The sequence below is a fragment of the Schistocerca americana genome, chromosome 7, assembly GCF_021461395.2.
Source record: "Schistocerca americana isolate TAMUIC-IGC-003095 chromosome 7, iqSchAmer2.1, whole genome shotgun sequence".
Taxonomy (NCBI): domain Eukaryota; kingdom Metazoa; phylum Arthropoda; class Insecta; order Orthoptera; family Acrididae; genus Schistocerca; species Schistocerca americana.
In genome coordinates this window covers 39,291,052-39,363,140 of record NC_060125.1, presented here as the reverse complement: position 1 = coordinate 39,363,140, position 72,089 = coordinate 39,291,052, and the positions used below count along the sequence as shown (strand labels likewise).

At 40.1% G+C, this 72,089-nt stretch overlaps 1 protein-coding gene across 1 annotated transcript; it reads left to right on the top strand.

The window, feature by feature from the left end:
• Positions 1 to 12,174: 12,174 nt before the first annotated feature.
• Positions 12,175 to 66,009, top strand: LOC124622117 (mitochondrial import inner membrane translocase subunit TIM50-C-like). Its single transcript, XM_047147726.1, has 9 exons — positions 12,175 to 12,365; positions 12,463 to 12,606; positions 17,738 to 17,850; positions 20,768 to 20,887; positions 54,218 to 54,325; positions 54,420 to 54,551; positions 56,719 to 56,842; positions 56,927 to 57,030; positions 65,535 to 66,009. The coding sequence occupies exons 1-9, from the start codon at positions 12,209 to 12,211 to the stop codon at positions 65,631 to 65,633; spliced, it is 1,101 nt and encodes a 366-aa protein (XP_047003682.1). The 5' UTR covers positions 12,175 to 12,208; the 3' UTR covers positions 65,634 to 66,009.
• Positions 66,010 to 72,089: the final 6,080 nt, after the last annotated feature.

Here is a 72,089-nt window from a genome sequence, read left to right as displayed (position 1 = left end):
AGCTCAGATGGATACCCAGCTCTAAGCAAAGAAGGGAAAGCAGAAAGGTGGAAGGAGTATATAGAGGGTCTATACAAGGGCGATGTACTTGAGGGCAATATTATAGAAATGGAAGAGAATGTAGATGAAGATGAAATAGGAGATATACTACTGCATGAAGAGTTTGACAGAGCACTGAAAGACCTGAGTCGAAACAGGGCCCCGGGACTAGAGAACATTCCGTTAGAACTACTGACAGCCTTGTGAGAGCCAAGCCTAACGAAACTCTACCATCTAGTGAGCAAGATGTTTGAGACAGGCGAAATACCCTCAGACTTCAAGAAGAATATAATAATTCCAATCCCAAAGAAAGCAGGTATTGACATACGTGAAAATTACCAAACTATCAGTTTAATAAGCCATGGCTGCATGATACTAACACGAATTCTTTACAGACGAATGGAAAAACTGATAGAAGCCGACCTGGGGAAATATCAGTTTGGATTCTGTAGAAATATTGGAACATGTGCGGCAATACTGACCCTACGACTTATCTTAGAAAATAGATTAAGGAAAGGCAAACCTACGTTTCTAGCATTTGTAGACTTAGAGAAAACTTTTGACAATGTTGACTGGAATACTCTCTTTCATATTCTGAAGGTGGCAGGGGTAAAATGCAGGGAGAGAAAGGCTATTTACAATTTGAACAGAAACCAGATGGGATTTATAAGAGTTAAGGGACATGAAAGGGAAGCAGTGGTCGGGAAGGGAGTGAGACAGGATTGTAGCCTATCCCCGAAGTTATTCAATCTGTATATTGAGCAAGCAGTAAAGGAAACAAAAGAAAAATTCGGAGTAGGAATTAAAATCCATGGAGAAGAAATAAAAACTTCGAGGTTCGCCGATGACATTGTAATTCTGTCAGAGACAGCAAAGGACCTGGAAGAGAAGCTGAACGGAATGGACAGTGTCTTGAAAGGAGGGTATAAGACGAACATCAACAAAAGCAAAACGAGGATAATGGAATGTAGTCGAATTAAATTGGGTGATGCTGATGGAATTAGATTAGGAAGTGAGACACTTAAAGTGGTAAATGAGTTTTGCTATTTGGGGAGCAAAATAACTGACGATAGTCGAAGTAGAGAGGATATAAAATGTAGACTGGCAATGGCAAGGAACGCGCTTCTCAAGAAGAGAAATTTGTTAACATCGAATATTGATTTGTGAGGATCTCGTTTCTGAAAGTATTTGTATGGAGTGTAGCCATGTATGGAAGTGAAACGTGGACGATAAATAGTTTAGACAAGAAGAGAATAGAAGCTTTCGAAATGTGGTGCTACAGAAGAATGCTGAAGATTAGATGCGTAGATCACATAACTAATGAGGAGGTATTGAACAGAATTGGGGAGAAGAGAAATTTGTGGCACAACTTGACTAGAAGAAGGGATCGGTTGGTAGGACATATTTGAGGCATCAAGGGATCATCAATTTAGTATTGGAGGGCACCGTGGAGGGTAAAAATCATAGACGGTGTCCAAGAGATGAATACACTAAACAGATTCAAATGATGTAGGCTGCAGCAGGTACTGGAAGATGTAGAAAGTTGCACAGGATAGAGCAGCATGGAGAGCTGCATCAAAGCAGTCTCAGGACTGAAGACCACAACAACAAGACACTTCTATTGCATGACATAATGATTTCCTTTAATTAACTTGTTTGGTCATATAGGGATGTAGATCATGAAGGGCTACAAATAGCGAGATGCTGAATGAAACACGTTTGGCTGTCAAGAGACCAATGCATGATGCCTTCAGTGACTACCAAAGCAGAATATTGTCAAATGACATTTCACAATATCCAAAGAAATTTTGGTTGTATGTAAAGGCTGTTAGCGGCACCAAAGTTAATGTCCAGTCCCTAGCGAATGGGACAGGAACTGAAATTGAGGGCACCAAAGCAAAAGCTGAAATGCTGAACTCTGTTTTCAAATGTTCCTTTATAAAGGAAAACCCAGGACAATTGTCCCAATTTAATCCTTGTACAACTGAAAAGGTGAATGAAATAAGTATTAGTGTCTGTTGTGTTGAGAAACAGCTGAAATCGCTAAAACTGAATAAGGCTCCAGGCCCTGATGGAATTCCTGCCAGATTCTATACTGAATTTGCAGCTGAGGTAACCCTTCTCCTCACTATAATCTATCATGGATCCCTTGAACAAAAGCCATGCCTAGTTCTTGGAAAAAGGCACAGGTCACGCCCATCTACAAGAAGGATAGTAGACATTACATGATGACGCAATACAACCAGCCTTGCCACCCTCATTTTCGGATCCTCACAAGGTATTTTGATGGAACTACCATACATATGACACACTGTTACCTGGTAAATCTACTACAGTGTCCATTAATCATCTTAAGTCAGCACAGACCATGCATGACGCTTTACTGGACGATGATCCCAGCCAAGTTCCACCCACTACTCTGTTGAATAACCCTCCTACTACTGGCGGTGCACTCTGGCCTTCGAATTATGTTTTCATGTCCACGACTTTCTTCCTAAAGACTTTAACATCAAGCCGATTGACAACAACCTCCTCCTTGTGGGGCACCATCCAGACTCTGGACAGCTCCGTTACCAGTCACTTCAGGAATATATTTACGATACCACTCGATACTACTGTTCTCACCTCAAGTTTCTCCACCTATCTTATTCTCACCATCATGGCTCCCCATCTTAGCCCTGCAGATCATGCATCATCACCAGCGCCATCCAGCCCTGTGACCTCTCCACGACCCCTTTGTCCTCTGACACCACCAAGCGGTCACACATTGGCCATCACCACTGAGTGCTGGTGTGCCAGTGTGTGTTATTGACTGCCAACTGTAAGCCATTCAGTGTACATCACCTTCCAGTACCGGCTCTGTGCAGACAACAATATGCCCATGACATCCATATGGCACCCTGACGATCTCTCCGTCTCCATGTTGTCTCATTGGCCCTGCACTCCGGGCATCTCCCCTCAGATAGCTCCACACTATGGGTGAGGGCTCTGTGGGAACTCTCCAACAAGAAAGAACATTGGTGGTGGTCGCCTGAGACCGTGCATCAGTTCGGTTAATGGCTTCTGAGAGTGCAAACATACCTCTACTGTACTGTCTTATTATTAATATACTTAGTGTTTATTCGGATTGGAGTTGTGTTACTATACATCATAATTACTCCCTTAGTGGAGTACTACATATATAAACGAAGTATATGGTAGTTTGACCTCCTCTGTTCTCTGAGTCATCACCAAATACTGAGGACCAGCAGGAACATGAAGGAGGATGAAATTGCAGTTGCAGTGTCAGGGGAAAAAGTCTGTAATAGATTGATGGTAGACTGCAGCCAGGGAATTAAAAGTTCTGAGTCCTGCGATACTCAGAAACAATCTAAACAAAAGCTCACTGGCTATGTCTAATATATATAGACTTCCAAACACGTTTAAAAATGTAAAAAAATTGGAGCTTGTCGCAGTTGACACATTACAGAACTGGTGTACTTTACTCATCTTCATCAACTTCAGGACAGTATAAATACATCACTTGTGTTGGGTATGATTGTCTCGAAAATGGATTAGGAAACTGCATATCCTTGGAACTATTTTCTGTTGTGAGGAACCTTAATGTCACTGTTGGCTACTCATGTGGAAAAATTGCTCTCCTCACACAAGCATTTTGCCATATTATACAAGTAGTTATGATAATCAAAATATACTTATATGTTTCCAAATCCATCCAAAAAAGTGCTATGCTAAGACCAGCACAATATTATTGTGCAATATTTATGCTTGGCATATGTCATATTATGAAGAATAGGCGAACCAAGTCCAAAAAGCCTTCTGTGACTATTTCTGTGGCCCAAGGGCACTTTCATGGAGCTTGAATTCATAAGTCAGATAATTACAAATTATACACATGCGTTTTGTAATTGTTTTTACTTGAATAGGCCTGTCCCGTAAAGCAATTAAGTAAGGTGATCACAGTTTTAAGTAACATACAAGAAACGTTTTATAGTACTAATGTATGCATCTAACATACAAAATACACACATAGGAACAAGAATATGGAACACAAATAGAAATTAATCATTTGATGATGTCTTGTTCTTGTGAGTGACTTACAATTAGTTAACATATCGGTAAGTATCTGCTCTGTCAGGGTTTGTTGAGGTGAGTCTATTTTTCGTCTAATAAAATAATGTCTGTTATCAAAATGTCTTGTTCCTCCTCTATAGCCACTTGTTTTGGATAAATCATTATAAAGTTTCATGGCATGGAAAGATTTTCTGTTTTAACCTCTGTAGTCAGAGCGCCCCTTGAAAAGCTGAGGCCAAGACCATATATTCAGCTTCAGCAGCTGATAAAACCACTGTGGGTTGTTTCTTGCTGCTGCATGAAATTACTGCTCCTTGTGATATAAACAGAAAAATCGTGATTGACATTCTGTCCTCTTTGTCTCCTACCCAGTCTGCAGGACCTATTGGTTCTCTTCTCAAAATTGCAGCTTCAACTCCTTAGTCCCTTCCTCGTATCTCTTGATTCTTTTTACTGCCTGCCAGTGAGACATGCCTAGAGCATTGTTGAAGTGGCCTACAGTTGTGATGGTATATGTGAGGTCAGGTCTGGTTTAGAAGTGTGCGTGCATCATACTGCCTATAGCTTCTCTGCAGCGATTATTTCTCATAGCTTTTCTCGTTTTATCTGTCTTGGGGCTCATATCATGTGTAAATACTTGATTGTTGTTTGAGGTGTAGGCAATGAACTGCTGCCCTTCATGCTGTGTTTATTTAATATTTGTTCTGTGTAGTGAGATTGGTCCATCCATAATAGTCCCCTTTTATCACTGGAACTGAAGATGTCAACAAGACAAAGTGCAACACTTAATATGTTGTTTCCATTATTCTTCTGATAAAAACGTGCGTCCTCTGGAGTTCTTGTAAAGTTCATGGTTAAAGACGCATTTAAACTGAAACGATCACAAGCGAACATGAGCGAAAGTACAGTCACACTTGAAACCTGCAAGGATTCACTAGTGTGTATCATCCATACTTGTATCTGTGAATAGATATTTATACTAGAATGAACAGAAGAGAACTGAGATGAAGGGGAAGCCAACATGTTGGATTCAACATTTGTGAAGCCGACATGCCATATTTGGTGATTTTCACATTTATACTTGCGTGTTACGAAAATACGCAGATTTAGTGATGCACTACTTTAAAGATCTCTCTGAAATGCATCATGTTTATTACCGTTTGTTCTGTCAGTTCATCTACAAATGTACGTAAACGTGAAAAGGGTGGAGATAGCGCACTTAACACTGAATTGCTGTTCCAGATTTTCTTAGCACTAGCTCAAAGCGTTTCACATATGTAGATGGATGGTCTTTGGTAGCTTCTCATTTCAAATGAGGAGGAACTTAAAAAGAAGGGTACTAATTACAGACAATCAATATAACCTGAAGAAAGATTAGCATTTACACTTTGGCTATTAGCACTAGAGACATTTGCTTTAGTGACTGTTTCGCATTTCAGTAGCTGGTGTATATCTGATAGTTTCTGATGTCTGCATTGACAAATGCAAAACACTTCAAGAATTTAATTGAAGTACATGTAAGGAAGATCAGGCCAATAAAATACGATTACTAATAAGGCTACTTGATAAAATTCTGCTATATCGTTACTAATAAGGCTACTTGATAAAATTCTGCTATATCGTTTGTTACAGGGTAGATAGAGGTATTTATCATCAACAACCGCTAACCGTGATACATAAGCCATGTATAGAAAGAACATATGTAACCAGAATTATCAGGTCTTTTGTGTATTTTTACTTTTAATCAGCATAATAAGCTCAGTGGACAAAAAAATTAATCACTCCTAGAGAAATCATTTCAAGCGTCATTCCAAACCGTGTAATTCCGGCCCTGGACTTCATAACTGACTGAATTTGGTTAGAAAGTGATTCCACAATGCTGTGCAGCTACGTCGCATCCAGGTTAAGCCACTCGCTGAGAATTTGAACGCGCGATTCTACCAAATTGTGGGGATGCTGATGTCAGCGTTTTACCCACGGTTCCATGTCCCACAGAGGGCACAGAAAACCAGTCAAATACTACTCAGACCTGATGCGCTCTGCTGCTGTCATCTTGAAAAATAGGTTATAAATAGCTTACTCATCATGCAGATGTTGACTGAAAAGCAACGCCTGATGCTGAGAATGTTTAAATAAACATCCTGTTCATGTTAGTGGTCACCTTAATGAGTGGGTCCAATTAATGATACAAAAAACACTCCCAAAACATCACAGAACTACCTCTGGCGTGAACCTGACGTTGCACACATTCAGGATGAAATGCTTTGGTGCACTCGACGATGTGCATCATTTGAATACAGACAAATGTGATTTGTCAGACAACATTACGATCTGCCAGTCAGCACTGTCCACCTTCGATGATTTCCAGCCAACTGAAGATGCACAGCTTTATGTGCTTGTGTGAGAAACCGGCCTCTTACGAGGTGACTGACTCAAAATCTTCATTGCATGCAGTTCCTGTCGCACCGTTCTCTCGCTTGCACGTGGAGATGGACCTTCATTCACGGCCTGCAGCGATTCCTGTCAAATTTCGAGCAGATTTTGATTCACATGCCGTGAAACTCGTCTCCAATCACTCTTAGTCAGGATCTTTTTCCGACCACAATTCTTACGTCGTGTTTCGTGACCATGTGAGTTACACCCCTGCCTGCAGAGATGTTGATCACTCCACCACAAAGCACCTACAGATCCAGCAACTTCACACAAACGTATGGCCATGCACATGACCAAACACGATTGCCCCTTCTGCCACTCTGTTACATCCTTGCATTTACCTATGTTTACATAGAATGTCCGCTTGAAACATAAATGGCCCTCTGATCTCTACTTCCTTATGCTTACGTAGGGGCAGTGCGCATGGAGTTGAGCATGTGACTCGATCTTCCATCTGTTAAGATTTGATGATTCATCTGTGCTTGAGTAATGGGGTGATTAATTTTTTTCCCAGTGAGCTTACATACATATTTATACATATTTACTTTCACAGCAATTTGTCGTGTTTTTACTTTTTAATAAAAATAATTATGAAGCTTGTGCTATTTAATTTATTTTTTAATTTTTATTTACGATTTCATTAAAAAAACCATTATGCTGATTGAAAACTTGCATGATCTTTTGTGTGTCTGTGAAAACTGTTGCAAAAAAACTTAAAAACATGTAAGCACAATGGGCGTGTGACCTGATGTTAATCAATTCGGAGAAGTGCTACAACAGAAATAAACAATTTTGCTTATTGTCATGATGTTCGGTTTCCACTACTATCGTTGACAGCGAGGTAGCTTGCGTTTGCTGATCGATCAGGAACATTATTTCCTCAAAGTACCTCATGGTGTAGTCATGGACAAGTTCCAGCCAAAGAGGTATGTTGTTGATATAGGTCAAGGGTTCCAGCTCAGTTTCTGATATTTGCCATTTACATTTTTCAGTTCTTTGCGGAAATTCGTTTGGAGCGAATATCTCTTTCTGTCTCGATGGGCTTGACATGTACTGAACAAGACATGGAACGAACGTCAGTATTTTAAAGCTCTGCATTCTTTTCCACATATTGTGAAAACTGTTAACACTATATAATTTCAGATGGTCAATAATATTCCACAATTCTCATTACTGTGCAACAAGCATTGAGCGTGTGTGTGGGGGAGAGGAGGCTTAATACATTTTTCTCATTTTTTTTCAACAGAAGTATTTTTAAAGGCTGTGTTGTTTTGAAAATCAGCCTTATGCAAACGTAATTAGTTTATTTTTATATTTACCCCGACATGTTTCAACACCAATGTGTCATCTTCTGTGGGTCAATCATTTTATTTCTTAGAATTACATCGCTAACTGATCTGTATTATTATACACCGGTTTTAGTGCTCATTTTCGTCGTTTCTTTCTTTTTTGACAGCATGTCACCTGCAAAGTTTTTTGGCCTGTATTTTTTTCTCTGGTTGGTGTCTAGAACAACTGCTATTTAGTGCATTGTTTTCACTCAGTTTTTCACAAATTTCTGCTCACTATTTCAACTCACATGCACTTTCACAAAATGTGGCGAAATGTGGTTTGAGCAGACACTTCTGACACCATAATCAGTGAGCACTGAGTATGGTTCAAAATGGTTCAAATGGCACTGAGCACTATGGGACTTAACATCTGTGGTCATCAGTCCCCTAGAACTTAGAACTACTTAAACCTAACTAACCTAAGGACATCACACACATTCATGCCCGAGGCAGGATTCGAACCTGCGACCGTAGCAGTCGCGCGGTTCCGGACTGAGCGCCTGAACCACTAGACCACTGCGGCCGGCACTGAGTATGGTGTCAGAAGTCTGCCCGGTTAGCCGTGAGGCCTAACGCACTGCTTTCTGGGTGGGACGGCGTGCTGGTCCCCGTCACAAATCTGCCTGGCGGATTAGTGTCAATGTCTGGTGTGCCAGCCAGGTTGTGGATGGCTTTTAATGCGGTTTTCCATCTGCCTCAGCGAATGTGGGCTGGTTCCCCTTTTTCCGCCTCAGTTACAGTATGTCATCGATTGCTGCACAGACACTGTCTCCACGTACATGTACACCATAATTACTCTACCACGCAAACATTTGGGGTTACTCTCATCTGGTGTGAGACATTCCCGGAGGTGGGTGAGGGGGTGGGGGGGGGGGGGGTCCACTGGGGATCAAACCGCACAATAACCCTGGGGTCGGTGTGGGGCGGCGGTGAGTGGACTGCTGTAGGCTGTTGTGGGGTTGTAAACCACTGAGGGCTACAATGGGGACAAAGCATCTCCATAGTTTCTAGGTCCCCAGTTTCATACTGTACAATACAATACAATACAATGATGTCAGAAGTGTGTGCTTAGATCACATTTTGCCAAATTTTGTGAAAGTGCATGTGAGGTGAAGTAGTGAGCGGAATTTGTGAAAAACTGAGTGAAAACAGTGCACTAAATAGTGCACTAATTAGCAGGTGCTCGAGATACCAACCAGAGACATGAAACAGTACACAGTATTTTGCATCTACATCTACATCTACATCCATACTCCGCAAGCCACCTGACGGTGTGTGGCGGAGGGTACCTTGAGTACCTCTATCGGTTCTCCCTTCTATTCCAGTCTCGTATTGTTCGTGGAAAGAAGGATTGTCGGTATGTCTCCGTGTGGGCTCTAATCTCTCTGATCTTATCCTCATGGTCTCTTCGCGAGATATATGTAGGAGGGAGCAAGATACTGCTTGACTCCTCGGTGAAGGTTTGTTCTCGAAACTTCAACAAAAGCCCGTACCGAGCTACTGTGCGTCTCTCCTGCAGTCTTCCACTGGAGTTTATCTATCATCTCCGTAACGCTTTCGCAATTAATAAATAATCCTGTAACGAAGCGCGCTGCTCTCTGTTGGATCTTCTCTAGCTCTTCTATCAACCCTATCTGGTACGGATCCCACACTGCTGAGCAGTATTCAAGCAGTGGGCGAACAAGCGAACTGTAACCTACTTCCTTTGTTTTCGGATTGCATTTCCTTAGGATTCTTCCAATGAATCTCAGTCTGGCATCTGCTTTACTGACGATCAACTTTATATGATCATTCCATTTTAAATCACTCCTAATGCATACTCCCAGATAATTAATCACAATTAACTGCTTCCAGTTGCTGACCTGCTATATTGTAGCTAAATGATAAGGGATCTTTCTTTCTATGTATTCGCAGCACATTACACTTATCTACATTGAGATTCAATTGCCATTCCCTGAACCATGCGTCAATTCGCCACAGATCCTCCTGCATTTCAGTACAATTTTCCATTGTTACAACCTCTCGATGTACCACAGCATCATCCGCAAAAAGCCTCAGTGAACTTCCGATGTCATCCACAATGTCATTTATGTATAATGTGAATAGCAACGGTCATACAACACTCCCCTGCGGCACACCTGAAATCGCTCTTACTTCGGAAGATATGGATCTATAGTTCTGCACATCTGTTCGACGTCCCTTCTTGAAAACGGGGATGACCTGTGCCCTTTTCCAATCCTTTGGAACGCTACACTCTTCTGGAGACCTACGGTACATCGCTGCAAGAAGAGAGGCAAGTTCCTTCGTGTACTCTGTGTGAAATCGAACTGGTATCCCATCAGGTCCAGCGGCCTTTCCTCTTTTGAGCGATTTTAATTATTTCTCTATCCCTCTGTCGTCTATTTCGATAGCTACCATTTTGTCATCTCTGTGACGATCTAGAGAAGGAACTACAGTGCAGTCTTCCTCTGTGAAACAGCTTTGGAAAAAGACATTTAGTATTTCGGCCTTCAGTCTGTCATCCTCTGTTTCAGTACCATTTTGGTCACAGAGTGTCTGGACACTTTGTTTTGATCCACCTACCGCTTTGACATAAGACCAAAATTTCTTAGGATTTTCTGCCAAGTCAGTACTTAGAACTTTACTTTCGAATTCATTGAACGCCTCTCGCATAGCCCTCCTCACACTACATTTCGCTTCGCGTAATTTTTGTTTGTCTGCAAGACTTTGACTACGTTTATGTTTGCTGTGAAGTTCCCTTTGCTTCCGCAGCAGTTTTCTAACTCGGTTGTTGTACCACGGTGGCTCTTTTCCATCTCTTACGATCTTGCTTGGCACATGCTCATCTAAAACATATTGTACGATGGTTTTGAACTTTGTCCACTGATCCCCAACACTATCTGTACCTGAGAGAAAACTTTTGTGTTGAGCCATCAGGTACTCTGAAATCTGCTTTTTGTCACTTTTGCTAAACAGAAAAATCTTCCTACCTTTTTTAATATTTCTATTTAGGCTGAAATCATCGATGCAGTATCCGCTTTATGATCGCTGATTCCCTGTTCTGCGTTAACTGTTTCAAATAGTTTGGGTCTGTTTGTCACCAGAAGGTCTAGTACGTTATTGCCACGAGTCGGTTCTATGTTTGACTGCTCAAGGTAGTTTTCAGATAAAGCACTTAAAAAAATTTCACTGGATTCTTTGTCCCTGCCACCCATTATGAACGTTTGAGTCTCCCAGTCTATATTGGGCAAATTAGAATCTCCACCCATAACTATAACATGTTGGGGAAATCTACTCGAAATATTTTCCAAATTATCCTTCAGGTGCTCAGCCACAACAGCCGCTGAGTCAGGGGGCCTATAGAGACATCCAATTACCATGTCTGAGCCTGTTTTCACTTTGACCTTCATCCAAATTATTTCGCATTTCGGATCTCCGTCAATTTCCTTCCATACTATTGCACTTCTTATCGCTATAAACACGCCTCCCCTTTCACTGTCCAGCCTGTCTCTGCGGTATACATTCCAATGTGAGTTTAGAATTTCATTACTGTTTACATCTGGTTTCAGCCAACTTTCTGTCCCTAGTACTATGTGGGCATTGTGACCGTTTATTAATGAGAGCAGTTCTGGGACCTTTCTATAGACGCACCTGTAGTTTACTATTAGCAGATTAATATTGTTATTCCCTGTTGCATTTTGCCTACTCCTACCTCGCCGCGTCTCAGGAGGCGTCTTGTCGGGCCTAGGGAGGGAATTCTCTAACCTAAAAAACCCACATGCTATCAAAATAAAAGATTAAAACGAGCACTAAAACCGATGTATAATAATACAGTTTAGTTAGCCATGTAATTTTAAGAAATAAAAAATAGACCCACAGAAGATCACACATTGGTGTCGAAACATGTCTGGGTAAATATAAAAATAAACTAATTGTGTTCGCATAAGGCTGATTTTCAAAACAACCCAGTTTTTTAATCTCAAAAACGGAAGATCAAAAAGAGGATCTTCTAACCTTAGTAAAATAAGCATTTTTTCCATAATGAGATCCTGTATAATTTAAATAATTTATGAGTTTGCGAGAGCGTATTCGCTTTACTGTGAAATTTATGTTCTAGACCAACAGATGTCGGGCCAGCAGCAGCTTGAAATAATGTTGCTTGAACGCACCATGTTGCGGCGATTTACTGTATACGTATTTTTGCGCAGTATATTGCGCAGATATTTCGTCGGTTTTAGTGTTACTCTGATAACCGGAACGAAATAAACAAAGCAGTAGATCTCTGGATTCAAACTTGTTGTTACAGAGATATTAGTAATCATGATACAGGCATGGCCGCGAATACGGTGAAATTTTTACGTGTCGTGCGAAATGTTGCGAATGGTTTGAAAGCTGTGTCTTCCGTACAAGTTTATACTCCATTGACGAGTAGACGCTGGACAAATGGTGACTTTAGAGTTGATACTTCTAGGTTCTACGCTTCAGAAGGTACAAGAAACCTCTGTTTACTTCGTTTAACCAGTCAACTCCATTCCTTTTTGCCGGTGGAATTTTGTGCTTACAACAAGTTTTTACTTACCTGTAGGAGTTGGAGTGGCGACGTCAGATAAAACAGAAACTGACGAAGATACGAAGAAGAGAGAAGCATCATGGAAGGCAATGAAATACGGATTTATAGCATTTGGAGTTTCGTTTGGTTTTTTGGGCTCCTATGCAATTTATGAATTAGGTAAGGTTATGAATAGTCAGTTTTGTTGCGTTAGCAGTAGTGAGTCATTTCAGTCGTTTTATTTCCTCGCCATAAGGTATTTCAAGGCTAATCAATGTTGTACTTGCTCGGATCATAAGTCCAGTAGGCATTGTGGCCAAGCAATGCAATATAGTGAGTAGCATTTTCATGTCAGCAGTGAAGATAGTGTGAAATACTAACTGCTCACTGTTCACACATCAGTAATTCAGTCAAAGGCAAAATTTTCCGTCTTCAGAACTGTAGCCTAACAGGAGAAACAGTTTCGTTAGGGAAAATGTTATACACTTCTAGACAATATAACTTGTGTTAGTATTACTTGAAAACTTTTATTTGCTTCATCCAGTGCTATTTTCCAGAGACAATAATTATGTATGCAATTAATATGGAGTATGATCCGCACCCCTAGAGGTGTGATTAAGGAAGCTGATACTGTTAATCTTTCACTTGCAGGTAGTCTTTAGTTGACGAACATGGGTTAGCCATGCCAGCTTTTTATCAGAGCTACAAAAATCGGTACTATCCAACAATGTCAGATGCCTTCAGTACAGAGAAAGTTGTTATTTAACATACCAAAAAAACCATTCCCTTGGGAAGATATCAGTTATATAAAAACACTAATAATGAAAAGAACATCATGCAAAACAGTTTCAATAAGCAAATTATTAAGCACATGTTACATTAGTACATTGGGCTTTGGTCTCATCCCGACTGGACTGTGGTCATCAATTTTACGGCTCAGTAACATTTTTAGCTTTGAAATTATTAGTTCCAGTACATCATTATATGTGGAACTGGTCACTTTCCTGACTGGTCCTGTAGACAGTCTCCTTGCCAAAGTGGGATCTTACCTCTTTATTTTTGGCAGTACCAAATGTTCCTTATTTACACAGCCACCAAACGGCAATCTCCTACTTATCCAACTTACTAAATTCGTTTTTCATACAAGGGACATCAATCCCCTGACTGTCACCCTCAGCTCTAATGCATCTGGAGAACCTTGCCATCTACCCACTTAGAATGTGCTGTTGATATTTTCACACACAACTCTCCTTGTTTAGTACCTAGACTTTTGATTAGGATTGACCTATTTCAACGATCTCAAGTTTTAGCTGCCCCCGTGACCTTTTGCCATCTGTTTGTATAAATTCTTCTGGAGTATCAGGTAGGGATGGTGGTTATTGCTGAAACAACTGGTTTTCGGTTATATTGGTTTTATTACATGCCGGTTTAACCTTGTTGTTAAAACCATTCAAAATAAATGTTTTCCAAAAAACCAATTTTTATTCTTGTTATTTCTGATGATAAAACGTAGAATTTGAACAAAAATTGCGAAAATTTTGGTCTCTTCGTTTCAAGACAGACAGAATGAAAATATTAGGCGTATATTAAATTGGCAAATAAAAGAAAACATAGTATATTCACTGTTCACAGCTTTTCTCGAAAAGTTGTAAGTGGCTGAATACAACAAAACATTACCCATCTCCTATTGATTCCGATTTTTTGAAACTCTGCTCAAAATTATGTGATAAACTGGGATCATACCACTATTTGGGAATTATGAATAGTGAGTGTAAGACTGAAAATTGAGGTTGAAGAACTGTTTTTTTCGTGTTAATTTGACCATTTTAGAGGACTATAAGCGGATAAAGGCATATTATGCAGATACAATCAACAGGTCAGCTACTTTGTATTTTTGTCATATAGTACAAATTAATTGTTATCAGATTAAGAGCAGCCGACCAGTTGCAAAGGATAAAGTAATCTTTACCTAGGTTTCAATAGATATAAATCTATCTTCTTCAGAAGACGGCAGTATTACATTAATATGAAGCAATATGTCCTTATCGTTTTTACAAACATCTATAAGCGCTCTCCAACATTCATGTACCTATTTTATTTGTCTGACAAACCCTGTTCTCAGGGCTATGTTTTATTTGACTAATGAAACTAGGCAGATGTTTGTAAAAACGATAAGGACATATCGCTTCATATTAATGTAATACTGCCGTCTTCTGAAGAAGATAGATTTATATCTATTGAAACCTAGGTAAAGATTACTTTATCCTTTGCAACTGGTCGGCTGCTCTTAATCTGATTACGTGGAACCGTTGCTGTAGCACAGCTATGTTTAAAGTACTGAAATTAATTGTTGTTAAGTTTTTAATTTATTGCTGTTTACAGGATTTCCTTCCTCTTTTATTATTCATAGAAATAGAAGACAATCTAGGTTGGTGCCATTCTGCAATATGATGGATGTGCAGTGATGACAGCGAGAAACTGCTGTATAGATCAGGTTGGGGCGAGTTTTGTGCACTGCACCTACACGCACACCTTAAGCCACAACACATGGCCATATGGACATTATCGTCTCAGCTTGATGCTAAACCATTTCTCATGCCATGTTTCTGTTGTTCCTTTCTGTCAGCATTGTTACTAAAATAGCACTGATCACTGTTGCCATATTCTGAAACAAAGCAATATTTCAAACCATTGCAAATTCCACAAACAAAAATTACTCTTAAAAAAAAAAAAATTAAAAAAAAGTTTATTTAAAAACGAAAAATTCCACCACTGCTGCTATGGCTAATTGATATTTCGGTTTTTTATTTGGTTAGTAGTAAAAAGTAAAGAATGCCTGTTGTAACAGAGACCAAACAAATACTGAAAAATACTGATTATTCAGAAGTAGTAAAACACCGGTATCAGTTTTAACTGGTCGGTTTTTCCCAACCCTAGTATCAGGGTAGTACCATCATTTACACTGTTGACTCTGAAACCTGATATAAGATGGGATATGTTTTTACATCTCTTGCTGGTTAATAACAACACTCATTGGTGGAATATGTAGTGCTTTTATGACAGAGCTGATAGCTATTAATAGAGCTCATTGTTTTCTTAAGTAGACCATCTTCAATTGCATTTTATTTTGCAGTGACCCAATGAGCAGTCTCCTGGCTATCGATCAGTGTTACTTTTGTCACCCTGTAATATCTGCTGTTGACTGTCTTGTATCTGACCTTAGTTGTACTGGCTGATGAGTTGTCCTGCTATGGGTCGCAAACCATGCAGTTATTCCTTGTAATGAACTGACTGGCCATTTGGCTAGAGGAACAGTTACTTGTTAACATTCAGTTTGATGACGCCAGATTTGGATTTGGTCCAAATAAGAGCTTTACTCAACAGGAAGTGGAACATCATCTGGTGGGCTAAAGAACTCTATGCTATCAAGGAGACCACCACTGCAGGATGATCCTCTTTCTGTTTCTCCAGATAGGAATCCAACTTCATATGCCACCTTTGCATTGACCATACCAGACTAACCCATATTTATATCTTTTGTAATCCGCATTTTGATTGTGGAGCTTTAGAGGCATTAGTCACTTCCAGTGGGAATGCCCCTTCTGCCCCTCCACACTAAGTTTGGTTTTCCAGATTCTTTCTCTACTGTTGGCAGATGATGTATGGCATTTCCTCTGAGAAAGTGGTTTTCATTCTCAACTGTAATCTTTTAAATTGTTTTTGAGGTCTAGAGAGGGTGGTTTGGGGCTTTGCTGGGCTCAGGGCCGCTCGTCCCTACTTTCTCTGCCAGCTGCCCTGGCCATCCCTCTTTTATTTTGTGTTACTCTTAGGTTTGGTTACCCATTATTTTTTCTGCTGCAATGTATTATACTTTTTAATAGGGCCCTTTCATTTTGTTCTCTTATGAAGACAAAGATTCTTTATCCTTGACACTAGCTGTTGATGATATAACGGTTGAGCAAGTTTTTACACTTTCTTTGAGTGTGCCCTCTGGATGCATCTTTAACATTTTGACCGTAATGGATTGAGGATGGGATGTTGTGGGATGCTGTTGAGTCCTGGAGGCACTCACTCGCCCCCACTGACCTGATTATTATTTCTCTCACCTTCTTTTACTATTTTTGATTATGTTTTTAGCCTTTTCTTTTTTGCTGTTACAAACTTCCCAGTTACAAGGCATGATTTATTCCTATACTGTCTTAGCCCTTTTCTTGGTTTGGTGAGAACTGAGATGTGGGTGAGATATCTGTAGCCACAGATGAGTCCTGTGGGAGCTCTTGTCTGCTCAGTGACTGGCATACTGGCCTGACCAATATACTTTTACTTCTCTTTAAATTGTGTCCCATCTCTGGCATTGATATTGCCTTCAGTGCCTTGATTTTACCACTCTTACATTCAATCACAAATTGATTTGATTTGTGGCTGATATGATTAACTCCACAGGGCATATCTCTTGACTGATAAAGACTGATGACTTCACTGTTCAATCCCATAACCCTGCCAACCAACCACCCAACCAATATTCATCTGGCCCTCATTTAGGTTTCCCAGTTCTCATTGATCACTTTAGTGAATGGCAAGTTGGTTGCTTCAGTAAGCTGCATGCAGTTTGCTACCCATTCCTATAGCATTCTAAGACAGTGTTGCAAGTCTAATGACTGATGGAATATGGTACCATATATTTACTTCCTACCTTTTTGAATTGCACAGGAAGATAGCATACCCTCAACACATCCTCTAGTCTTTGCAGTCCATATGGCCTCAGTCTTCCCTAGTCATCTGTAATAATGACCATTCCACTGACAAGATTAGTTCTTAGCTTTCTTCTCAACGTACCTCCTGCTCCCCTGCAGCAATTTGTGCCCCCCCCCCCCCCCCCCCGCCACACACACACACACACACACACACACACACACACACACACCTCTTTATTCATATGTGCAGCATGCAACCATTGCTCCGCACACCTCAGAGCATTTTTGCTTGCCTCCCTATTCCTGTCTTTCACCACTGCATTCCCACCCTCTCAATATTTCTTTCACACTGATCACACATACTGTGTCAGACACACTTACCTCATAGAAGAGCTGCAGAATCAGGTTACTCTCCCTCCCTCCCCACCAACTTCCAGTGTGTGTGTGTGTGTGTGTGTGTGTGTGTGTGTGAGAGAGAGAGAGAGAGAGAGAGAGAGAGAGAGAGTATTGTTAGTGAAGCTTGTTTGCTTCCTGTAAGTTTGTGGCTTACTCAGTGTGTTGAATGAGCATACATTTTCTGGAAGTTTTGTGTGTGATTTAAAAATTCCTTTTTTCAGGGTCACCTGAGACAGATGAGCAAGGAAATGTAGTTGAGGATGAATTTAGTAGTATGCCTCTCCCAATACAGTACCTCAGGAGGACATGGAGGCAAATGAATTATTTCAAAAAGGTAGGAATGTTATGCACACTCCATAACTTGGAACATACAAATTTTTTGGGTAGTTTTCTTTTTTTTTCTTTTGCCTGTCAGTTTTCTATTCAGTGAGGGCCTGCTTTAGTCCTAAATTATTTTTTGTTTCAGTTTTTGTGTGTTTCAAACATTTAAGCAATTGTTACCTCACAACTGTTATTTTATTTTTAGACACACAATTCGTGTTTTTGATAAATTGTAAGATGATAGTTTTCTAAACTATTTTTGTGTCAGAAATATTGGTTATGATATGTGTATAAATTCTGGGCACTTGATCACTAAGTCAGCTTTTGTGCATCACTATGCTACTACCACCAAGTAAGATGAAGTTACAAAGCATACTGTCCAGTTTTGTGTGTGACTTTCATTCTTTGTTATTTTAAAGTGAATGATGAAATGCAAACTGCACAGTGAGTTATGCAATGACATAGCAGTAGTATGCATGTTAATCACGAGTCTTACATAAGATCTGCTGAATGTTTTTGTTTCATGTAAAGCATTCACAGTACCTGTAACGAGAAGGTCTCCATTGAAACTTTGTAAAGAGTTTTTCACTTCCCAGAATTAGAAAATGGTGATTGTTATTGGTGCATTCTCAATTTGGAGTTAACGTTTTGGTAAGACTGCAGTGGCATTCCTCCAACCCCCTGCTGCCCGTTCCTCCCACATGTTACTTCAATAGTAGTGCATCTGTTTAGGCAGCTGTCCAGACCTGAGTTTTGTAGCATCTCCACGGGAAAGCAACAGCTGTGAAAGTATTGCCTGCAGCAGGCACATTCAGCAGCCACAATGTTTTGGTTTTGTGCATAAAGAAAGTGAAAGTACAATATATTGAGGGAAAAAAAAACCAACCTTTTCCTTTCCACTGGCACACAAGCTAACTTTCAGAACCAGGGAATGTGCCATCCAGAAAAAAGGCAATAGAAAAAGTAGAAAAATTTATACCAAGACCAGGATTCAAACATGGGGCTCCAGCTCACAAGGCAGATGCACTAATCACTGTGCCATCCTGGCACATTGGCTTTGCACAACTGCACGGGCTATGCCGGCATGCCTTCCTCCTCAATCCAGAATCCAATTCACAACTTAGATTGAAGAGGGAGGCATGCTAGGGCAATCCACACACATGTACAAATCCACTGTGCCAGGATGGTGCAATGGTTAACTCATCTGCCTAGTGAGCAGGAGACCCAGATTCCAATCCCAGCCTTGGTATAAATTTTCATTCTTCAGTCTGTGTATGTATACATCAATACTTGATTGATAGATATAATTTCAGGAGGCAGAGTTCCACACAGCTAGCTCTTATAGGCAGCTGTAAGAGAGTAGTGAGGCTGTGACACTGCTACAATCATCCTAGGGCCTAGTGCTTAAAGCCAAATTAGCTCCATTGGCCTAGCTCTAATGATTGTCTTCTTGGTTGAGGGAGAATGGCCTATTTCTGGACTGTGTTATAGGCTCAGCTTTCTACATGGTTGTGTATGATTGATGCAGCTGGAACTCAGGCCAGTTTGGCAGTTTGCGCCTACAAGCAGTTAGGAACCACTACGTTTCCTCCGCTCTATGATGAAAAAATATAGGTGTGGCATCTGCACTCCATTTTCAACTTGCATAAATGTGAACACAGTCCATATTTACATTAACAGAATCCAAAAATACATTGGCTGCGATGAACTCTTTGTTATTATTGAATAGTGTGTTGTGGATTTTTGGATCACTGCCCCAGACACATGGTTTCTCTTTTTTGTTATTGAAGAGTGTGTTGTGGATTTTTTGATCACAGATCCAGACAAATGGTTTGGGTCGGTTGTCATTCTCAGTGTCACTGCACTCTCACCAAAGTTGTTCTGGCTGCCTGCTATAGCCTGTAACCATCCGAAAATGTTGAGCATATTGCGGGAGGAAATGTTACGGTATTCGTACAGACCCTAGAGACAAATGTTCAGCAGTTCTCCTAGAGAGCACAAAGTGTCACAGATGTTGATGTTCATTCCAGATTTAGACAAACATTAATTGATTAACATAGTGTGCATGCACTCACACTATATGTTGAGTGTAGGAATTCATATGTGACATTGGTTTAAATATATGATCTTAATGACTCACAAGCAAGATGTTTTAGACTCTCTCGTCATCTTTCATATACATAAAATGGTGGAGAAGTAGAATCTAGAGGGAGGAAATGATTGTAATGAATGTACTGAACACTTAGTTAACATATATGGCAAAATGTGTGGTCTCTCTCTACCAGTTATGGCTAGGGTGATGAGGGAAAGACTGTTTGTGCTCATAGTATTTTTGCATTTCTTTCCTAACAGTGGATGGAAATCCAGCCATCCTAGGCAGCCTTTAAGTAAGGCACTGCTTCATAACATGAAATTTTCTGCTTAAACAAGATTATCAGTTTGTGATTTTTGGAACCTGGTTTCTATTTTAAGTGAAGATTAAATAAATACGATGTACATTTCAATGCTTCATTGTCTCTGATCTCATTCCTCTATTAATAAACAGAATGGGCCAAGAGACACATTTAATGACTTACTCATTTTTTCCTGTTTTAGTTCCCAGTTAGCTTATGTTTAATTCTTGTAGTTATTATTTTTAACTCAGCTTGTTTGCCTTTTAATTCTTCAAATTGTAAAAACACCAAATTTACACTGGATATGCAATAATCTCATATTTTAGAACTTACCACTGTTATTTCCGACACATATATTTTCCCCCGTCACTTTTATGTTTTTATTGCTCGCTGGTTCCAATTGCCAGACTAAGCACTTTCATTTTCCTGTAGATTACAGCAATTTTTGGGGGTAAGTGCAGTCATGTGGTTTCTTTTTATTATTCTTCATGTATGAAACAAAAAATACATTATGTGCTTATAAAGATATTCTTTCAGCTGATAAGGGAGCCATCTCGAGAAAAACTTCTTCCGGATCCCCTGACATATCCCTACCAGCAACCTCCATACACGCTTGTTTTGGAAATGAAGGATGTACTAGTTCATCCTGATTGGACAGTAAGTATTATATAATTTCTCTGACATTTTTAATTCTTCTGTGGCTTACTAGTTGTGGGTCTAAGATTTTTGTTGGCTGAGGGTACCACAAAAACTTACATGTACCCTTAGTTGCAGCACTGTGGTATTAGAGTGACTGTTGTAAACACAAAGTAAACCAGGAAGAGTTATTTGGTTTATTTAATGTCAAATGTAACCACTAATATTTGAAAGTGTGTTCTCTGTTCCCTTTCCTAATTCATATTCGTGTATCAAACAATGGAAAATCTTGGACTGAATACTGAATAACAATATGAGCTACAGTAGACACTGCTGTTTACTGTGCCCACTTCCTGCCGCCACACACACACACACACACACACACACACACACACACACACACACACACACACACACACACGTTCATGCAAAAACAACTCCTGCACTTGCCTGTTTTTTTTTTTCCCCTCCACTGAGGCCCGACTGAAGGGAGTAACAATCTCATCTGGGGTGGATAATGGGGGATACAGAAAAGGCATTGGGCAGAGAAAGGAAAGGATACCATGTTAGGGGTGTGGGAGATGCAGTACTGCTGCTTGCGGAGTGTACAGGGTTGTGATAGAGACAGATTGGTGGCCTGTTAGTTACAGCATTGGGAGGCTATGCTATTGAGAGAAAAAAAAAGGAGAGGAGAGAAGAGAAAGGGAAAGGACTATGCAGCTGTGCTTGGGGGAGTAGAAGGCATGTGTGAGATTAGAGCGGTAGCAGGGAAGAAGGTAGAAATAAGTATAGGACAGGGACTAGGGAAGGTTGAAGCCAGGACCATAATGAGAATGAAGGATGTGTTGCAGGGAGTGTTTCCATTTGCCCAATTAAGAAAAATTATTGTTGGTGTCAAGAATTTAAAGGGCAGAGTTGTGGAGCAGTCATTGAAGTCAAGCATGCTGCTGCGCGGCATGCTCACCAACTACATGGTCCAGTAGTCTCTGGGATGCATTTTGGTCGTGGCCATTCATCTGGGCAGACAGCTTGTTAGTGGTCATGCCCACGTGGAATTGCACATAGTGGTTGCAGCTAAGTTGGTACACTGCATGACTATATTCAACTGTGATCCTGCCTTTCATGGGATAGGAAATGACTGTGACAAGATGAGAGTAGGTGGTAATGGGAGAATGTATGAGACAGGTCTTAAAGCTAGGTCTGCTACAGGGGTAAAAGCCATGCAACAATGGCAACAGAGTAGGAGGCGGTTGGACAGTGGTATTTCATAGGCTGGGTGGGTGGTAGGATGGTAATGTAGGAGGATAGTTGGGGCGATATTTCTGATTTCTTGGCATGACAAAAGGTAGTTGAAGCCCTGGTAGAGAAACTGATTCAGTTTCTACAATCCTGGATCAGATTGAGTCATGAAGAGCCAAACAATTGCCCCCCCCCCCCTCCCCCCCCCCTTTTACATATGGACTAACCACAAAGGAGTGCACTCTTCATGGCTCAGTATCAACCAGGACAGGAGCAACTGAATCACGTTCAACTCTTCTGTACAGCCACTAACCACCACACTTGAGGTCGCTACTCACCCATGTTGGGACTCAGTCCCTGGAGACAACAGTGGTCTTGTGTGTGTGAGTGTAAATGGCTACAGAAAACTACTATTTTTGTAACAATGTGAAATTTGCAGGGTTTAGGCACAAAGAAGTCTTCCATGAACTAGGCCTGTTGAAGATAAATGAGTGTGTGTTCTCAGTGAAAGGTGAAGCAGAAGGGAATCAAAAATATAGCATATTAGTCATTTTTACAGTGGCAGTAATGAGGAGGAAAGGCTGGCCGTCCATTAGGAGTGTAGAGGAGATATCATGTACAGGGAGGAAATTAATGTGAGAATTATGACTGTGAAAATCTCAAGATATGCCCATGGAATTATCTTTGTTGGAGTTTATGCACATACAGATGATACTGACAGTAAAGCCAAAGGTACATTTCATGAAAACAGGGTGTTAGAAAGCATAAGCACCTACAAAGAAAAAATTTTAATGGAAAAGTAGGAGTGGCTACCAATAGTGGAGTAGTGGAAGATTTGGAGATGACACAGTAAATGACAGTGGAGAAAGATTAGTTGACACATGTGAGACATTGTCCTTGAAGATTTAAAATGGTTTCTTTCCTCACCAAGAGATCCATATGTATCCATGGGAGGATCCTTCCATAAATATCAGGTGAATAATAGACTATATTCTTCTTCATCACAGCACTGCACTATATTTTTCATCATCACTGCACTGCACTGAACAGATATTTGGATGTTGTGCATGGGCAGTTGAATTTAGTGAAACTAAACTTCTAATTGTTGTTGTTTATAGTTCCACTAACTCTGACTTCAGAGCATTTCTGTTTGAGCTAGAGAGGGTTCTTATAGGAAGTACCAGAAATTAGTTATATGTGGTGACTTCAGTATTAATTTCGTATATGATTGTGCAAGAAAAAGCATGTTGGTAGATCCCCTAAACTTACATGATATGATGCAGACTGTCTCTTTTCCAACTAGAGTGCAGGGGAACAGTAGCATAGGCATAGACAAAAGTTTTATTCACTCTTCATTACTAGTGGCCATTCTGTTAGTAAAGGGGCTAATGGCCTTTCTACATCTACATGGATACTCTGTAAATCGCATTTCAGTGCCTGCAGAGGGTTCATCGAACCACCTTCACAATTCTCTATTATGTCAATCTCGTATAGTGCGCACGAAAGATTGAACTCCTATATCTTTCCGTACGTGCTCTGATTTCCCTTATTTTATTGTGGTGATCGTTCCTCCCTATGTAGGTCGATGTCAACCATATATTTTCGCATTCGGAGGAGAAAGTTGGTGACTGGAATTTCGTAAGAAGATTCCGTCGCAGCAAAAAACGCCTCCGTTTTAATGATGTCCAGCGTAAATCCTGTATCCTTTCTGTGACACTCTCTCCCATATTTCGTGATAATACAAAACATGCTGCCTTTTTTTTGAACTTTTTCGATGTACTCCGTCAGTCCTATCTGGTAAGGATCCCACACTGCGTAGCAGTATTTTAAAAGAGGACGGACAAGCGTAGCGTATGCAGTCTCCTTAGTAGGTCTGTTACATTTTCTAAGTGCCCTGCCAATAAAATGCAGTCTTTCATTAGCCTTCCCCACAACAATTTCTGTGTGTTCCTTCCAATTTAAGTTGTTCGTAATTGTAATACTTAGGTATTTAGTTGAATTTACACTTTTAGATTAGACTGATTTATTGTGTAACTGAAGTTTAATGAGTTCCTTTTAGCACTCATGTGGATGGCCACACAATTTTCGTTATTTAGGGTCAACTGCCACTTTTCGCACCATTCAGATACCTTTCCTAAATCATTTTGCAGTTTGTTTTGATCTTCTGATGACTTCATTAGTCGATAAACTACAGCGTCATCTGCGAACAACCGAAGACTGCTGCTCAGATTGTCTCCCAAATCGTTTTTATAGATAAGGAACAGCAAAGGGCCTCTAACACTACCTTGGGGAACGCCAGAAATCACTTCTGTTTTACTCGATGACTTTCCGTCAATTACTACGAACTGTGACCCCTCCGACAGGAAATCACAAATCCAGTCACATAACTGAGACGACATTCTACATCTACATCTACGTTTATACTCCAGAAGCCACACAACGGTGTATGGTGGAGGGCACTTTACGTGCCACTGTTATTACCTCCCTTTCCTGTTCCAGTTGCATATGGTTCGCGGGAAGAACGACTGCCGGAAAGCCTCCGTGCGTGCTCAAATCTCTCTAATTTTACATTCGTGATCTCCTCAGGAGATATAATTAGGAGGAAGCAATATATTCATTACCTCATCCAGAAATGCACCCTCTCAAAACCTGGACAGCAAGCTGCTTCCATAAGCAGGCAATTGCACTATGAGCCGCTTGTGTGGTACAGTGTCAAAAGCCTTCCAGATATCCAGAAATACAGAATCGATCTGAGATCCCTTGTCAATAGCACCCAACGCTTCATGTAACTAAAGAGCTAGTTGTGTTTCACAGGAACGATGTTTTCTAAACCCATGTTGACTGTGTGTCAATAGACGGTTTTCTTCGAGGTAATTCATAATGTTCGAACACAATATATGTTCCAAAGTCCTGCTGCAGATCGACGTTAACGATATGGGCCTGTAATTTAGTGGATTACTCCTACTACCTTTATTGAATTGACCTGTGCAACTTTCCAGTCTTTGGGTACGGATCTTTCGTCGAGCAAACGGTTGTATATGATTGTTAAGTATGGAGCTAAAGTATCAACATACTCCGAAAGGAACCTAATTGGTATACAGTTGGCACCAGAAGACTTGCTTTTTATTAATCGATTTAAGTTGCTTCACTACTACGAGGATATTTACTTATTCATGTTGGCAGCTGTCCTTGAATCGAATTCTGGAATATTTACTTCATCTTCTATTGTGAAGGCATTTCAGAAGGCTGTGTTTAGTAATTCTGCTTCATCAGCACTGTCTCCTATAGTATCTCTATTGCTATTGCACAGAGAAGGCATTGATTGTTTCTTGCCGCTAACATTCTTCACATACAACCAGATTCTCTCTGGATTTTCTGCCAGGTTTCGAGACAAAGTTTCATTGTGGAAACTGTTATAAGCATCTCGCATTGAAGTCTGCGCTAAATTTCAAGCTTCTGTAAAAGATTGCCAATCTTGGAGATTTTGTGTCTGTTTAAATTTGGCATGTTTGTTTCATTGTTTCTGCAACAGTGATCTAACCTGTTTTGTGTACCAAGGAGGATCAGCTCCCCCATTTGTTAATTTACTTGGTATAAATCTCTCAATTGATGCCGATACTATTACTTTGAATTTAAGCCACATCCGGTCTAGACTTATATTATTAATGTGGAATGAGTGGAGATCGTCTCTCAGGAAGGCGTCAAGTGAACTTTTATCTGCTTTTTTGAATAGGTATATTTTTCGAGGATTTGGGGATTACAATATTCAGTCTCGCTACGACAACCCTGTGTTTACTAATCCCTTAATCGGTTTTGATGCTCATTATTAACTCAGGATTATTTGTTGCTAAGAGGTCAAGTGTGTTTTCACAACTGTTTACTATTCGCTTGGGCTCATGAACTAACTGCTCGAAATAATTTTCAGAGAATGCGTTTAGCATGATTTCGAATGATATTTTATGCGTTCCTCTGGAATTGAACATGTATTTTCGCCAACATATCGAGGGTAAATTAAGGTCACCACCAACTATAATAGTATGAGTTGTGTACGTGTTTGAAATCAAACTCAAACTCAAGTTTTCTTTGAACCTTTCAGCAACTGTATCATCTGAATTGGGAGGTCAGTAAAAGGATCCAATTATTATTTTATTCCGATTGCCAACAATGACCTCTGCCCATACTAACTCACTGGAAGTAACTACTTCAATTTTCCAACAAGTTAAACTACTTCTGACAGCAACAAACACACCACCGCCAACCGTGTTTAGCCTATCCTTTTGAAACACCGTTAGGTTCTTCGCAAAAATTTTGGCTGAGCTTTTATCCCGCTTTAGCCAGCTTTCAGTGCCTGTAATGATTTGAGCATCAGTGCTTTCTATTAGCACTTGGAGCCCTGGTATTTCCCAACACAGCTATGACAATTTACAACTGTTATGCCAATGGTTCATTTATCTATGTTCTTCCTGTGTTCCTGCACCCTTTGTGACTGACGCCCTTCTTGTGTTTTTCTGAGATCCTCTAACCTAAAAAACTGCCCAGTTCACACCACACAGCCCCTGCTACCCATGTAGCCGCCTCCTGCGTATAGTGGACACTTGAACTATTCAGCAGAACCTGAAACCCAACCACTCTTTGACGCAAATTGAGGAATCTGCAGCCTACACGGTCGTAGAACCGTCTGAGCCTCTGGTTCCGACCCTCCACTCAGCTCTGTACCAGAGGTCCGCAATCGGTCATGTCGACTATGCTGCAAATGGTCAGCTCTGTTTCATCTTGCAAGCAAGACTGGCAGCCTTTACCACTTCTGTTAGCTGCTCAAAACCAGAGAGAATCTTTTCTGATCCAAAGTGACACACATCATTGGTACTGACGTGAGCAACCACATACAGTTGGCTGCACCCTGTGCTCTTCATGGCATTCGGGAGGGCTCCACCCGGTATGCACACGGAGTGCACATTGGTTTTCTTACCCTCCTTGTCAACCAAGTCCCTAAGAGCCCCCATAATGCGCGTAATGTTGAAGCTTCCAACTACCAATAATCCCACCCTCTGTGATTGCCCGGATCTTGCAGGCTGAGTGGTTTTCTCTGAAACAAGGCAGGTGACAGCATCTGGCTCAGCGACGGTGTCAGCCACAGACAGACCTGGAACCTGTTTGTCAGACAAACTGGGGAGGCCTTACGTGCGACCGCTTGGGAAGTCTTTCGCCACCTGCTTTGCCCCGGGGCAACCTCCCACTCGACCACAGGTGAGGGATCAGCCTCAGTGCGAGTAGTAACTTGGTTGGCCACCAGTGAGGACCGATCGGAGGACTCGGGTGTGCTGGACATCCGTTGGATCCTCATGGCTGGCCCACAACAGTGGTGCCCATTCACTGCAGCCTCGAGCTGTGTAACCGAAGCCATCACAGCCTGAAGCTGAGAGCGAAGTGTCACCAACTCTGCTCACATCTGCACACAACAATCGCAGTCCCTGTCCATACTAAAGACCGTGGAAAACTAAACTATGCAGATAAACGGACTATCAGCACAAGCTGTGCAACTCTGCTGTAGACCCTGACGGAAACACAGGAACTGTGTCTAGTGATACGCAGATATTCAAAAACCTAACTACCGAAGCACTCAGGTGAAACTAAATAATTCGTCCCTGATTAGGAACTTGCAATATGTCACAAAATCAGTTTACTTTCTGATGCAAATGAAAGCACGAGAACTGTGGCTATCTTCTCACATTAAACACCTATCATCATTCCACAACCGCAATACTAGATCGGATACGTCTAGCATCTTGGCTGTACCTTTACATAACACAAAATCTTTCTCCGTGTCATTCTCCATCTCAGCCATACGACTATGGAACGCGCTCCTCTGTGATCTGCGTCATATCCAGAACCACTCAACATTCAAGAGGGAACTCAAAACTTACATATTAGGGACGGTATAGCCACAATTGTTGTGCCCCTCTCATCTCTTTCCATCTCCTCTCCATCATAGCTTTGAATTTTACCATTCTATTTGTCTTCCTCTAACCTATCTACCTCTTCTATATCTCTTTCATCCCATTCTATCGTCTTAAGTCTCTGCTCGATGAGAATAACTCACAAGCTGCAAGAACATAACGAGGAAATTCCCAACTAACAATAGGACTGACATTCATAAAAGAAAAATATGTTTACTTTCATATACATAGTCATTATTATTATTATTATTTCTTTCTTTTCTCGGACATTATGTCTCGTCAAAAATGGAAAGTGACGTGGACCTTGATCAAGTGTGACTTCCTTTTAACTGTACGGTATATGTTATATTGCATTTAGGAACTTTCGGGTAATTGAACATTTATCAATAATTACGGATTTCAAATTAATGATATGAATATAATAGAGGGAAACATACCACGTGGGAAAAATACATCCAAAAACAAGGATGATGTGACTTACCAAACGAAAGCGCTGGCACGTCGATAGACACACAAACAAACACAAATACACACACAAAATTCAAGCTTTCGCAACAAACGGCTGCTCCATCAGGAAAGAGGGAAGGAGAGGGAAAGACAAAAGGCCTCTTTCCCTCTCCTTCCCTCTTTCCTGATGGAGCAGCCGTTTGTTGCGAAAGCTTGAATTTTGTGTGTGTATTTGTGTTTGTTTGTGTGTCTATCGACATGCCAGCGCTTTCGTTTGGTAAGTCACATCATCTTTGTTTTTGGATGTATTTTTCCCACGTGGTATGTTTCCCTCTATTATATTCATATCATTAATTTGAACCCAACAATTACGTTTATTATTGTCACTGTTGCATTTCGAAATCTTTTCTGTCGTCTTATTTTCTCTTTCTGTTTTTGCCAGTAGTTTCACTTTGTATTCACCTTCTCCTTTTTACCGTAATCTACTATACATTTTTATCCCGCCTATATATACTCAATAATACGTCACCCACTTCCAAACCATAACCAAAAAATTTTTTTCCACTTTCAACACTACCGCTGTTATAAAATCCACCGTTTCTGGTTCACAAACAGTTCCTTTCACCTATTAAACAATCATTTCGGCTAGTTCTGATAACTTTCGCTTTATTTCCATTTCCATTTTTCCCACATCACTGATAATTTTTAGCCGCTTCCCACAGGTTTTAACGTCATTATTTCTTCGCCAGACAATTGTTAGCCTCATTTTCATAATCTGCCACCACAAAACCACTCCTTTTAATACATTTACATGCAGTTTTTTCGAAATTTTCCCGAATTTCTCCATCCTTTAACGTGTTTTGGCGGCAACACAACCACCTAACATTTGTGCACATCGTTGTCTACCAACCCAAGTTCACCACAGGATCAACATAGCCCAGCTTTAACCAACACTTTTTCGCCTTTTTTCACAACAGATCTCCAGTTACTTTCTATTTCACCTTTATCTCTCCCCATATATTTTATTTTCACTTTCATTTCAGCCTCATGTTACACTTTCCACCTTCTAATACCATGTCACCCTCACAACACCCCCACAACGACCCCATTAAGTTTTATTTACATTCCCTCCGCAAACATGCCTTCACCCTAGCCAGATTACGCTCACATATTTTATTTTCTCAGGCTTGTCTGACATTTGGCATTACCCCCAAAGGCCTCACACTTAAAGTTCCCATCTCTGGCTGCAACCCTTCTTTCCATCAGTCCCTATACCTGTTCCAAAGTGAACAATCCATTGCCCTCACCCACCTAATCCTTCTCCTACACATCAACTCAGCCAATGAACACACTCGTCAACTCCTATCCTTAATAAAAGTCCTCAATCTTTCCTCTCCTACATCCACACCGGCTGTTCAGAGCATCCTCCTACAGGCCAACCGCAAATTAGAACAGCATGCCACCCTTCACCTCAAAAAACTATCCAATCTCCTGGTTTACGACCTCCGGAAAGGTAACTCACTCACCCTTCACAACCTTTCCAGCAAACCTCAACCTCCTCTCATTGCACACAGACCCAGTCTCTCCCATCTACTCAATCTCCCACTTCCAGCTCCACTCCCTCCAAAACCTCAAAATTCCAATCAACACAATCTGGAACCACAACACCCTAATTCAGTAGTTAACCTTTCCTCCAAACCTCTCTCCCAATCCGAAACCTCTGTCCTATCCAAAGGCCTCACCTTCAGCCCCACTCCCAGATTCAACCAAACAGCCCTCGTCAAAGATTTACTGTCCTACACTCGTACTCTCTGCTGGAAATATCACTTTGCCATGAAGAAAAATGATCCTAATCCTACTCCTAATGATCCAACTCCCCAAGACACTATCCAAATTGAACCCTGCCTGGAACAGTTCCGTCCTCCGTCACAGCGGGAACCACCTCCTCTTCCCCAAAATCACCCTCTCCAAACCTTCCAGGAATTCCTGACTTCCAGCCTTGCCTCTCAATCCTTCTTAAAAAACCTTAATCCTACTCCCATCACCACCACTGCTGAAGCCCAGGCTATCCGTGATCTGAAGGCTGACCGATCCATCGTCTTTCTTCCGGCGGACAAGGATTCCACGGCCGTGGTACTTGATCGTCGGGAGTATGTGGCTGAGGGACTGTGTCAGCTTTCAGACAACACCACATACAAAGTTTGCCAAGGTAATCCCATTCCTGCTGTCCAGGCGGAGCTTCAAGGAATCCTCAGAACCTTAGGCCCCCTACAAAACCTTTCACCTGACTCCATCAACCTCCTGACCCCACCGACACCCCACACTCCTACCTTCTTCCTAAAATTCACAAACCCAATCATCCCGGCCGCCCCATTGTAGCTGGTTACCAAGCCCCCACAGAATGTATCTCTGTCTACGTAGGTCAACACCTTCAACCCATTACATGCAGTCTCCCATCCTTCATCAAAGACACCAACCACTTTCTTGAATGCCTGGAATCCTTACCCAATCTGTTACCCCTGGAAACCATCCTTGTAACCATTGATGCCACTTCCTTATATCCCGCACGTCCAGGGCCTCGCTGCGATGGAGCATTCCTTTCACGCCGATCACTTGCCACCCTACTAAAATCTCTTTCCTCATTACCTTAGCCAGCTTCATCCTGACCCACAACTTCTTCACTTTTGAAGGCCAGACATACCAACAATTAAAGGGAACAGCCATGGGTACCAGGATGGCCCCCTCGTATGCCAACCTATTCATGGGTCGCTTAGAGGAAGCCTTCTTGGTTACCCAGGCCTGCCAACCCAAAGTTTGGTACAGATTTATTGATGACATGTTCATGATCTGGACTCACAGTGAAGAAGAACTCCAGAATTTCCTCTCCAACCTCAACTCCTTTGGTTCCATCAGATTCACCTGGTCCTACTCCAAATCCCATGCCACTTTCCTTGACGTTGACCTCCACCTGTCCAATGGCCAGCTTCACACGTCTGTCCACATCAAACTCACCAACAAGCAACAGTACCTCCATTATGACAGCTGCCACCCATTCCACATCAAACAGTCCCTTCCCTACCGCCTAGGTCTTCGTGGCAAACGAATCTGCTCCAGTCCGGAATCCCTGAACCATTACACCAACAACCTGACAATAGCTTTCACATCCCGCAACTACCCTCCCGACCTGGTACAGAAGCAAATAACCAGAGCCACTTCCTCATCCTCTCAAACCCAGAAACTCCCACAGAAGAACCACAAAAGTGCCCCCACTTGTGACAGGATACTTTCCGGGACTGGATCAGACTCTGAATGTGGCTCTCCAGCAGGGATACGACTTCCTCAAATCCTGCCCTGAAATGAGATCCATCCCTCATGAAATCCTCCCCACTCCACCAAGAGTGTCTTTCCGCCGTCCACCTAACCTTCGTAACCTCTTAGTTCATCCCTATGAAATCCCCAAACCTTCTTCCCTACCCTTGGGCTCCTACCCTTGCAACCGCCCCCAGTGTAAAACATGTCCCATGCACCCTCCCACCACCACCTACTCCAGTCCCGTAACCCGGAAGGTGTACACGATCAAAGGCAGAGCCACGTGTGAAAGCACCCACGTGATTTACCAACTGACCTGCCTACACTGTGACGCATTCTATGTGGGAATGACCAGCAACAAACTGTCCATTCGCATGAAAGGACACAGGCAGACAGTGTTTGTTGGTAATGAGGATCACCCTGTGGCTAAACATGTCTTGGTGCACGGACAGCACATCTTGGCACAGTGTTACACCGTCCGGGTTATCTGGATACTTCCCACTAACACCAACCTATCCGAACTCCGGGAATGGGAACTCGCTCTTCAATATATCCTCTCTTCCCGTTATCCACCAGGCCTCAATCTCCGCTAATTTCAAGTTGCCGCCACTCATACCGCACCTGTCATCCAACAACATCTTTGCCTCTGCACTTCCGCCTCGACTGACATCTCTGCCCAAACTCTTTGCCTTTTAATATGTCTGCTTTGTGTGTGTGTGTGTGTGTGTGTGTGTGTGTGTGTATGCGCGCGCGAGTGTGTGCCTGTCCTTTTTTCTCCCTAGGGTGGTTCTTTCCGCTCCCGGGATTGGAGTGACTCCTTGCCCTCTCCTTTGGAACCCGCATCCTTTCGTCTTTCCCTCTCCTTCCCTCTTTCCTGGCGGGGCGGCCATTGGTTGCGAAGGCTGGGATTTTGTGCGTGTGTTTGTGTGTCTATCGACGTGCCAGCGCTTTCGTTTGGTGAGTCACATCATCTTTGTTTTTAGATGTATTTTTCCCACGTGGTATATATATATATATATATATATATATATATATATAATAGAGGGAAACATTCCACGTAGGAAAAATATATCTAAAAACAAAGATGATGTGACTTACCAAATGAAAGTGCTGGCAGGTCGACAGACACACAAACAAACACAAACATACACACAAAATTCAAGCTTTCACAACAAACTGTTGCCCCATCAGGAAAGAAGGAAGGAGAGGGAAAGACGAAAGGATGTGGGTTTTAAGGGAGAGGGTAAGGAGTCATTCCAATCCCGGGAGCGGAAAGACTTACCTTAGGGGGTATACACTCGCACACACATATCCATCCACACATATACCGACGTGGATGGATATGTGTGTGTGTGTGTGTGTGTGTGTGTGTGTGTGTGTGTGTGTGCGTGTGCGCGCGAGTGTATACCCGTCTTTTTTTCCCCCTAAGGTAAGTCTTTCCGCTCCCGGGATTGGAATGACTCCTTACCCTCTCCCTTAAAACCCACATCCTTTCGTCTTTCCCTCTCCTTCCCTCTTTCCTGATGAAGCAACCGTTTGTTGCGAAAGCTTGAATTTTGTGTGTATATTTGTGTTTGTTTGTGTGTCTATCAACGTGCCAGCGCTTTCGTTTGGTAAGTCACATCATTTTTCTTTTTAGATATAATTACGGATTTCTGTAGTTGTATATACAAGTTTGGATGTAGCTGTATTGCATTGATGTACTGGTGGATATTGTGTGGTATGACTCCTGTAATTCATAGTATAATTGGTATAATGTCAACTTTATCCTGATCCCACATGTCCTTGACTTCCTCAGCCAGTTGGATGTATTTTTCAATTTTTACTCCAGTTTTCTTTTGTATATTTGTTGTATTGGGTATGGATATTTCGATTAGTTGTGTTAATTTCTTCTTTTTATTGGTGAGTATGATGTCAGGTTGGTTATGTGGTGTTGTTTTATCTGTTATAATGGTTCTGTTCCAGTATAATTTGTATTCATCATTCTCCAGTACATTTTGTGGTGCATACTTGTATGTGGGAACGTGTTGTTTTTATTATTATTATTCTTGAGTGTTATAATTATTTTTTTGATTGTTATAATTATGATTGTACTACTGTTATAATCTCTCTTTTTTTTCTTTAACATCAATACTGTATAACACGTTATATGTCCTTAATGTTCTGTAGAAACTGTAATTCGTTCAATCTGAGTATGCCTGGTTAGGTGTAAGAGAGGGCCTGAAGGCCCTAATCTTGCCAGGTAAAATAAATGCATAAATAAAATAAATAAATAAATATTATATTTACATGCAGAAACTCAAGAATCTAAACTATTAAAGCACACAGATGATATAATAAAATTTGCTCCTGGTTTGTTGTTGTTGTTGTGGTCTTCAGTCCGGAGACTGGTTTGATGCAGCTCTCCATGCTACTCTATCCTGTGCAAGCTTCTTCATCTCCCAGTACCTACTGCAACCTACGTACTTCTGAATCTGCTTAGTGTATTCATCTCTTGTTCTCCCTCTACGATTTTTACCCTCCACTGTGCCCTCCAATGCTAAATTTGTGATCCCTTGATGCCTCAAAACATGTCCTACCAACCGATCCCTTCTTCTAGTCAAGTTGTGCCACAAACTTCTCTTCTCCCCAATCCTATTCAATACCTCCTCATTAGTTATGTGATCTACCCACCTTATCTTCAGCATTCTTCTGTAGCACCACATTTCGAAAGCTTCTATTCTCTTCTTGTCCAAACTAGTTATCGTCCATGTTTCACTTCCATACATGGCTACACTCCATACAAATACTTTCAGAAACGACTTCCTGACACTTAAATCTATACTCGATGTTAACAAATTTCTCTTCTTGAGAAACGCTTTCCTTGCCATTGCCAGTCTACATTTTATATCCTCTCTACTTCGACCATCATCAGTTATTTTACTCCCTAAATAGCAGAACTCCTTTACTACTTTAAGTGTCTCATTTCCTAATCTAATTCCCTCAGCATCACCCGACTTAATTCGACTACATTCCATTATCCTCGTTTTGCTTTTGTTGATGTTCATCTTATATCCTCCTTTCAAGACACTGTCCATTCCGTTCAACGGCTCTTCCAAGTCCTTTGCTGTCTCTGACAGAATTACAATGTCATCGGCGAACCTCAAAGTTTTTACTTCTTGTCCATGAATTTTAATACCTACTCCGAATTTTTCTTTTGTTTCCTTTACTGCTTGCTCAATATACAGATTGAATAACATCGGGGAGAGGCTACAACCCTGTCTCACCCCTTTCCCAACCACTGCTTCCCTTTCATGCCCCTCGACTCTTATAAATGCCATCTGGTTTCTGTACAAATTGTAAATAGCCTTTCGCTCCCTGTATTTTACCCCTGCCACCTTCAGAATTTGAAAGAGAGTATTCCAGTTGACATTGTCAAAAGCTTTCTTTAAGTCTACAAATGCTAGAAACGTAGGTTTGCCTTTTCTTAATCTTCCTTCTAAGATAAGTCGTAAGGTCAGTATTGCCTCACGTGTTCCAACATTTCTACGGAATCCAAACTGATCTTCCCAGAGGTCGGCTTCTACCAGTTTTTCCATTCGTCTGTAAAGAATTCGTGTTAGTATTTTGCAGCTGTGACTTATTAAACTGATAGTTCGGTAATTTTCACATCTGTCAACAACTGCTTTCTTTGGGATTGGAATTATTATATTCTTCTTGAAGTCTGAGGGTATTTCGCCTGTCTCATACATCGTGCTCACCAGATGGTAGAGTTTTGTCATGACTGGCTCTCCCGAGGCCATCAGTAGTTCTAATGGAATGTTGTCTACTCCCGGGGCCTTGTTTCGACTCAGGTCTTTCAGTGCTCTGTCAAACTCTTCACGCAGTATCTTATCTTCCATTTCGTCTTCATCTACATCCTCTTCCATTTCCATAATATTGTCCTCAAGTACATCGTCCTTGTATAAACCCTCTATATACTCCTTCCACCTTTCAGAGCTACCCATTCTTCTTCTACTGTATTTCTTTCCCCCATTCCTGTCAATTGTTCCCTTATGCTCTCCCTGAAACTCTCTACAACCTCTGGTTCTTTCAGTTTATCCAGGTCCCATCTCCTTAAATTCCCACCTTTTTGCAGTTTATTCAGTTTCAATCTGCAGTTCATAACCAATAGATTGTGGTCAGAATCCACATCTGCCCCTGGAAATGTCTTACAATTTAAAACCTGGTTCCTAAATCTCTGTCTTACCATTATATAATCTATCTGATACCTTTTAGTATCTCCAGGATTCTTCCAGGTATACAACCTTCTTTTATGATTCTTGAACCAAGTGTTAGCTATGATTAAGTTATGCTCTGTGCAAAATTCAACAAGGCGGCTTCCTCTTTCATTCCTTCCCCCCAATCCATATTCACCTACTATGTTTCCTTCTCTCCTGACGAATTCCAGTCACCCATGACTATTAAATTTTCGTCTCCCTTCACTACCTGAAAATTTCTTTTATCTCGTCATACATTTCATCAATTTCTTCATCATCTGCAGAGCTAGTTGGCATATAAACTTGTACTACTGTAGTAGGCATGGGCTTTGTGTCTATCTTGGCCACAATAATGCGTTCACTATGCTGTTTGTAGTAGCTAACCCGAACTCCTATTTTTTTTATTCATTATTAAACCTACTCCTGCATTACGCCTATTTGATTTTGTATTTATAACCCTGTAGTCACCAGAAGTCTTGTTCCTCCTGCCACCGAACTTCACTAATTCCCACTGTATCTTACTTTAACCTATCCATTTCCCTTTTTAAATTTTCTAACCTACCTACCCGATTAAGGGATCTGACATTCCGCGGTCCGATCCGTAGAACACCAGTTTTCCTTCTCCTGATAACGACGTCCTCCTGAGTAGTCCCCGCCCGGAGATCCGAATGGGGGACTATTTTACCTCCGGAATATTTTACCCAAGAGGACGCCATCATCATTTAATCATACAGTAAAGCTGCATGTCCTCGGGAAAATTTACGGCTGTAGTTTCCCCTTGCTTTCAGCCGTTCGCAGTACCAGCACAGCAAGGCCGTTTTGGTTAATGTTACAAGGCCAGATCAGTCAATCATCCAGAATGTTGCCCCTGCAACTACTGAAAAGGCTGCTGCCCCTCTTCAGGAACCACATGTTTGTCTGACCTTTCAACAGATACCCTTCCGTTGTGGTTGCACCTGCGGTACGGCCATCTGTATCGCTGAGGCACGCAAGCCTCCCCACCAACGGCAAGGTCCATGGTTCATGGGGGGGCGCTCTTGGTTAGGAACTCATAAATGTCACAAAAGCAGTTACTTCCTTGTTGCTGCGTCTGTCTCGCTCGGCTACTACTGCCTGACTTTCAGACCATGATGCACAAATTTTGACATCAAAAGGCTTCTGTACTCAAGCAAATGTCACATATAATTGCAAACTATGTAGGAAAGCTAATGCAGTGGCAATAGACAGTTTTGTAAACCTCGTTAAGGAACAAGAGTGGCAGGATGTTTGTAGTGTTAATAACATAGATGACAAATACAATGCTTTCCTTAACACATTTTCTCATTCTCTTTGAGAGTTGCTTTCCATTAGAGCATTCTAAATGGGGTGCTAGCAGTAAAAGAGAGACTGGGTGGCTGACTAGTGGGATAAGGACATCATGCAGAACATAGCAGGAATTATATCGAAATGTTAGAAGTAGTCACAATCAAGCTGCAGTAGTCCATTACAAACAGTACTGTAAGGTGTTTAAAATGTTATTAGGAAGTCAAAGAGTATGTGGTATACAAATAGACTAGCTAATTCACATGGTCAGTTGTGAAGGAAGTGTCTGGTCAGCAGCACAAGGTTGTCGATACAAAGTCAGTTTGTAGTAAAAATGTTTCTGTTACTGATAAATCCGATATATGTACAGTATTTAACAATCATTTTGTGAGCATTACTGGTGAATGAAATAAAAATTTAGTTTCTTCAGGAAATCGTATAACTCTCTTGGCAAATAACCTTGCGAGATTGATGTCTGAAATACTCCTCTGTGGTACAGACAAGGGGAGATTGAGTCAATAATTAAATCACCAAAGGCTAAGGACTCTCATGGATATGATGGAGTGCCTATCAGAATATTAAACTACTGTACTGGGCATGTTAACCCTGTATTTAGCCATTTTTGTAATTTTTCCTTCAGGAATGGTTGGTTTCCTGAACAATTAAAGTACTCAGTAGTAAAGCCGCTTTATAAAAAGGGAGAAATGGACAATGTAGACAATTTTAGACCTATTTCTGTGCCATCAGTGCTTGCTAAAGTTATTGAAAAGGCTGTTTATGTAAGGATAATTGATCATTTTATATCACATAATTTGCTATCAAATGTACAGTTCGGATTTAGAAGTCATATTTTTTAATTTAAGTAAGGCGTTTGATTGTGTTGATCACAAAATATTGCTCCAGAAGTTGGACCATTACGGAATAAGGGGAGTAGCTCACAATTGGTTCACCTCTTACTTTAATTCACAGTGTTGAGAATGGCTGTGATGTGGGGTTCTGAGTGGGGTACAGTCAGTTGGGGGGTGCCCCAGGGATCAGTGTTGAGGCCATTTCTATTCCTTATTTATATAAATGATATGCCCTCTAGTATTAAAGGTCATTCTAAAGTATTTCTGTTTGTTGATGATACTAACTTGGTAGTAAACGATGTTGTGTGCAACATTGGCTCTGTTTCAAATAGTGCAGATCATAACATGTAGAAAATAAACTACAACAAAACCCGACATTTTAATTTCACAGAATGGGAATATGATTAGTGGAACTAAACAGTTCAAATTTTATTTATTTATTTATTTACATTTTCTTTGCATGGAGCGATCGTAATGATGGCCTTTGCAAACGTCAGACTTAATACTATGGTTATATTTACACTTTTAAAATGCACAATATTCTGTAGCTGTTGCTTCTTATGTCTATTTTTTATATTTACTACATTACAACTGATATGCTAATGCCTTATGTTACAATCACTATCTTAAAATTCGTTGAAAGAATATAAACATTTTTCTATTAGAAAAGATTTAAATTTTGTTTTAAAAACATTTCCCATGTACATTCTTAGAGCATTTGGTAGTGATATATGGACTTCTATCAGTCATTTTTAACGTTGTTCTGTTGGTTGACTAATAAAAAATACAACTATTTTTAAGATGTTTAGAGAATATATTGTCAGATATTTGTGCTGCACAAACACTTCATGACATGAATCTGTATGTCCCATTCCATGTACATGTCTTATTGCTCTTTTCTGTAGTAGTAGTATTCTTTTTAAATGTACAGTAGCTGCACAGCCCCATAGTTCAATTCCGCTATAGAGAAAGGGGTAAAGTGTTCAATAATATACTAATTTCAGTGCTTGGCTAGGAACTATCTCTGCAAGCTGGCTGAGGAGATATATGGCACTACTGACTTTTCCGCATACAAAATTAATGTGATATGTCCACTGCAAATTTTCATCAACATACACACCCAGGAATTTACAGTTACCATTTTCTGTTGCAGAGATATTACGCACACTGTTCATGTTGTGGTGAGAACTGCCTGTTTTAAATGTCAGTAGTTGAGATTTGGTGACATTCACCTTGAGTCCCTGATCATTGAAGTATTTTGTTACTTCTGTTACACCACTAGTAGTAAGAGATTCTAGCTCGTTAGATTCACTCCCATAGAATAAGATTGACGTGTCATCTGCATAGCTTACAATATGGGAGTTAATGGGTTGTGCAATGTCGTTAATATATAAAAGGAAGAGAAAGGGTCTAAGGATTGAGCCCTGTGGTACACCTTGTAATACAGGTTCACTGGTGGACTGGGAGTTCATGATTTTATTATCTAGTTTGTATGACAGTTTAGTGCTTTGCTTATGATTCAGCAGGTATGTAGTTAGAAGATTCATGGTTTGATCCCCAATAATATAAGATTTTAGCTTTTTAAGAAGTGCCCTATGGTTTACTGTATCAAATGCTCTTGTCAGGTCCAAAAATATACCTGCAGTCTGCATCTTCTGGTACAATAGACAGTAAACTTCATGGATGAACTGTGTAACTGCTGTGATTGTACTTAACTCTTTTCTGAAGCCATGCTGCGAATCTACAAGCAGTTTATGTCTTGTGAAAAAGGCACTTAGCTGAGAAAGGATAATGCTTTCAAATATCTTACTAAAGTGGGAACTAATGATATTGGTCTATAGTTGAAGACATCTTCCTTACTTCCATTTTCATACACTGGTTTCACTACACTAATTTCTTAATGTTTAGATAGATAGTAAACTGACATGGAAATGGCCACTTGAGGATATTGTTCAAAGACGTAATGCTGTCATTTTTACTGTTCGAATGGGTTCTGAAGTAACTGATAGTTTGACACGAAAATTAGTCAACTTTGCTTATTTTCGTTTGCTTATATCATATGGTGTTATATTTTGGGGTAACTCTTCCCATTCTAAAAGGATATTTTGGCTCAGAAATGGGCGGTTCAGGCAGTAAGTGGTTTAAGTTCGTGAACCTCTTGTTGCCCCTTCGTCAATAGGTTGGGTATTTTGACATTGCTCTCTCAGTATCTGTATATTCTTTACTATGATTTCTGATTAACAATATCAGTTTATTCCCAAGAATTAGCAGCTTTCACTCAGTTAATACTTGGCAGGAATCCAATCTGCATTTGAATCACACTTCCTTAACTCTTGTACAAAAAGGTGTGCAGTATACTGATGCATCCATTTTCAATAAGCTACCACAAGAATTCAAAAATCTTAGCAGTAATCCATGTGTTTTCAAATCAAAACTGAAGAGTTCCCTTGTGAGTCACTCCTTCTATTCTGTTGAGGAGTTCCTTGAAAAATTATACTGATTCTTATGTTATGTTGTGGATTGCGTTTACTCAAACTTATGGCTTGACTTTTTTTGGGTTCATAAACATTTCATACTATCTGTTATTGCTTTTATGTTGTAATTTCATGTACTGACACATTCCATCACCTTGGAGATTTGCTCCTCAATTTGGTCCTACAGAACTAGACGTGTAAATAAAATAAAATATCACCACCACCTTACTATTGCCTGTTTGAAACTCGCAGATGAAATCATTGCCATCTTTTTCAAACCCTCACAATATATGTGACTGGAGTAGATGTAATAAATGCTGAGCTAGTTAAATATGGAGGTTTACTACTAGGTAAAAGACTTATGAAATTAATAATTTTGGAGGGACTGCAAGATCCCAGACCCTTGGTATATAGCAGAAGTAATCCCTTTCTTTTGAAGAATGGGAAACACAATGATTGTAAAAAGTATAGTGGTGTCAGTCTGCTAAACATTGGCTGCACAGTTTGCTTGAAGATAATCAGTAACCCTGAAGACTATATTATTCAAAATAAAAATTCCAACATAAGAACAGATGATGCTAAGAGTCCACAGGAGTGCAGAATGTGGTTCAGGTCACTTCTTGTTAGGTGCGAAGATGGTGATAACATCTAAGAGGAAAAACAAATTAAAGAGGCAAATTTTCCCGTGAGGACGGGACATTATGAAATACAACTTACATAGTTCGAAACAAGAGTCTGTATGATAACTATATAAATTACGGTTAGCAAACAGAAGCACCTAAAAGAAGGAATGTCGGAGCATATGTACCAAGGAACTAAAAAGTGCATACACAAAGCAACATTTGAAGCACTGGGACAGCGAAAAGGAGGAGGAAAATGATCACAATGATGGTGGACTCAAATTATTGAAGAAAAAGGAGACCTAAAAAAGATATTGTGTAATAATTGGTTGAGAAAAATGGAGCAACAAGATAGAGCACTATGTGATAGAATGAATAGATAAGTAAAAAAGAAAAGAACATGTGTAGAAGGAAAAATGAAATCTGGGAATATAAATGGGAGGCACAAGAGTGGTGGCAGCATGGAAAATGGTTGCAGGTTGAGGAACAGGTTAAAGGAAAGAGCAAACCTGCCGATTATCAGTCTGATAGAGCAGGGGAAGCATTGTAAAGGCTTGCAGACAGAAGAACGGCTAGAGTACAAGGAAATAAAGGGGAAGATGAGAGAGAACCAGTAGGGTAAAGAGGTAGTTACACAAATAAAAATGGGGATATCACAATTGGCCTGAAATTGTACCTTTATAATTAATAAGGTACGGGCCAAGTATTCTGTATGAATATCTAAATAAGTTATTCACTAAATGTTTGTGGTCTGGCAAGGAAATTCCAGCAGTGTGCAACATAGTGTATTGAGCCCCATACATGAAAGTGGAAGCAGAAAAGTATGTAGCAGTTATCAAAACGTGTCACAAGTACAATCAGTAGGTTGTACAGAATGATTTCAAAATCAAGAATGGTAAAGAAAGAATGGAAAAGATTGTAACTGAAGTGTAAGAAGAAAGTGACTTTTGATGGGGCAGGTTGTGTGTAGATAACAACTTTACCCTAAGATGGACCATGGTGAAGATATTGGAAAGGAATGTAGTCATTTGGTCTTCATAGATCTTGAGAAAGCATATGACACAGTGCCACTAAAGCTATTGTCTGAGGTGTCATGTTCAATGTAATTGCCATAATTGCCCAAAATCAGTTAATTACACATTTTTGAATACAATTAATACATATAAGCTTTTATCGTGGCTGACTATACACGTCCAGTCCACCTACTCTCAACAGCAGCTAAACGTCTACTAAACAGTCTTTATTTCGAGTCTCTCCATTTGTTTTTCAACAATACAAAGCTACATTACTCTTTGCAGCTGGCCACGGAGCTTCCGGGCCGTATTTGCTTATTCTTGGCAGGTTGCGCTGAACACTTGCCAGTGCCGACGAATTATCTCCCTTCCAGTTTCGCCTGCACAAACAATAAATGGGTGCAGTATCCCATGCTCATCCTTACACCCTGCTTTAAAATAACGCGTGTTCAAAACGGCTGGAACACAAGTGTCTCCTGACTTTTGTAAAATTCTGGGGGCACTACATATCCCTCCTCTTAGCTCGAACACTCCTTATTTTGCACACAACATATATTTTAATAATTTTTTTTCTTAACACTTATCTTGTTACTTTGTACTACATAAAAACATTAGGTACAAAAACTCTCTTCCATCTCCGGTATTTCATTAAGCTGTTGGTAATATCTTCCCTAGACATAGTAGTAAGATAAACTAATAGTACAACAAGTATTAGCTATTTCCAATAGATTTATCTACTCTTGTTTACAGGATTGAGCCAAAATAATTTTTTTAGAAGCTGTTGCGATGATAACCACCAGTTTTCCGGGCCTGAAAAAAATTTGTTGTACTGCAGGGTTTTCTCTTTTTTCTATCTCCTTGCGCAGGACTCGTCTTTTCTATTTAAAAAAATTTAGAATTCAAATGTACCAGATGAAACTTTCCACTACAATCTCAGGTCACTATACCACCTTTTCCTTTTGGGTTCCAATCTACGTAAAGGTTGATACTATGGAAACATCTTCTTCCTCATCCTTGGGTAGGTACGCCCCTTCCGTTTATACTAAACTATGGTACAGGCCAATCCCCTTTTTTGGTGCCCCTGCCCACACAGTATAGGTCAGCCTCCTCTGGGTGTGCCTATCTGCCTCTCTTTCTCTCATTTCATCTATATCGGATGTGCCCTCCCTATCTTCTCTAACAATGATTCATAGTCTTGGCTCTTTTGTACTCCTCTGCACACTATTTTATTTAAAATTTCCTGGTAAAATTTCTGTTTACCTCTCCTTTCCTCCTCCCAAGTCCTTCAGCCTATCTGCTTAAATTCTTCGCTTGTTCATTGCTTACAGCTCACTTTTATAGCCTTAATAACTAAATATGTTTCATCCATGATTGTAACTTTATTTCTTTTCATTTGTTTTCGTCGGGCTATTCGGTGTGCACAATCCTATTATTCATCAGAAACTCATTTGACTTGATACTTCTGGCTTAATATCTATTTCTTTTTATCTCCATTCATATTACTTTGTACTACTATAGCTATGAACACAGGTGGATATACACTTCGTCCCCCCTTGTTCCTTTAGCTTAAGCTTACTATACCATTTCACTTGAGACTTTGTACTACTATAGCTATGAACACAGGTGGATATACACTTCGTCCCCCCTTGTTCCTTTAGCTTAAGCTTACTATACCATTTCACTTGAGATGTGCAACCGTCATTACTTAGCACATGTGCTCTAGCCCTTCCTGAGCACTACCATCCCCCTTATCTGTGATGGTTGTTACATCTCCCTGTGTATTACTTGTCTGCGTCTTTGTATTTAATTGTTTGAGTGTGGAAGTGTGATCGTGCGTCCTGACTCTTCGGCCCACTAAGGTTCTTAGTTGCAGATTTATAGAAATCACGGAAAAGAGAAGGACTTCAGCAATAGAAGTATATGAATGTGGACAGAGGGAAAGATAGGTTGGTACTCTTAAGAGAAGTAAGAAAGGAAATAAAAGAATTGGTTGCTACGACCGAAGGAAAAAATAAGACAGCCCCAAAGACAGGAAACCCTTCCCACGCCCCTTCCCCAGGATCCCCACTTCGCCGGTACTTAAGTGAGAAGCCGGAGGAGGTATGATGTTCTCAGCGTCACCTTTAAAGTCCCCGAAGAAAAGATCTTGGCAACTCCTATGGAACGGCAAATGATGAAGAACCAGTCACACTTGTTTGCAAGGGTTGCATGTAGGGCGTGGTGTGTAGGTCGTGTCTGTGCCTATGCTACCCACCCCTTCCAAAATTCGATATAAACCCTCCCCAATCACATCACACTTTACAAAAAATGTAAAACATTCTATAAAAATAGAAATTATATACACTATAATCAAATAGTTATTCAGTTAGTCACTTCGCTTTAAATTTCACACACATGTCCAGTTTATGTCATGTAGGTATCATTCTTCCTAAACAGTACCATCATATCTCCTGTTAGAATGTTACCCTGTTAGTTTTATCTCATGCTTAGAGGTTAATGTTTATTATGACTGCTTAAATTAGTCATAATCGGGTAGTCATAATTGGTCTCTTTTAATACCAAAATGATAGGATAGCTTAAGGGCTATAAATAGATTACAGGATAGTCGAAGATTTGAAGGGAGTTCGGTGTAGGAAAACTAATGTGGAAGCAACACCGAACCCAACTAGGGAACCGGCGGACGTCACTCCGCCCATTGACACAGAACGTCAATGTCCCTGGGGGTTTTGTACATATCATTTTATATCCTTTCCCTTTTCCTCTCCTGTCACAGGATCTACTAAATATAGGTTTTTTTTGTGTACTATTGATTGAATACGATAAGGTCCTATGTATTTCAGAAAAAATTTGTGTGTTTCTTTTTTCAGTGCTGAACTTCGAAGGTGTTGTTTTACTAATGCTTTAGGTATGGCTTGGTTAAACAGTTTTAAGAAATGGGTGATCATGCGCCCTGATTCTTCGGCCCACTAAGGTTCTTAGTTGAAGATTTTTAGAAATCACGGAAAAGAGAAGGACTTCAGCGATAGATGTATATGAATGTGGACAGAGGGAAAGATAGATTGGTACTCTTAGAGAAGTAAGAAAGGAAATAAAAGAATTGGTTGCTAAGACTGAAGAAAGAAAGAAGACAGCCCCAAAGACAGGAAACCCTTCCCACACCCCTTCCCCAGGATCCCGCCTGGTTTGAATTTAGGAAACTGTCTCAACAAGCCTGAATTTGATCCCCATTGCAAATCAGTTATCATGTCCTTATTTAATATCATATTTTGGGAAACTGTGCCTTTCTCTAGTTTCTCCTGCATAAGCTTGAATTCTTTCCTCAACGTTTCTAAGTCTTTCTTGGTGTTATCTAAATCGGAAGTTACTATAGGTGAAGAGATATCAACACTTAGTTTCTCTTCAACCTTTCGTCCTATTAGTTCTTCTACTTGTTCTTCTAAGCCATTCAAATTTATAAGCTCTGCAGTCAGTAACTTTTCTTTTAACTTCTGTTCTACGGTTTCCACCCGTGATTTGACCCCTAAAATTTGCACCTGTACTAGGGGGAGCAACTTATCTTGTTTCTGGACATTGGTTTTCAGCATAGTTTATTCTCGTTCGACCACATCAAATGTAACATTACGTACATTTTTCAGAGAGTCGTATTTTTCATTAAATTGTGTTTCCAAATTACTACATTTACAGTCTCCATCATATTCTAATTTTTGAACTAAACCTTTTAGATTAGCTTCATTTCTTTGTTCTAAATCCTTAAATAAAATATTTGTCTGTACACTCATGGAATCGGACAATTCTTTTTTCCATTCTTGCATCAGATTACTTAGGATATTAACTTGAGGCTCTAGTTTTGTTTTTTGCAAATCTAACTTAGAATTTAATTCTGCCTTCAGTTCGTCTTGTTTTGTGTTCTGTGATTCAAACTGCACTTCGATAAACCTCATTAATTCGCCTAAATCTGGCCCCTGTATTACAATTCCCATAGCCCCAACATTGATGTTCCTGCTCCATTGTGTTTTGTTTTGCCTTTAATCTAGTTATCATTAAAAGTACACTTGCTTATTTCCACAACACCCCACGCTTCACAAACAATCAAAGGTCAGTAGTAGCTCACCCGGCGTCAGTGGAAGGTGGCATTGGCACCGGTGTAAGGCAGTGTCAGCATCGATGGACGGCAGCGTCGGCTTTTGTGGATGGCGGCATCGGCATTGGTGTGATGCGACGTTGGCGTTGGTGTACGTCGGCGTTGGTAGACAGCGGTGTCAGCGATTTGAGACTAACTGCAGCGTTGTGCAATTTTCTTGATTCCGTTAATCATTTCACCATTTATCAACATGATATTTCTGGATAAGTATCGTGGAATCGCTCTTCAGCCTCGCTGTTATCGGTTGCTATGGCAACTCCCAACCTTTTTATATATATATATATATATATATATATTTCTTCTTCTTTAATATTTCCCCTTCTTTCTTTACGGTCGCCATATTCTTGCAATGCCCCGGTGTAATGTTAGGCTCTCTCTATACAGCTTAAGCGTTTTTGTGGACTTACTTGTTGAAGAATGCAGGTTCTGCTTTCTTGCAGCGCCGATGTCTTCTGCTGGCACCGGACGCTTCTCCGAAGATTTCGCTGCTAGGAAGGGGAAATTTTCACTCTCTCGCTCTCTCTCTTCTTATTTAAAAAATACGCTACTCTTGGAATATCGTCAATGCACCAGAACATATTTATTTCCACTTTGTACAAAAAAACAACTAAACTTTATGACATAAGCCCACACATTACCGGGCACCCAGAATCAGTTAATTACACATTTTTCAACACAATTAATACATAAGCTTTTATCGTGGCTGACTATCCACGTCCAGTCCATGTACTTTCAACAGCAGCTCAATGTCTGCTAAACAGTCACTATTTCGAGTCTCTCCATTTGTTTTTCAACAATAGAAAGCTACATTACTCCTTGCAGCCAGCCACGGAGCTTCCGGGCCATATTTGATTATTCTTGGCAGGTCGTGCTGAACACTTGCCAGCACCAACAAATTATCTCCCTTCCAGTTTCGTCTGCACAAACAATAAGTGGGTGCAGTATCCCATGCTCATCCTTACGCCCTGCTTTAAAATAACGCGTGTTCAAAATGGCTGGAACACAAGTGTTTCCAGACTTTCGTATAATTCCGGGGGCATTACAATGTGTGTGATGTGAGACTTTCCCCTTGCCCAGTAATGAACGTTTTGAGTGTTATAAAGGCCATCCTGATGGAAGGTGCACTCGTCAGTAAACAACACAATGGCGGGGAAGTCGGGATCTCGCACAACACGTCCCAGAAACCACCTGGAAACCCTAGCCTGTGTTCATAGTCCGCCACAGGATATAGGTCTTGGACAGCATGTAAACTAAATGGATGCTGGTTGTTATCCCTCAAAACCTCCGGAGACTAACTGATGAGTGACCCCCGTGTTGTGTCCAACCGCTCAAATACTTGTCATAGGTGCTTCTTTGAAGCGCTTGAGAACACTCTCTTCAAATGCAACATCCCATTGTGAGGTCTTCCAGCATCATGATGATATCCTGTTAATGAACCTGTTTTTCCAAGTCACCGGTGAATTGCTGTAAATGTTTGTGAGTGTGGGTGGCATCTTGCTGGGTACCGATCCTCTTATAACCATCAAGATTCATGTGCATTACCGTCGGCTAGTCCATAAACAAAAACCATATGTAGTTGTTCCTCAAATGAAAAAAAAAGCTTACATGTGAATGCCTCTGACGTGAGATGGAGACAAGCAGTAAGACCTATGCGACACGTGTGTATCACGTTGGGGCAGTGACGGGGTGAGGGACGTTTGTATCTCTGAACTGACAAACACAGCACTGCCCATCAACCGATGAACAGCAACCGGGCAATCCCGCGGCCAGTCGGAGTGCATGGCGCCAAGTTTCCGTAGTTTAACAATAGTTCGTTGTCAACCTACACAACATTAGTAATTTTGGTTCCTGCTGGCATTAGCTGTCAAGGGTTAAAATTTTCGACACAATTTTTCTCTACTCTGTATGTGTTCTGGAGAAAAGGGAAGTAACTTGGACATTAGCAGATGTCAGATTAAAGTGCGTAAGGAGTGTAAGTACACGTGATGGAAGATATGACAGAGATATCCATCAAGAGCCAGGCAGGGAAGTGTGGCAGTGCAAAAATTAAATAGTGTACTTTTTGCTGTAGGAAAGTTCTTGTACAGTGTAAATACTTACGGATTAAAGGAGACTACACACCAAAAAGCAGAAGCTTTGGATTGTCGATATGCCCACAAAAAAGAAAGAAAATTTGCTAGCTTTTGGTGTTACCCTTTCACAAGCCCCCCCCCCCCCCCCCCCCCCCCCCCCTCCACACACACACACACACACACACACACACACACACACACACTTTTGTCCCTACATGGTGCCAGCTAGGTGGATTGGTTGTGGTCGGTGTCGTGTCAATTAGGGTGGGGAAGGGTGGCCAGCGGCCCAGAGGGAGGCGGCCAGTTTGCTACCTAGGAATAGGGTTGGGAGGGGTGGCAAGTATATGGGCCAGTATGATTGTTGTGGCTGTCGGGAAGCAGCACACACTGAAGGCAATTTGAATTGTGAAGGGTTGACAGGTTGGACTAAGGGGAAACTGTTGGGTGGAGGGTGCGGGGACAGTAGGTTATCTGAGATTGAGGCCAAGATGTTTACAAGAGCAGGGGATATGTTGTAAGGACAACTCCCATCTGCATAGTTTAGAGAAGCTGATGGTGGAGGGAAGGATCTAGATGGCTCAGATTGTGAAGCAGCCATTGAAATTGAGCATGTTGTGCCAGCTGGTGGACAACTTTGTTCTTGACAACAGTTTGGTGGTGACCATTCTTCCTGGCAGACAGCTGGTTGGTAGTGATACCAGTAAATAGGCAGTGCAGAGTTTGCAGCAGAGTTGGTATATGACATGGCTACTTTCACAGGTGGCCTGGCCTCTGATGGGGTAAGGTAAGCCTAGAGCAGAAGATGCTTGGCGGGTGGATTGGGCAGTTCTTGCACCTTATTATGCCTCAGGGATTGGGAATGGGAGTGACAAAGGAATCAACTAGGAAGTTATGTAGAGGATAACTCCAAAAGCTAGTGGTTTTTCTTTCTTTTGTGTGTGCATATCAACAACTCAATGCTTCTGCTTTTGGGTAAGTGTCTGCTTTAATCCTAAAGTATTGACATTCTATAAGTGCTTTCCTATAACATTTATACTGCCTAGTGGCCCTCTTCCTTTTAAACCTTGTGTCATCCCTCTTTTGTTACTATCCATAATCATTATCCTTTTTGTCTCCTCTGTATTGTCCGTCCACATCTTTACCTGTGTTTTCCTTACCACCTTTATTATGCTTACACTTTACTGTGCCAACTAACGTGGTTGTGCATGACTTTTGTGACACGCTGTAGCACCAGTCATAACCATTACAACTGTGCCACACACTGTTCATGTAACACCTGTCCACCAGAATACAGTTATAACACCTTTGAGCAACCAACCACTATATTTAACGTCCAAATCCACTCATTCTACCTCACACATTCCTCCTATCAGAACTTTACATATTTCCTCCTTCATTCTGGTGCGTGATGACAACTTAGACGTGAGCAAATATCATTACAACACAAAACCATTGTATTGCTCCCAACATAACTTCTTCCATTTCTTCACTCAATGAACTCATGCTATAGTATCCAGTTCTCCGTATAACCACCTAATGCTTTCACTTGCCCATTTCCAGCATCATTTACTGTTTCCTAACATCATCACTATCCCAATGAATCTCTGCTCCATCTTGCTGCACCAATTCTGAAAAATATCCCTTTCCTTGGCTAAAACCCAGTTCCACATCGTGTTCCTTAAATGCTGTGCAAACCAAAATTCCTTCCCAACACCCCACAAAACCCAGAACTCAAGCGAACCTCTCATCAAAAAGCCTCATTGCCACAGAAGTTTCAGTCATATCCAAAGGCCTAACCTTTAGCCCCGCACCCCAAAATTTATCCATGTTAGACTTGTCAAAGACCTTACCTCCTGTTCCCTGTTCCTACAGTCGAAGTTTTCTGGAGATGTGATGAGATGTTGTTCAAGCATTTGTCAAGCTTGTATACTTCAGGGAATCTGTAAGAGGATATGGATTATGAGAGTTTCACACAAGTGCAGTGAAGTAAATATATAACGGACTGTCAAATGAAAAGAGGGCAGATGGAAAAAAGTAAATACACTGTTTATTTTTCAAAATTCTTCACCAAATCTATTAATATATTTATCCCATTGTGAGACAAGGTGATCTGTATCTTCATGGAAAAATATTTGTGGTGTCTATGAAACCATGATTGTACCCAGCTGTTCATCCAAAGCAAATCGAAGGTGACAAATGTCTTTCTTCAGGGCTCCACAAATATGGAAATCACATGGGGAGATATCAGGACTCTGTGAAGGAAGTGTAAAGGCTTCCCAGCAAAACTTTTGCAGTATTCTCAAAACAACTTTGGCAACATGTAGGCGGTCACACATGTTGTCAAGGTTGTTTTGATTACTCTGCTGAAGTTCCTGTGGGAAGCCCTTACGTATCCTCCATACAGTCGTGATATGGCCCCACGTGATTTCCATATCTTGCATGCCCAAAAGTAAGATGTTTGTGGCCATCAATTTGCTTCAAAGAGGTGCGTGCCTGGGTACAATCATGGTACTGTAGGCAACCACAAAAATTTTTCTATGAAGGCGTTGACTGCCTTGGCTCACAGTGGGATAAATGTATTAACAGTTATGGCAATTACTTATGAGATAACAGTTTCCTTGCTTTTTATCCACCTGTCTCATTTTCATTTGAGTACCTCTTACATCATAATTGAATGTGATTCTCCTGGAACACCATACCGTTAAAACCTGAAGAAGCAGTCTTTAAATTCGTATAGTACCTCTGTTTTATTTTGTGCAGTAAGGTTCATAACACAATGTATTGTCAATGATGTGTAGAGCAGAGATTTAATTTATTCCCTGGGTGTTCAGTTGTCTCCCTCTTTATGAAGGTGGAGACTACACCAGAGGCAATACCGTTGATGCTAAGTTTTAGTAGTAGAACCAGTCAGTCGCACTTGTAACGATTTTCACCATTTATCATTATCCACAGTTACATGAAGCTTACTAACCATTGTTACTATTGATGGTGTGGCCCAAATGCTTGAAATGAGTTTATCTATTATTGTAAGAAGCTTGCATGCTTGGAGTATCATAAAATATTATGCTCAGAGTGAAGAGTAATGAATAAAAGCTAAATAAGATACTAGTTCTGTCTCCTGTATGTGTTTCACTAATGAGATAGACGTTTATGTTCCATGAATATTACCCACAGAGGATGAAAGGTAAAATAAATTGTTTGATATCATACCTTTGCCCATAGTTAAAAGGCATTGGTCAATTATTAAAATATTTATTGTGTAACCTTAGGGAAGGATAAAAATAAACCATTTCATTATATTTAAAATATAAATATACTTCCGAAAGGTGAGGGGATGCTATAATCTGGAAGAAAAGTAAGATTGCTGTTACTATCTGCCTCTCATCCTCGGATGAGGACAGATTGGTCAGATCTTGTACATCAGAAGATGTTTTGAAGTAGGGGTTTCCAGGGAATTGTGGTGGTACCAGAGGTGTCACAGCTTTTGCCACAATCACCTGAACCTTGCTGCAGCTTAGCACAGCAACCTGAACCCTGTTGTCCTCGGCCAACAAAGTGTCAGGTCATTTCTGGACCGAGGGCAGTTCCCATTGTCTCTTCGCAGAACAAGCAGAGTCCCTGTACATTTCCTACGATCTAAAACTATGTAATATAATGAAAAATGTATTAACCATAATAGTCAGTCTAGTTGAGAATCTACAGGTCAAGCCAAAATTCAAATTATCACCGACTTTGGCTCTGTAGATGGCATAAAATCTACACTAGTAAAATTACTGTACATACAGAATATGGAAAAAAAAGAAAAAATAAATGCTCTGTAGCTGATGAAGTCAGTATTACTTAACACTGTCACAAAAGTCAAATGTGGCTGTGTTAGGAGTAGTAATAAAGTTTTAATTCTTACTAAAAAAAAAGTTCCGTAATTAATGTTTCATTTGTTGGCAAGTACATGTCTACAGTCCACTGAAATCACCATACTGCTAGAGGAGCAAAAATAAAATGGTACAGCTGATTGATAAAGAGGAATATAATGCAGTAAATTGTGTGGTAATTCATTTGTGCAGCTGTCAAAAAATATTACTGTGTGATGCTCCTCACCCCATTTTATGTGTGCTGTGCCATTTCACTTTGGCACCTGTAGCACTAGACTACAGTGCTGTGAGTGAGAATTTAGTATGTGCCAGGATTACAAACACGTACCTGGAGGGGGGGGGGGGGGGGGGAAATATTTACTGCAAAACTTCAGTTTTTGGGATGATACATCAAAACTATAAGTACCCTCATGTGAGCTCTGACTCATCAAACACTATTTCACACCACACAGAAGGACAACAGCTCTGGGGAATTAAACATCTCTCACTGGCTTAGCCAACCTCCTCTCGACTCTCTCGCCACAAGCAGATCATTTTATCTGGGCTGTGTACTGGGCACTGTCTTTTTAACTATTACCATTTGTTAAGTGGTGATCCCCCAACACTTTGTGCTCATTGTCCTCAACCATTGACAGTTCGCCATTTCTTTGCACAGTGCCGCTTTTTTTAACCACTTATGTTCTCATTTATGTTTGCCGCCTGAGTTATCGCCCATTTTAGCAAAAGACATGAGGACTGTCAACCGCGTTCCCCTTTTTATCGTTGTAGCAATGTGGCGAATAACATTTAATCTTTAGTTCAGGACCTCCATTGTCTCTATGGCATATTTTATGGACCTTTCTCGAAGTCCTTGTTTTTAGCTGTTTTTCCTTCCATTGATTGAGATTAACGCACAGAGGCTCTTTAATACCTTTTTCGCCTTTGTGTTCTATGGGTCTGAGATGGGCGCACATGACCCTTGTTGTTTTTGCACCCTGAAACAAAACAAACAAACAGGAGGACGACAAACATCCATTGAAAAATTTCACTGTGTGGCTTGTATTACACTCCCAAACATCCAGTGAAAGGTGGCCGCAAAGTAGGAAAAGAGGAAACTAAGAGCTCAGTGAGACCCCCCCCCCCCCCCAATCCCCCTGTCTTGATATATACTTACATCTAGGAGACTCAAGTCCTGGAAATGTATTTTTTATATATCAGTGCCCTGGATAAATAGCCGACAACATGGCGTGGAGACCTGCAGTAAGTCTGAATAAGACATTTCACAGAGTGAGTGAAGTTTTCCAACTCTGCACTTTGAAAATGTGGAAAACACTGAAATGCTTGACATGTGGCATTGGCAAATCCAAGAAAGACCTCAAGAAGTGGGGCTGTCTGGAAGACCAATTGGACGATTGAGAAAGGGGAATATAAACTACCTTACATTTGAATCTGCCAGGTGTGCTCTGCCTGATGAACATTTCAAAATATGAATCAAGCCACTGAGTAGACTGATGTTCATTTCCCAATTGACCCTCTGTTAATTATATTCCTTATGTAAGATATATTTTATCTTTGTAGCCATGACCAGCACTGTCTCAAAATAATAACAAGGAGGCATGACACATAAAAAATGAGGCTGATCCAAAATAATCCCATTGACACAGTTGCATGCACAAGATTTGTTGTTTGATATTGAGCTCTACTAGTCTTTTATTTCATATTAATCATTGCTGGTACTGTTTGCACAGCAGATGCATACTATTGTGCAAGGGCATTTTGCATATGTTTTGTGATGTATCCACAAAAATATTTATGTACTTACACAGCTTTTGTTTTGCAGTACAAAACTGGTTGGAGATTCAAGAAGCGCCCTGGTGTTGACCAGTTTCTGGAACAAGTGTCTTTCCCACTCTTTGAAGTAGTAATTTTTACAGCAGAACAGGGAATGGTTTGTAAATCACATATGGTTGAAGTATTTTGCCTGTCATATATTTTCTGTATTTTTAATTTGTGAGATTTTATTGTTCATTTCTGTTTTTCAGACTGTTTTTCCAATATTGGATGCACTAGATCCTAATGGATACATCATGTATCGGCTAGTGAGGGATGCTACCCATTTTGTAGATGGACACCATGTAAAGAATCTGGACTGTTTGAACAGGGATCTTAGTAAGGTTAGAGCACAACATCAATATTGTCTGGAAGTGCAGAATATCCAATTGTATGTTCATGAACTGTAGATCTGATTGTTTATGAGAGATTGATGATACTATACTAATTTTTTAACCATTCTCCTTAATGACTATCTGTTCTGTGTTGTTGTTCTCTCCTATCTTATTAATACCATAACTGCAGTAGTTCTAATTGCTTCTTGATTCATTTTGGATACAACCTTCTGTTTTAGTGCTTTATTTGATGTGGTTCTCTTCTCATACAGCTCCTTATTTCTGCCAGCTAAGTGAGTTGCTACAGTGGTACAGATGTAACATATTATGCTGCACTTTGCACATCTCTGGTTCAGATATTAGTTTTTCCATTCTTAAGTGGATGTACTACAGCTCCCTTGGACTGCACCAAGCAGGCACTGAGATGATATCTTGGCTGATTCTGCTTGTATGATTTAAACAGATAACTAGACATTTTTTTCTTTAGCAACTTCATGTACACATTTAGCACCTCTCTTCCTGTTATTCATCATTTAATTAGGCAATTTATTATTTCTTAAGGAGTTTGCTGGGACAGTAATGAATCCAGTGGTTGCTTGTCTTTATTCACTTGCTGTAAGAAGAATGAGAGCTAGGAAAACTTGTGGGAGAGGAGAGGAGAGGAGAGGAGAGAGAACATTGAAAACATTATGAAGGGTAACATGAGAGGACAACAGCTTTGTTAACCACATTATTTCCCTTAATCCTGTGTTTGAATCCATTTATTTGCACTTGCATCTTCATACATTTCCATTATGAAGAAGGATCTTTAGGCGTGTATGAAAATTCAGACAGCATCTATAAAATGGCAAGAGTCATCACTGGTTATATTTATAAAAGAGGGTAAGTAATATAAACTGTTGCTGTGTGGTGGTATAACATGTTCAAGCTTTAGGTTTTTTTATTAGTTGTTGTCGTTGTTGTCATTATTGCAGTTGCTGTAATCATTAACAGGTTTTATAACTAGTCCAGGCTTCTTACATCTTACAGTATACCACGATGTTCCTCAGTTCACTCCATTAGATTCTCTGTGAAAATGTCTAGCCACTTACTACTAGTTTTTCCTCTTACTTTTGACATTCTGCTTATCGGAACATAGTGATTTTCAGCTCTTATAGTATTTCCAGAGTCTTCTAATTTTGTCTCCAATGGTTTGCTCATAAAGTAATTTCAGTTTCCATGGGAGGACTGCCATGAAATACAATTTGCCACCATTCATGATTTATATGCATTGGTTCTGTTGATGGAAAAGGAGGGTAGGGGGAGAATGATGTTCAAGCTGTTTTGAAACTTAAAGGTGGCTTTGAACCACATTAAATAAGAGTTCATATTATTTTACTCAACCACCTTGCTTTACTATAGTTGGAGTTACAAATGATGGCAGTCGACTTTAGGCTTGTCCTGTGTACTTAGGTTAGTGCTCTGAGTGCACTGTTGTGAATGTTGTATGCAATGTGAGCATTATGTGTGATCTCAGCGAGTTGCTTAGTGAATTTTTATTACATCTGTTGCGATTTGTCATGGCTGATGGTGGTGGTAAGTGGCATATTCTACACAAGAAAGTGAGAGGCATAATTTTCAGGATACAAGCTGACATCAGGTGCAAAGCACTTGTATGAGCTTGCCACAAATGTCACCCTTAGAACCGGAAACAGTGTGATCCCCGCCTGTTTCTCGACCTGTGTGAACCGCCATCGTTTGTGAATTGGACTGTAATACAGTTAATATTATCTGTCTACAAGTAATCTACAAAGTGTGCTGCTGTCAGTATTTTCATTTTTTTCTTTTTTTAAGCACACAAGTAATTGTGACATGATGTTTTCTTTTCCTCCTTCCACCCAGCCAATGTTTTTTTTAACTGCATCCCAGATTAAATCTTATTTGCAGTATTGAATTCTATGCCATCTTTTCTTTTCCTCTTTGAAGCAGACACTAGTAATAGTGTAATGTCATTGCTTGTAACTGCATAACAATTTCCACTCTTGTTCTTATTTCATTTTCCACAAAGTTTCTTTAAATTACCAAATTTTGAAATTTATGAAGTGTATTTTTATGGCAAAATTTTATATGCTGTTTAAATTTTGAAAATTATCTTTGTAAGTTCAAAAAATATTGTTTTCTCTCACTTTCTTTGCAGGTGATTGTGGTTGACTGGGATGGTGAATCTGTCAAGTTTCACAAAAGGAATACATTGATTTTGCCTAGGTGGAAAGGAAATGATGATGACAAAACATTACTGGATCTTGCAGCTTTCTTGCGAAGTATGTATTAATGACTAGGGGTGATAAGTTGTGATTATTTTCAGAGTTACTATGTTTTGCTTATTACTGTGTTTTCTACTGCAGCTATTGCACTAGCAAAGGTAGAAGATGTCCGTGATGTTCTGGACTATTACCATCAGTTTGATGATCCAATAGAAGCTTTCAAGGAAAATCAAAGGAAACTTCTGGTAATTATAGAACTACTTTTTACAAGATATTTTTCTTGTAGTATTCTGTTACTGGTGTATGCCATGAATAGGAAAGAACTAGTTTAAAGTCCACTTACATATTTTACAATTTCTTTTTATTTCTTCATTTACTTCCAACCTGTTGATTGGTCAGCAGCAATTCTTGTTCATAATTTTTCCTCATCCTCCACAGACACTTCACTTCAGAGTATGTTGTCAATTTCTGATCATGTTTTATCTGCCTGATGTACTGAAGTATTTGTCTGCTTTGTGCATTCTTCCCAGATATTTTTCCTTTCATTATTTTCACAGTGAAGGGCTTATGTCTACATACATCTCCAACCAGTTAGTCCCTCTGTTCCTTATTCACCCCGCATAAAAAATCTTTTTTATTTAGTATTGTTGAAACCTTTCTCACTCTCCCTGTTCATTAAATCTTTATGGCTCTTCCCTAGTATCGTGTCTCAAAAGCCTGAGGTCTTTGCCATTCTCAGCCCCCTACTGGCTATGTCCTTGATCCATAAGGGCTACTCTCCAAACAAATGTTTTACATACTATTTTTGCATTTAATCTACAGGCATGATCTATGATCTGTCTTTTCATTGCCTAGCTACTTGCAGCTAGTGACCTACTTTAGGTTCATACATCTTAGTATTCATTAGCAAAATGTATCGTTCATTAGATAAATTTTAGGTTACTTGCTAGGACAGCTCCACGTTAAGAAATTGAAAACTTTTCTATGATAGAGCCACTTAGGGTGTAATTAACATTGTTCACATTCATATAGTAGTTCACATCCATGTAGTAACTGTGTTCTGTATTTATGCAGAATATGATGATTAGCATTTAATTATGCACACTTTCATTTTAGTGAATGTTCTGTGATGATAGTGGTTAGTCATTGTGATATGTGTACATGATCATTTGCTTGTGAAACAGGGTGGCAGTCACCATATTATGCTCCCTGTCATAGCACTTTAAAATTTCTTATACAAGAACCATGTAGTTTCATATGCTTAAACTTTCTGCCACTGGTGTGCCTCAATGTTTACAACTTATGCCTTCAGGCGATGTCTTCCCATCCTACGATGTCCAATGATGGTGGTGTCACTGTCATGCTAATATTGATTCCACGTAATGTGTCAGGTAGTAAGGAGAAGATGGCTTGATTGTTGATATGAGGGTTGCAACTTAGTGGCAACTATTTGTTTATAACTAATACCACATAGATACATGTTTTGAAATTTTGCTGTCCATCACAATAGTCACAGAATTGTGTATAGCCATTGCCTTTGGTGTTGAAATCAGAAGCTTGCACTGTATGCGCCTGAGCTTTGTGCTGCGAAACAATGTGTGTTTTCTGCAGAAAGTGTTGCCATTTTTATCTCAAAGCTGGTTATTTGATGTGTTATAAAAACAGTAATGATGCACATATACAATCTTAAAATTGGGGAAAGGTATGCATTAGGATAACACCATCACCATTGCCCAGACAGTTGACTAATGATTTTTAGTGATGCCGTTCATTTGATCATGCGGAAACCATCATGGTGCATTTTTTCTCATACCCAGTCATTCCTACAGAATGTGCAGAACACTTCTGTGCACTAATTCTGTATCTCAGGACAACTCATGTCTTGTTCATTGTTATCACTGTCCAGTAATGTGGTATGAACAACAATTCTTTTTCACTACCACAGGAACGACCAGGAAGGTGAATGCCGGCCCTTATTGAAAGCTTTTACTCACTTTTGCCACTATTCTGTAAAGTAATACTCATCCCCCCCCCCCTCCCAAAAACCTCTTGGAGATCTTGATACCAGTTTCATCCTGCCCATCATCTGGCACATCCAGTATTTATCAAATTGGATTCTTGTTTCAGAAAAATTGTGGTAGCAGTCAATCATACCATTTGTTACACTAGGCAGTGTACTTGTAACTTTGCTTGTTGTGGTATGGCGGTGTGTATTCACTACGTAGGTTTATGTAGCTAACATGTGATGTAAGAGACATCACTTGATTGCACCTCTATGCAGTGTTGTCACTATTGAAGTTCCAACCCTCATGCAACACAAAATTTGCAAATGATCCTCTGTACTGTGGCTTGTTTTCCTGTCTGATACTGCTCTATAAACTAACTGACTCTAACTCTTGTGATCTAGTCATTAATATATGTTGTAGTTTACACCAGTGGCATCAGTCTTATTAAAATTACAATAGAAAATGTTGGTGGTTAACACATGGACCTATGATATCTTCATAAATGGTTGAAATCTCTGTGATGTTCCAGCCAAGACCAATTGGAATGAAGTGTCTCACCTACACCTGTGTGCCTTTGCCATTATGGTACAATGTTTGATGACATCATGGCCATATTCCAAAGAGAACTTTTTGTGTTTATTGCATGATATAACAATACAAATGTGACATATGTCTGAAATTAATTCATTTGTCAGTCCAAACTGTGCATCATTGATTAAGAAATAAAATAAAAGGATGTGTGCATTTTAAAACAAGCAAAGAAGTATGGTATCAGTAAAGACCCTGCAAGAAAGCAAAAAATGACAAAAGCCTGTGACTTACACTCATAAGCCAAAACATTATGACCGTCGCCCACCTTGACATTGCATGCCGCCTAGTGGCGATGCAGGCACATGACATGGTAACAAAAGTGTGTAAATAAGTCACCCTAGCGAAGATGTGGTCTGCAAATGGGGAAATCCATTGAGATAAACAACTTCGACAAAGGGCAGTTTATTCTAAAACGGAGCCTGTGAATGAGTATCTCGAAAATTGGTAGGTTGGTCCAGTTTTCACGTGCTACTGTCATGAGCATCTAAGGAAAGAGGTAGAAGGACAAAGAAACTATCACTAGGTGCTGAATGGTTGGATTTCATGACTCTTCAGAGTTTGGGGTTCAGAGGCTTGTCTGCTCTGTAAAATAGGATAGATGCTGATCCGTACATCTCTGCCGGAAGAGCACGATGCTGGTGCTTGCACAAGTGTTTTGGAGCACACAATTCATCGTACAGTGTTGAACATGAAGCTCTACAGCAGATGCCCACCCCAGTGTGTTCACATGTTGACCCAGCGATATGATCAACTGTGATTGCTGTGGGCATGGCATCATCAGGATTCAAACTTACATCAATGGAAACATTCTGACTCATTATATGTGTGGTGTCTAGGAAACCTGCGTACTTGGTTTCCTAGACAAACATTCAAACAAATCGTATTAATGAGTTTTATTACAAAAAGTAAATGGCAATACTTAAGTCTGCAATTACGCAGATGTGTCACTAGCAAAGGGCAACATACAACATAAGCTGTCTTCTTCAGTATAAACAATTCCAACTCTATGCTACATAGAGACTACAAGCAAAGTAAATACAGTTAATGCTTCTATAGAAGTGACTAATATTGAAGCTGCTATTCAAGTGGCCATCATCAGTTGGTCGCAGCGCTTATGTGCTCCTCACATAGGGGTTGCTGGTGTAGCTTTGTTTTCTGGAGAGGGATCAGTCAGTGTGTGATTGGCTGACATGTTCTCACAGCCATTTCTTCTCTGTTGTTCCCAGCTGGCGTGCTGGTACTTGACTTTACACCGTAACAAGGTGAATTACGTTTTTGCTACACTAGGTCAGTGGTCGTCTCCACAGACATCATCATCAAGGTGAACGATGGCTTGGAACGTGCTGCGCACCACGAATGCAGGCTGGTGGGAGCAGTATTATGCCGTGGGAGACATTCTCTTGTGCTTGCATGGCACATGCAGTAGTAATTGAAGACATGCTGATAGCTGTGAACGATGTACGTTTCTTTATGTGTGATGTCTTCACTGATGGCGATAGGTATGATGTCTTCACCGATGGCGATGTCATCTTTCAGCAGTATAATTGTTCACGTCTTGAAGCCAGACATGTGCTATAGTGTTTTGAGAAGCATTATAGTGAACTCACATTGCTGTCTCAGTGATCAAATTCACCTTATGTAAATCCTCTGGAACCCATGTGGGTCGCTATCGAGTGCCTCACTCCATATGCAAATCAGCGACCCATTATTTATGTGAATTACGTGACCTGTGCATAGACATCTAATGCCACGTACCTCCACAAACCTATCAACAAACTATTAGATCCTTGGTATGCAGAATCAGTGATGTATAAGGGGCGTTCAAAAAGAAACGAGCCGGAGGCATAATTACCTGTATGTTAGAAGTATTCAACCTGGCTGTTGAGACACTTGTCCCATTGTGACACAAGGCGGTGAATGGCAGTCTCATAAAATTTCCGGGGCTGCAATTTTTTTTAACCAGCTGGACGTCGTCGTCCGAGGTGAATCGTTTGCCCCTCAGAGCCGATTTAAGTGGACCAAAAATGGTGTTATCACAGGGAGAGAGATCCGGACTGTATGGAGGGTGGCCAAGAACCTCCCATTTGAATTTCTACAGGAGTGCCGGGACTGTGTTGGCCATATAAGGCTTTGCATTGTCGTGAAGCAGAATGACCCCACGGGTGAGATTGCCTGGTCGTTTTGATTTGATCGCTTGATGAAAGGTGGTTCAAGTTTTGCAAGTAATGCTGAGCATTCACTGTTGTCCCGTGCTGCAGGAAGTGAATGAGAAGTGGGCCATCTTGGTCAAAGAAGAACATCAGCACAACCTTTCCTGCACTCGTGTGGATGGCCTTGACTTTTTTTGGTGGTGGTGGTGACCTTGGATGCTTCCTCTGGAGGAGACTTTGTCGTTTTGATTCTGGTTTGAAGTGATGATACCATGACTCACCTCCAACCACCACCTGTGCCAGGAACTCATTCCCTTCCTGAGCAAAGCGCTACAGATGAGCAAGACAGTGGGCCATTCAGCATACTTCCTGGTGTGGTTGAAGACTGTGGGGCACCCATCAGGCACACACTTTGTGCATGTGCAGTCATTCCTTCATGATGGTGTGAACACTTCCAGTGCTCAATCCGACTACGGCGGCTACGGATTTCACTGTCACTTGGCGGTCCTAGGTAATTAGTGCATCCACCAAATGTGTGTGAGTTCTTAAGGGACCAAACTGCAGAGGTCTTCGGTCGCTAGACTTGCACACTATTTAAACTAACTTAATTTATTCTATGCTAAGAACAACACACATACCTATGCCCAAGGGAGGACTCGAACCTCTGGGGGGAGGGGCGCGCAATCAGTGACATGGCGCCTCTAACTGCGCGGCCACTCCACGCTGGTAGTGCATCCACCAGCTAGACGATGTCATTGGTAATGCAGTGTGGTGCTCCAGACTGTGCATCATCGGCTAACGACACCCGTCTTTCCCTGAAAAACTTGTTCCATGCCTGGACCCTTACAAGTGTCATGTAGTGTTCGCTGTACACCTGTGACATTCGTAGATGAATGTCTGTTCCTCCTACTCCTACGCTGACAGAAAACGAACAACACCTCTTTGCTTTCCATTTGACGCCTCCATGTCACTGTTTTCAATGTGACTGGCAGCGTTGGATGATTGATTGCAAGCTGCTGCTAGCTCTGTATAGTCACGTGACATGCATGCATACTCTCTAGTGATGGGCTGTAAACTTCCACGCTCTGGTCGGAACCCCACATCGTTACACATGTCATGTTATTACCCTCCTGTCACCAGTTTGTGCATTGCAGATTCCGGCTCGTTTCTTTTTGAATGCCCCTTATATTTCATTCCAAAGAAGGACAAACAAGCTGTTAAGCAGGTTGTCGTAATGTTTTGGCTCACCACTTTAACGTTGCCATTATGGCAGCACTAGCCCATTGTGTATGTTAACCCTTTAATTCACATTTGTTGAACAATTGCAGTAGAATGGTTTTGTAGTGCATTGATCAGTAAAGAAAATCAGAGGAGTGGGAAATCAAAATTCAAAATAGTTCATGGGTGAATGGTTGTATGTCAGTGCCCAGTGGATGTTGCCATCATCAGGTGTGCTGATGAACTGGAAATCTGGGGTCTATCAGATATTTTGCCAATATGGCAAGACATGTATAGGACAGTTGATGCATACTGTTGAAGATCATTGCTGAAAACACCAGTGGCATTATGTGATGTGCTATATTCATAAATAAATTTACAATCACCATTGATTAATAGTTTTGACCTCTTCTGTTTAAACTGCCATGTCAGTTCTATTGCCATCTTCAAATCACCAGATAGGTGAATTTGATTTTATAATTTGCATATCCGATGACCTGGAGATGGCAATATAACTTTACCTAAACTAGTAATCAGGATATGTATCAACTGTGATCTGGGCAATAAAACTTATTGACATTCATTCTTACTCAAATGACAGCCAGCAGAAAAGTGACAGCCAAACTGCTACTGCTGTTCTCTGACATCACTGCGATTGTCATGGCATTTCTTCATCCATGGTGTGCAACATATCTCCGAGGCAGGATCTGATGACATGGAACAAACTGACCAAATAGCAAGTACCTCAAAACATAGTAAGAGTACTATCATTATCCTGGCCTGTAGGTACGCTGTGTCCACCCAGACCAGATTACATGCATGTAAAGAAGACAAACTTCTGAACAGCATACTGTACTAACTCATTTTTAAATAAAACATTTACTGTGGCAAACATCGTTCGTTGGCTCAGTAGATGCTGTGCAACACATCATTTCACTAAAGTGATGTGTTACACTTCAGGCTCACCAGATTGCAGCAGACTAACAAGTTGGCAGCCACAGAACATTCATTGCCTATTATAATTACATGGAATGGAGTATGACCTGACTAAGGTTCTGACAGAGATGTCTAGCTTTTGGGATTGTATGATAAAGGAATCTATCACAATTTGAATAAGGGAACTGCTGATGAGTAATGAAAGTGGCTATAGCCTTAGTAATGCCTGGACACCTGCATTTAGTCTGGTTAAGAAGAGGGAGGAGATATCCCACTACAAACTGACTTGGGGGATAGATTGGGGACAGCAGAGATGCCGTCAGCATTCAAATCTGGGCTCGAACTTAGGGCAGAGCAACATATTGGTGGGAGGAGTGGTGAATGAGATGCCTGGGCATGGATGGTGGATGGTGTGACAGATTGGAGAGAGATGGGGGAGAGAGAAATGCACTGCACTGGTCCCTTAAGTTGTCAGTTTATCAACACATCTGATGATGGCTGAATGCTTGCCTGACAAAATATTGTGTCCGTTGGACACTGACTTCTGGCTGTGCGTCATCTTTAAATACCCTGTGAAAATTGGAAGACTCACAAAACGGGATTTGTTCTACAAACTGCAATGTCATATGACTCTAAGAATGTGCAACATATATAGAGTGAGTCATCAAATTTGCGAGGTAGCTTGTTATTAAAATTTTGTTGATTTGTAGGAGGTGGAAGGTCATCATAGGAACATGAAATGACTCCGTTACTGAAAGTGGATGCCGGCCACACAAAACAATGATTGCAATGATTGTTGTTGGTCAATATGAGTGTATGGTATCAAATCAATTCTGAGCAAATGTCATTGTTGCCAGTGCACAATTTGTTCTGCAATGTGTTTTTGTAGGTGACTTGTGTGTGGGATGAGCAGATTGTATATAGTTTACCCAAAAATCACAGAAGGCAGCTTCCACACATAAATAAGAGTATGTGAGAAATGGGCCCATATGTACTAGGAGTCATTTACCTATTCAGATGGATAATTTCCATAAGGCAATATGCTTCATAGGGCAGCAAATTTGAGAGAAGCAGGGTCATATCACTACTCATCCAATAAAGAGTGCAATTTAGAGGTGTCCATGTTGTTGTCTGGTGTACTAACTTCCTTAAGGAATAACAAGGCGTTGTTCGTAGATGCAAGGTCATCGCTGCTGAAGTCTAGAGATGAATCCTGGCTCCAGAGTTATACAGTCTGCAGAAGCATTAGGAGGAGAAAGGCCACACACAACATTAGAGTTTGCCCAGTTTCTGGAGGAAGATTATTAAACAAAGATGACCAGCAGTCAGGTTTACACACACACACACACACACACACACACACACACACACACGAAATGCTTGACAGCTCTCTTCTTCAGCTCAGCTTCCCTATATGAGCTGTAAAATGCTACCCAGATGTAGTCAACATAGAATCTGTTAAATAGGTTTGAAAGCATGTTGTCAGCAAACATTACTGTAAAACTTGAAGTACTGTTTAAGAGGATGATATTTTGTTAAAACTTAGTTGTAACTTTTTTATTTTGCTGTAATGATGTTGCTTTTAACGAATTATTGTATGCCTTTAATGCTCATTCAGCTACAAACAAACCAAGTCAGAGAAGATTGTTGACTCTTTTATTATGCATCCTGCTTTTTTTTCTTTTTCTTTCCTTTTTTTTTTTTTAAATTTGTGATATTCTGTCCGCTCCTCCTGAAACAAAATTACTGGCAGATGAAATATTTCAGTGCAACCACATTTTATTGATTTTACTGATTTTTATTTTACTCGAATATGTTATAATTGTTACTGCTTCCATTCTGTCCCAGGAACAAATGGAAGAACAGAAGAAACAAGAAGAGAAAAATCGCAACAGTGCTTTGACAAAGAACTGGGTTTCAAGCCTTGTACAACAACGAAGGCTGTGATGTAATAGTTTGTCTCAACTGAAATTTCTGATATGGACTCTTCTTCTTTTTTTTTTTTTGAAGAGAGGTATATATTATATAAATTGGAGAGTAGATGTTAGTTATTTTTGTTGCATGCGTGTATGTGGAACTGTGTTCTGACCACTTACCTCCAATTGTGTGCTCTTGTATTTCCTCCAGGAACTTTTTGTGTAAGTTTCTAGACTGATTATGTACAGTTAATTCTGATATGTTCTTTCAGAGCAGTGCAGACTTTATGTAGTCAAGTTCCCTACTTTGTTATAGTATGTAGTAATACATATTATAAAACTTCAATTTTTATTTTGTTATTTTTAACGTAACTTTAATGAAATAAAGCCGTTGATTGTAAACATTATTAAGAAGTTGCAGGTTCTTGCAATATTTTGACTTAGCGTAACCTTTATTGTGCTAAGGAATAACATAAAAAGTAATGAGAGAAAAATTCTCTTACTGGTGTCACCACATAGACCAAAGTTTTTTTTTTAAATTTGGGGCCGTGTTAGTGATGGCAGTTTTGTATTTTTCAATTTTTATGTGCAACTTGGTTTATTCAAATTACATTAAAAATGAAACAAATTGAACACAGAACAAAATATAAAAGCCACTATAAATAGAACTTCAGCAACATTTTTTTTTCCTGTGGTACAGACTGAATGAGAATGTTTACTTACGAACTGCAAGATTGGAAACTGTGAATAACATAGATAAAAAATAAGATTGTGAGGTACATCTGCAGATATGAAAAAATTGGGGCCTTTGCTGTCACTGAATTTTTTACTTCTCTTTGGTGTACATTTGGGGTTCCTCTGTCAGAAGCTATTTAGATGATTTTCTACCACTTCTAATGTAACCAGAGTGAGTGGCTGGCATTTTTGAAAACTGTCATCCTTCATTTACTGAATCAAACTTGCATTTGAAGTCATTGCTTTATGTTAAGTGTTGTCAGGGAATTATCTTAGAACCTCCGTATGTCTTTCACTATTGTGTCTTGACAGTTGTAACTGGTTAGTATAAATAGGAAAGTGATGCTTCATTCCTCTTGATACAATTTCCATGGTATAATTTAAATGGATAGATAGATAAAAAATCTACTTGCCAAGCGGCGGCAGAACACACACATAAAAGGTTGTAATTAGGCAAACTTTCAGAGCCAGTGGCTCCTCCTTCAGGCAAAAGGGTTGAAGAGGTAGGAAGAGAGATGAAGGAATATGACTGGAGAGGTATAGGAAAAGTGGCAGACTTTGGGAAAGTCACCCAGAACCGCAGGTTAGGGGAGACTTACTGCATGGGATGAAAGGAAACACTGATTGTTGGGGACTGCATCGAATAAGATTTGAAAACCTGAGAGCTTAGAGATGGAAGACAGGATAATATGCAAGAGAAAGGTTACTGTTTTACATCATGCTTGATTTAATAATAGTGAAATGCTAAGTGGATTGAACATAACAGTGGTGGCAGCGGGTGGTAAAAAATAGAAGATAAAGATAATGAAAGATGTAGAAAACTAAAACAGAGTGAAGAAAAGAGCAGTTACTTTGAAGAAATGCTGAGACGGAAGAAACTAACATAAATTAAGGCCAGGTGGTTGGCGAAAACCAAGGACACATTGTAGTGCTAGTTCCCACCTGCAGAGTTCTGAGAAACTGATGTCTGGGGGAAGAATCCAGATGGCACGTGTGGTGAAACAGGCACCGAGGTCACAGTTGCCATGAACATGCTCTGCAACAAGATATTGTCTTGCCAGTATACATCCTCTGCTTATGCTCATTCACTGTAATTGATAATTTGGTGGGAGTCATGCCGACATAAAAGGCCAAACAGTGTTTACATGACAACTGGCATATGACGTGTTGTTTCACAGGTGGCTATCCCTTTGATAGTATATGTTTTGTACATATATATGGAGAGTCTATATTTACAGAAATTCAGTTTCGAGACATTTATATTAAAGGAAGTCAGAATGTTATTGCAGATGCCTTGTCTGCATTACCACAAGGTTTAGAGGAATTTAGTGAATTAACAGAGCAACATGCAGAAATCAAAGCGTTATTAATTCAAGGTACAACACAACAGTCTGATTACCATAAGTTTTGTAAGCAGATGAAAATCGTACAACAGTAAGATCGCAGATGGAGTAAAGTCATGCAAAATCTTAAGCAGGATGAAGGGGGAAAGGTAAGTAAATGGTGTCAGGAGTACAAGGACATTTTGTTTCATAGGAAGTATGAAAAATCTGATCAGTGGTGTGTGTGTGTTCCTGAAGATTATATCGACAAATTTATAAGACAAACACATGAAGTATGGGTACATTATGGAGTAGGCAAACATATTGAAAAAATTGCAACACTTTGTTATTTTCCAAATTTAAGAAAGTGAGTCCTACAGGTTTTAAGAAAGTGTGCAATATGTCTAAAATCAAAACATCCAGTGTGTCCAATACAAGAAAAAAAAAAAAAAACCTCTAGATGTAGTATCCCTGGACATAGCTGGTCCATATCCAAGAAGTAGAGGAGGAGTAAGATACATAGTAGCACTATATGATATTTTCTTGAAACATATCGAAATGAATGCCTTTAAAAATACAACAGCCACAAGTATCAGAAAAAGAATTGAGGGAGACTATTTGAGAAGAGTAAGTAAACCAAAGGTACTACTAACTTATAATGCTTCATATTTCATTGGGCAAAAGTGGAAAAAATTTATGATCTCACAGGGCATAAAACATGTATTAATAAGGGTTTTTTATCGAGAAGAGTGCCCAGTAGAACGAGTCTTTAAGGAAATTTAACCAGTTTATTAGGACATACACCCCTCTCAAGCAAACCCGATGGGTAGAATACATAACTCCTTTCCTGCAAGTTGTCAACAACCTTCCACATTCTTCAGTAGGTTTCACACTTAACGATTTGATGTTCTGGACAAGACAAACGAATGAGTGGGTGTCGCCCATACCAAAGGTACCCAATACAGAAATCACACTTCAGGACAAAATCGAACAAGCTATGGTTACACTAGAAAACAGGGCCAAGCATAGAAAGAAGATTTATAATAAGAAACTGAAATGCGTTATACAATTTTTTGAAAGGCAACAAGTCCTCTTACGGACGCACCCTAAAGTGACGAGATTTGGCAAACTGAATAAGAAGTGGCAATTACTCTATTCAGGACCACATGTAATTGCCAAAATACCATAGCCTGGGATATACAGATTAGCCTATGAGAAAACAGGGAGAGACAAGGGTCTCCATCCTCACAAAGATATAAAAGTTTTTATAGAATGATGAAGTAGGTAGCCTTTTTCTTTCTATCGCAGGATGATTGTACATAGTGTACACAACTGTAAAGTGTAATTTTTCTTCTGGAGTGTATTTTAAGATAAAGTAATGTGTATAGATATAAGTAGCTTTTCGCTCTCAACAATACCCGCTGACATCACTAGTAGGAGAGGAGACATTGACCTGTGCGCGTGCACGACAGCCTGGAAGAAGGCACAACCAAATAGGAATGCAATATGTATGTATACCTAAGTTAAATACAAAGCAAATGGAAATATTACCGGTAAGCAATTGCATCTACTGTCTAAGAACTGAGGAACCTATTGATATATGTACACAAAGATTTAATTAAATGCTAAGCTATATACAACATATTTACAAGCAAAAGGAAGCATATGAGACGTGTAAGCTAAGGAGAAAACGACAAAATACTGTGAGAAATGTTAATTTTCTTTGCAGGGTAAATTATCATAATGGATAACAGGATAAACGAATGTCTAAGAATTTAAACAAAGTATGGAAATATCTGCAGGCAGATGTAATGACCAAATGTATCAGTGGCCACCGAGCTATGTAATGCAATTAGTTTCAAGTTTTTTTCTTTCAGCAACCAGTGCACCGTCATGGCGCAGAAGGAGAGAGTTATGTTGAGAGTAGCAGGTACCAAATGAAGAATGGGCCGCACCTTGCGTCAACAATTTAGTTATGTGGATATTTATACAAAGGTCATAAGGCAATCAAAAATAAAAATATACATCATCGCAATATACTTCCGTGACATTTATCGGTACCTATTTGCTGCAGAGTACACACAAACATTTAAGCATGTGATTTTACAAAAACCAATTAAATTTTTATTGTGTCACATGCAAGCTTGAATAATGACATTTCCAGGTATTCAAGAAAGATGAGTCTATGATGGTTAAAAGTTCTTCATATTTCACTCTAAGCTACACTTGAATTGAAGTAAACAGCACTAACGCATGAAGAAACAACATGATACTACGTGAATGATTGGTGAGTACACATTATTTCCATGAAAAAAAAAAGTTCCTTGTCAACTAGTCACGATTGTACGAATAACATTTCCTCATAAATCCTTGAACCAGTAGATGAGTATTTCCTTTCTCCCCTCCCAAACAAAGCATAGTTAGGCCAGCAATGTGTAGTATTTTAGTCCCTCCTCTACCTAAGGAAGAAATGAGCTCCCATAAGTGACAAAAGCCTACCTATAAAATGAAGTATAAATGTATCATATGCTAATGTGATATGTAATCAATTTGTACATGCGATGTGAACAAAGATCAGTTAAAAACTAACAAACAACTCCAGTAACAGAACCCAGTTTATGACGTTTTAACAATTAAGAAATTTATGTTCGTGGTATAAGTGATGGGTAGAATGCCAGCCATAGGTATAAGCTATCACATTATGTATATTGTTGTAACTCAATACTTGTATGAATTTTCATTGGAAACCAAACTCCATGTGAAGGAATGACCTTCAAAGACAAGCTGTTTATACAATGTTTTGGATGGCTATATGTGTCTTTCAGCAAGTGGATGGTCAAGTGTGGTGACATTAACATGCGTGTGCAATGAAATAATTTCTGAGTATTGTGGCTCACAACGCTTGCTTGATACATTAAGTGAACTACAGTTGTTTGAGCCAGTACTAACCTCGTCAACCGATGCTGTTGGCCAGGCTTCTCTCCGCTGAAACTGAGAGTACGACGGGTAATAACGATGCCTGGGTCGTAAAAATGGAGATCTGCCACAGCATCTTATTTTGAACAATATGCACACACCCACTACACCCAGAATGAAAACAAATGCCACAGAAATTCTTCAATATGCCATATTCTGGTTAAAGTGTGACACTCAATGTGAAATCAACACTAAGAAAACGAGTGCACACGCATGTGACAGTAGCAGCTAACATGTTGACCGTTAGTGATTAGGGCTCAGCCACCAAACCTGCAAGTGTGAAACCCGGTAATGAGGCTGGAGCAAACTGAATGTTATTGTCATTGCGCCAAATTCAAATATGTAATGGACTGTGATATAATGTATATAATCTTTTAATTTCTTGTAGAACTCTAACATACATAGGATAAGCTGACATATCCATTCCATTAAATAAAAGAGAAGCCGACAAATAAAGGGCGTTGACCCCTATTGGCAAATGTAAATATGTACATGCAAAAAACACTTATGTCTCCATACCCTGTCAAAGTACAGTATGAGGGCAATTGTGTAGGTACATGGTGAAAGACCCCCAGGATATCGTAAAGTTAAAATTTATTAAAAACAAAAAATGAAACACTGATTGACCATAAGGATTGGCAAAGACATTAACTATGAATGTGCAGTAAGGCACAGACAAATGAAAAAATACTTTCTTTCATTTTTCTTTGTACATGACTTTGTTTCTCACTCTCATATGTAGAATTATGATGAAGATGTACAGTATTAAGTATTATGAGTGTTATGTATCACATGTGTGCCTGAATGATAGTATATTTAACAACAGTGTTAAGTATTTGTTACTGAAGTGAAGTGGAACCATGTAAGGAGTGTTTTCTTATTTTTGACATGCACTGGTGTCCTTGAAGTTGGCTGCTTGCACCAACAGTTTAAATGTAAGAGAGGAAGTCCAAATAGACAAAATTTGTACAAGCAGAACATTTCTAATAACACAATTATATTATCCTATCAAATCCTTTTCCATTCAAATATTATATGTATTTTTTTATTATTATAACACACAGGAAATGTTCAGCAGCAGACCGGCCATGTATGTGGGGGATGTTGGTATAGAGGGAGGTGGTATCAATGGTGACAACAAGGTGTGTGGTGGGAGTGGGACGGGACAGATTTCAGACAATCTAGGAAATGGTTGGTATCCCTGTTATAGAAGGGGAGGGTTGTACTATGGCTTGCAGGTGCTGATCAACTAAGGCAGATATACTTTTGGTGTGTGCTTGGAAGCCAGCAACTATAGGACGTCCAGGATGATTGGGTTTGTGGATCTTAAGGAGAAGGTAAAAGGTAGAATTTGTCGACCTGAAAACAGCGTTCAATAATGTAAAATGGTGCAAGATGTTTGAAAAAGAGGAGGGTGGTAAGCTATAGGGAGAGACGGGTGATATACAATACGT

Excerpts from the sequence above, each read along its gene's own strand:
- LOC124622117 (XM_047147726.1), top strand. The coding sequence starts at position 12,209 with ATGGCCGCGAATACGGTGAAATTTTTACGTGTCGTGCGAAATGTTGCG. Across the intron at positions 56,843-56,926 it reads TCTTGCAGCTTTCTTGCGAA|CTATTGCACTAGCAAAGGTA; the intron begins GTATGTATTAAT and ends TTTCTACTGCAG. Across the intron at positions 57,031-65,534 it reads AAAATCAAAGGAAACTTCTG|GAACAAATGGAAGAACAGAA; the intron begins GTAATTATAGAA and ends ATTCTGTCCCAG.